The sequence below is a fragment of the Camellia sinensis genome, chromosome 3 (genome assembly GCF_055761805.1).
Source record: "Camellia sinensis isolate YWXY chromosome 3, ASM5576180v1, whole genome shotgun sequence".
Classification (NCBI taxonomy): domain Eukaryota; kingdom Viridiplantae; phylum Streptophyta; class Magnoliopsida; order Ericales; family Theaceae; genus Camellia; species Camellia sinensis.
The window spans coordinates 26,292,858-26,364,946 of NC_138963.1; the positions used below are offsets into that span (position 1 = coordinate 26,292,858).

Below are 72,089 nucleotides of genomic sequence, written 5' to 3' on the forward strand. Positions count from 1 at the left end.
AATCCGAGGTCTGGACCTCTAGCGATGTTGTTGAATCGAAAAAACCAATGCCCACTTCACGTCCCGTGAAAAAACCCACATCGAGAAAGATCGCCGCTGTCACCGCCGCCGCCGCCGCCATTATTGATCGGCGGCCCAAACCCTCTTCCTCATTGCCTGTAAAAATACCGGATTGGTCGAAAATCCTCGGGGAAAGCCGGCGGATAGAGAGCAGCGGCGGGGACGATGGCGGCAATGATAGTGGTGATGATGAGGATGATAGGATGCCTCCTCATGAGTACTTGGCAAGGACTAGAATGGCGTCTTTTTCAGTGCATGAAGGTATTGGGAGGACTTTGAAAGGAAGAGACTTGAGTAGGGTGAGAAATGCTATTTGGAAGCAAATTGGTTTTGAAGATTAACATAGAATAACAGTGAGTGAGTGAGTGAGTGAGTGAGTGAGAGAGAGAGAGAGAGAGAGAGAGAGATCATGATATGCTATCATGTGAAATTTTGGGTTGGTCATAGAATTTATTTTTGTATTTATCATCATCACTTGAAAAGCTAATGTCTCTCTTACTGGTACGAGATTCTCGGTCTCAAAATCTCCGTCTTCTTTTATCTTTATATTTTGATTTTATCATTATATCGTGCAGTTTAAAGGGTATTGAGTATAGTGAAAGAAGAATGTTAGAGACAGAAAATCTTGACACTAGCTAGTCATCCTTTTGTTTTGTTAAATCCTCTGGGTTTTTGGGTGTGACTTCTATTCAGAGGATCACTGATCATGTATATGTGATCTAACTTTTCAGATTGTAGTGAAATGGAAATCTTATAACATTTTGGGGCATTTTCATAAAGCTACTTTAGAATAGAATTTCTTTTTCTTCTTGTTTTTAGAAATTTATGCCAAAGCATGTGGCGTAACTTCTTATGAGACAGGTTCAGTTAACTTTTATTATTTCATTATAAATTCTTAACTCGCTAGAAGTTGCACTAAATAGTAACACTATCAATTGTTTTCAATGTTTTTGATTTTGTTTTTGGTGGTAACTTGAAGGCAGGGCAGTGGAGGATATGGAGGTAGAGTGAAGAGAGGAAATGAAAGAGGAGGTTGAGTTGTTTGTGGAGTGTGGGCTAATGGGTTTGGTTCAGGAGGTAGGTAAGAAAGCTACAGGCTAGCTAGAACAATTCTTCAAGTAAAATTCATCTACACTTTGGATGATGATAGAGAATTAGCTTAGCTTAGCTTAGCCCCCTGATTTTGTTTTTCTGCTGTTGTTTTTTTGTTTTGTCTACTTTCTTTGGATAAAAACAAAATTCGTTCTAGTGGGTTTTTTGTTTCATTATTGTCAATAAAGGGAAGAAGAGAGGGAGAGAGTAGTAAGCTTACCCAACCGTATATTGACTTTATGGTAGGGGGGCGGGGTTCGGATATATGGATAAGTGGCTTTGAAATGAAACAAATTATGCCCATTTTTCTGTTTCTTGTTGTCCTACCTACCGTTGTCTCTACTCTCTGGGCCTTTATATACTTCATTTCGTAGTCAGAAACTTAAGTACTCTACTCCAACCTGTGAATGCCTGCAAATAAATCAACAAAACGACAAAAAAAATATTAGATGATGGTTCATCATTTTTTTTTTATTTACTTTTTTAAACAACTGATAATAGGAGAATATGAAAAGAGAAGCTCCATTACGAAGATTAATAATGATTTAGAACTCTAAATCCACCACTAGTGAGGTAGAAGTTGAAAAAAATAAAATAAAAACAAAAACAAAGTATAATATATATTGTGACAATGAGTGGGATCTACTGCTACGGCTCTAATTAGAATTTTCAAGTATTTTTGTCACGAAGATATATTATGTCAGATAAAGAAGTGGCTACTAGTTAGTAATCAAGTGTTGTTACAGAAGATGTGATACAAAAAAATAAATAAGGATACAAAATAATAAATAAGAAAAATCAAATAAATGACACATCAGAATATAAGAATTTATGCAATTTAAGAGTTATGTTCATAATTTTTTTTTATTTTTATTATGATAAAAAAATAATCAATGTGTTTTATTTCAATTTTCTGAATTTAGTTTTTTTAAAATTAAGTTTTTTATTTTATGTAATTTTTTTTTTGTTTTTATACAATATTTTTTAAATTTTAAGTTATTTTTTTATTTTTTTTAGATATACCTTATTTAGATATATATATATATAGTAAAATATTTATGAAAAAATATTTTTTAAAAAATAATAAATACATAAAAATATTAAAAAAAAATGTATTAAATTTTTATATTTTATGATATTAGTGTATTTTTAAAATTTTTTTTAATAAATATTATATTTTTTAAATGGGCTTATGTTAAGTGTGTTTAAAATTAAAAAAAAATTATTTAACAAATTTATTAAAAATATTAAAATATGAAAAATTAAAAAAAATATAAATTTTTGAAAATTATTTTTTGAAAAATCAGAACTAAACAAGCTGAATATAATTTTCTTAACTTTTAAGAGATCCTTCTCATTGGATTCAGTAAATATTATTTATTAGAACTACAAAGTTAGTTTTATATACCGACCTAACTTCTTACGTCTCATTTAGAAATAGAGTATAATATAGTACAAAATTTACTAACAGAGTAGTGAAAAACAAAAGATTGATTGGATGGTATTTTTTTTCTTTTTATAAATGTTCACCAACTCTGTTTAAGCGCAACTTGGCCTATTTATTCCTCATGGGATGTCCACACTCTCTAGTCAATTAGTGAATTGATTGGATGGGAACTTCTTTTTTTTTTAATAAATGTTCACCGACTCTTAAAATGGGGTGTTTATACTCTCCGGTTCAATTAAATTGTATTTAGTTAAAAAATTTAAGAGGAGATTTAAAAATAGAAAGAGCAAAGACTACGTTGTGTTTGATTGGGGAGTTTAGGAAGAGATTTCGAAAGGAAAAAAAAAATAGATAAAATGAGAATAAAATATACTTACATTTTACTTAATTTCACACACATTTTCTCTTTCTATTTCTAAATTTCTCCTCAAATTTCTCAACTAATCACGGCACTAATATATTGATTGGATGAGAACTTCTTTCTTATAAATGTTCACCAATTCATGATGGAAGCAAGTTTAGATTTCAAAAAACAAAAGTACGTGCATTTTTATCTACAAATCTACAAATAATGTATAATGTGGTTTAAATTTATTTCAAACATAAAATTCATTATATAATAATTGAATTTGAATCACATGTTTTTTTTTTTTTTTTTTTTGAGTAAAATGTAAAACACCTACATAAACTTATGTTATGCTAATATATTATTTCTAAATTAATACAAACAAAATAATTATGAAATGAGTGAAGTGGATTTTATCCATTTCAATTTAAATTGTGTTTGGTTCTTGGATTTAAAAACATAAAGAGAAAAAGTGTATAAAAAATGTATAAAATGTAAATATATTTCATTTCATTTAATTTTTTTATTTTCTTTTTCATATCGCTTATCAAACGCATGGACCAACACAAAGTTACACAATCTGATTGACAAAGAATCTTACACGAATATGTCTAAAGATGGTTCTATGAAATTAGTGAATAAATTTAATAAATCAAGAAACAAACGAGGGGCGCTGCTAGATTTCTTCGATGGGTTCATTGCGATTGTTGTTGTTGTCCACGGATTTGATTGCGTAACTATACTATGATATATAAATTAAACTGAAAAGACCACATGGTCCCATGTTACCATCTAATCTCACATTCGTCATCAAAGATTGATTTTAGCCATTTTTTGTTGCCTTGTGTACAATTTTTTTTGCGACTCTCCAACGAATTTCCCATTGACGGCAAGTTTCTAGATTCTCTCGCAATTGTGCGGCGGTGGTCGGCCAACAGCATTTGCTGATTAACAAGTGTGATCGTCACAATAGTAAAAAAAATTATTAAAGAAAAATGTTCTTTAAAACAATGATTTTTACTTTTCATCAATATATTTTATTGTTCATATCCTTAAAATTAAAACAGAACAATCACTAGATTTAATCTCATAAATACCCATAAAATAGATGTATCACCAATAATTCCTTGAAATTACTTATACATATATATATATATATATATATATATATATATATATATATATATTGTTTTTGTTTTTGTAAAAAAATGTTTGTGTCAGAATATTTGCTATTGCTTCTAATCATAACTTATGAAGTGCAAATAATTTAAATTATCTTTACCAAACTAGGCTTCCTTTCGGAAGCCATGGTTTGAGTTTTTTTGGTTATTTTAGCCACAAAAAATAAAATAGACTATTTTAGCCATAACAAACAAAACATCACATCCAACCCATAATCATTACATTCTTCTCTCACAAAAAAACTCAAAAAAGTCAAAAAGCCAAAAAGTTCTTCCCAAACCAAGCTTTTAAGCCCAGGTTAAAATAGCCAAAAAAGTCAAAAAGTCAAAAAGCCAACCCACTTCCCAAACGGAGGCTAAATATCTAAAATCTGGAGAAGAAATATTATTTTAACTCTTATATTTTAATTATCAATTTTCAACTTAAACAATGTTCCATCAAACATGCTTTTCATTTCTTTATGTAACTTTAAAATATCTATAATTTTACTATTAGTTTAGGGGTTGTTTATGATGATCTAAATAATTATATTTTTTGACTTTTTATGAAAAAATATGCAAACAAATAGAAAGATAATATAACTCAAAAAAGATAAAAATGTGCTAATATAAGTTACCCCAAACACCTTCTTAGTTATTTTATTGGGGGTTTTAAATTGACCATGGGTGTGAAATAATTGAGGGTTAACAGTAATGATTCAGACCCCCACAAATCATCACCCCTACTCATTTGTGATTGGTCCAAGTAAGAAAGAGAAAAAAAATAATAATAAATACAAATACATCAATGGTCCACATTACTGTGGAGTGGTGTCTCACCAAGAGGGGTCCCAAATATTTTCCTTATTTTAAACAAGTAATATATGGTTCAGGCTGGGTCACACTCTCCTCCTGCAGACTTTAGGAAAGCCCGTCTCCTTTGGTTGGGCCTTACTATTTCACAAACCCAGTAGTTACAGGACATCTTAAATGGAGTTAAAAGTTGAAACACCACAGTCTTGGGTTTGTGAAAAAGGGTACCCATTTCACAGTAGTTTCTTCATTTTAAAATTTCACGATGAGGAAAGGTTCAACAAAATTCTCAACAATGGCCCATACTACTTAGGTGGGAAATTTTTATTACTAGTACCAAACAAGAAGAACACTTTCGTATGCTAGAATGTGTGTTGAAATATAAGAAATGAAGTAATATAGTTTTGAATTTTGAATTTTGAATTTTGATTATCTTCATTCAATGAATAGGTTGGAAATTTCTATTTTTATTTCATAAGAAGTGAAGTAATATATTATCAAAATAAAAAATATATATAATTACCATCATTATAAATTTTTAAAATTTTAATTTAATTTTAAATAAAAATCTATTGATGTAAAAGTAAAGAAGTAAATGCAATATGCTATATATTTTTTTGAATTTTTTTTAAAAATTATATTAATTTTTTTTTACTTTTCTGGTCTATCTTGTACAGGAAAATCTGAAAAGTAAAAAAAAAAAAATTAAAAATCAAAATTTTTAAAAAATCTACTATTTTTTTACTTCCTTTTATCATTTCTAAACTTTTTTAGAAATCTTAATTTTTATTTTTATTTTTTTATTCATCTTGTCAAGTAATTTTTTTTTTAAACAAAAATAAGTAAACAAAAAAGCGACCCAAAATATATATATATATATATATACCCCAATAAGTATTGAAATTAAATTTCAACAATAGCTCTCATATTATTATTATTTTTAAAAATTTGGCAATAAGTCTAAATATATTGTTTTTTTAATTTTTAAACATCTCTTAAAAAGCCATTTACTGAAATTAATCTTTTAAGAATCAATTACGTTCTAAAACATTTTTATAAGGAAATTTTTTTGTATAATCTGTGTGTAAATGTAATAGAGAGAGAGAGAGAGAGAGAGAGAGGGGGAGGGAGGGAATGAGGGGAGGAGGGAGGAGAACAATCTTGATTGGGTTAGGGCTGGTTATGGTATTGGGAATTGCTGTGTACTTGAGGCTTTGGGTTATCGATTATAGAATTTCTTCTGACGAAGCTGAATTGTTGAGGTCGGTTCCAACTTTCCCATTTCTTTTCTTGCACTTTCTTGCACCTTTTCTTGCTAGATCATATCTCACTTTGTTCAATTATTTCTCTCTCTCTCTCTATTTGGAGATATGTTGGTGTGTAATTGCTAGGGAAATTGTGGATAAAGACTGAAGTTTCAATCTTTAATTTCTTGGTACTTAGAAAATTATAACTTTCTAATTCAAATACATGCTTAATTGAGTTGATTTTTGTCTTTTTTGAGAACCAGAAAGTGGAATATATATTTAACTGAGAACCCTAGTTTCTTTTCTTTTCTCCCAATTTTCCCAACAACCAAACTCTTGGTTCCTATTCCTTTTTATTTTATATTGAATTTTGAATTTAACCTCTGTTTGATTTGTTCTCTTATTGAAGGGTTTTAATGCTTTGGTCTGCCTATTACTACAAATAATGAAGGAAACAGGGTTTGACCGAATGTAAACTATGAAATCCTCACATTTCAATTAGGAATCCTTCAATTTCAGCAATTTTGTGTTGTGTTGTGTTCTAGTTAAATTTAGCCAGATACTTTAGACTTTGTGACTTCTCAGTGAAAATTGACTTATGTTGTGTACCTTCTTCAATTAACCACCACTACACTGCAGCACAAAATGGATTGTAAGGACATGAGCTGTAAAATACTTCAAAAACTTTTTGTATTTTTTTTTTCTGTCTCTATTTTTGTGGATTTGAATCCATGTCATATGGATCATAGAAATAAAAGATCACTTCTTAAGTATGAGCTTGGAAGTAGTTGAAGTATTTTTTTCTTTTTCTTTTTCTTTTTTTCCCCTTTGAATTTCTTCACTAGTAAATGATGTGAATTTTAAGAGGAACGGCAAAATTTATTTTAGTCAAATACAAATCACATTCTTTTCTTTGATCTTTTTGTAATTAATTTTCTCATATTACATAAAAAATTATATTTCTTTTGTGTTTCTTAATATACATTCAAGGTCTGTTTCATGCATTCCAGTAGTAAGTGATGTTTCTGTTTGCTGGCTTCTTGTAGAAGACAGTTTGATCTTGCTAACAGAGAGGCTATGGAGGAATCTGCAGAGTGGAGATTCAAATATGATGAGGAGGTCAAGAAGGCTAGCAATTGTGCTCAGGAACTAAATGAGGTAATCACATTCTATGATCAGCTTGTCAGTATGCAATTATGCATTATCATGATTATTACCAGGATCATACAAGCTGCATGAGACATTGGCAAGTGAGTTTAATTTTTTTTTTTTTTCTAAGTCTTTCATTTGGAGATCTACTGCTTGATGAGTTCCCCCAGGCGGCAGTTCAGCTGCTTGTCCAATTAATTGAATGTAAAGTAGGTCCAGAGGAAAAATATTGTCCTTTATTTTATTTTTCTTTCTTTCTTTCTTCCTATAGAATGGTAATATCTTTATCATAAGTCATGTCTCAGCATCTAGCACTTTTGTAAGTGTAAAGTGCTTGCATGATATCTACTTGTTGAGTGGACCATGGGACAAGTAATGGTTGGTTTCGGTGTCTTTTTCAACAAAACTTTGGTGCATAGCTATGAATTATGTGAATGAGGAGTATAACTTCTTTTCATCAATAAATTTTTTCAATTTCATGCCAAGTGAAGGCATACAATTTCAGTATTTTCCAAGGCTGCTTGTGTGTCCATAGTTGTGCCTCAAGGATTTTAGTCTACTTTCTCGGATTGATCATGCAGCATGTAAGTCATATCTAGCCATCTGCTCCCTCTTTTTATTATGCCTTTTCTTTTGAACTATGATGTTTATATTGAAAACTTCTATTGTTTGGATGGCTTGGGATGCTAGATTTAGTATGGTAGTTGATGACTAGGAGTCTCGGAGGTTGAGACTCTGATGGAATGGGCTACTACAACTTACTGGTTATGATATCAGGTGCACAATGAGGCCGACATTGGCAATCTTGTTGCCCTAGGCTTGATTGGCTTTAATCCCTCCCTTGTGGTCTATGACAAGACCAGGTTAGAGGTCATGGGACACATACCACTTTATGGAGGAAAAATGCATTGGACACATGTCTTTATTTTGTTGTCTACCAATTGTTTAGTTAACACATTTTTAAGAGTTGAATGCAAAGTGATGTAAACGATGTTTTCTGACCCATGATAAGAATTTGCCTATTTAACTGTTCTTTAAGTTGAGATGTATCTTACCTTGGGAATTGATTCACCTTGACAGATGAAGCAGTCTCTAGAGAAGCCGGAGGGTACCGCTAGCATTAACAAGAAATTGGAAATGCTACAAAAGGTGGTTATCTAGAACCTGTATTTTAGGGTTCCATTGATATTCATTTTAATTTTGTTTTCTTTAGTATTGAGCTGTCTTTTTTCTCTCCTTGTCATGGAAAATTAGAGAGAGTTTCATGCAAACACTCATCTAGTAATAATTTTCCATTCCGATTCATATTGATTCCATTAACCATTTGCACCTACCAGGAGAATATTGGCTTGCTTGAACGGGTTGAGTCCTTGAAACAAGAGCTTGAAGGCGAGAAGTTGAAGTGCAATGCACAATAGGTATAACTGATGACATGGGAAGTTCAATATTGCATGGACGGTCATAACTTGCATGAGTCTGATGAATTGCCCGTTTTGGATCAATCGAATTGCTTTCGATGATATACTTTTAAAACAGAATTTTTGTTGGGTCAAGTTTGCAGCTTCTTTTCAGTTAAGAGCATAAACACCGACCTTAGATACAGCATGTCATGTTTTTGTACTATTTTTCTTCAGCTCAGAGCGGTGTGCAAGGAATGGTAATTGAGTTGTACTGCTTAGAGTCCATACTATCTTCTTTGTTTTGTTAAGTGCCCTTTTCCTTTGAAAAATGTTTGGTGGCCACGAATTATGTGGCTCAAATGGCTCGAAAATGCCAAAACGACGTCGTTTTGGCATTTTTGGAGTTGTTTGTACCCAAAACGACGTCGTTTTGGCATTTTCAGACCATTTGAGCCACAGAATTTGTGGCCACCAATCATTGCCCTTTTCCTTTTGTTGAATGAAAAAAGATTCATCTGTATATGCGACGAAGTGAAGATATTCAAATATTTTCTTGGGATGTTTTTGAAGTTCCTCTCTCTCTCTCTCTCTCTCTCTCTCTCTCTTTACAACCGCCAATACTAGCCTTAACAATCTTAATATCTTCCAATATTAGTAATGATATTGGAACCTGTATTGCAACAACTAGCTAATTTGGGTTGGGTTGGGTTAATAGCTGTGCACAATAAAGAAATGATACATTAATTTCAATTTATCAACAATCAGAATCTGAAGGGTTCTCATTTTTCAGATCTTCCAGATGCCTTGTTATTGTCTGCACCAATAGGTTATTATTGTTGTCCAGTTGACTCCTTGAGGCAGCTTTTGATGTACTTTTTCCTCTGCTGCTGCCACTAGTGCTGGTGGCAGCAGTGGCGGCGGCAGCTCTACTGTCATTGCTTCCTCCAGCAAGAGTAGTAAAATGACTTCCTCCACCGGCACAGGTGGATTTGCTTTTTCTAGGACTCTGAAAAATCAGATACTATATACTAATGGCGGAATTACAGTTAACAATTTGCATTACTGTATTATTTTTGAAAAAAATAAATTAGTAATTAAATTTAAGAAAAGAACAAAAACAAAGGTTGCGGTTGGTAGAATTTTCTAAATATAATTTGATAATAGAGTTGTATTTTAAGTTTGTGAGTTTTGGAATTATGATTTGAACGTGAAAAATTTGTTTGGTGAAAGAGTTTTGAATTGAGTAAAGAATTTTTTATGTGACATATGATATTTGATACAAAAATTTATAATTCATAACCAAACACACAGTTCAAAATTCTATTAAAACTCGTTAAAAAATTTAAAAAATTTGGAAAATATGTTTTATTGAATATATAAAAATCAATATATGTCAATTGCAAAAAAAAAAGAAAAAAAATTGTACTGTTCCGGTCAATCGGCCAGACGACCGGTTAGCCCAAATTTTCTTGCCTTTGACCGCGTTTTCAAAGGTAAGCATGAAATTAATTTTTGAAATTTGTAAACAAACGTTTTGTTCAAATCAACTCTGGAACGTTAACATTCCAGAGCTGTACCAAACAGGGCCAAAAAACTTACTGAAGATGCCCTGCGTCTCTTTAGTTGTGTGGTCCTTGCATCCATAATCCCAATTATCTCATCAAACTGACCAAAAAAAAATTATATAATAAGTTTTTTCACATAATAGATAAATTTGTTATGTATTGCGAAGAACAAATTATATATTATACATAAAATGCGTGTTGTTTCAAAATCACTGAAATTACTCAAAATTTACTCGTCTCACATAATTTCAGTTTTTCTTGAGATTGACATGATTTTGTTTGGGGTATCGTATATGTGGGTGCCGAATAATAATGATGGACGTGGATAAAGGGCTCGACGACCCAGTGTTACAAAAACCTGCTAGGCTGGGATAATCCTAATTGATGCCGAACAAGCAAGGAAGGATAATCCTTAATTGATGCCGAATAGATAATCCTAATGGATGCTGAATACGTAGTGACAAATGACAGGCCCGTATTGAAGCTAGGCTGTAATAACAGGGAAGAGGGCCCAAAAGAAAGAGGGAGGCTACAACAAGAAGAGCTATATAAGGGAAGGGGAGGCGAGTTCAAGAGGTATGTGTGATCAAATACAAAAATCTGAAAAAAAGAGCCAAAAGGGAACTACAAAAAACTGATACTAATTTACATGTCAGAATGCTAACCCTGACACCACCGACCGGAGTGTTCTTTTCTATTTCAAGTGTTATCTTTAGGATTTCAAAGGTTTGACGGGATTGAAGAAGTATTTCCAAACTCATATCACCATAGTAAATCATCGATAATGAGAAAGAAAACAGGAGAGGTATTAAGGATGGAGGAAGCGATAATACATTTTGTAATTGTGGAAGTTTAGGAAATAAGTCAGATACTGTTTCTTTTTTCTTTTTTTTAAAAAAAAAAAGCTAATGTATAAAGAAACATACTTATATATAAGAAAAAATGAAAAATAAATGATATAAGCAAAATTCACAAGACATTTCATGCCTTGTATTAGCTGAAAAAGAAGTTGCAACGGCCATTTTAGTGTCACCTATAAGGAATGCTTGTAATTTTTTATTTTAAGAGTTTGTGGAAAAGTGTTTGGAATAATTTTTGTGAGCAGTAACAAAAATAACTTAAATGAACTAAAAAACTAGTTATTGGGAATATGAAAGGACATATGCTTTCTACCTCTGGTTTTTTATTAAAAAATAGCTTAATAAATTGAAAAACGCATCAAGTTGGGTGTGATCAGATTCAAGTTAGATGATATATATATAAACTTTAAAAAAATTACTAAAATTTGAATGTGCGAATTAGATTCATTTTAGGTGTGATCCATACATCAATTTTAAATGTATACTATACTATATGTATATATATATATATATATATTCAAATTCTAATAACTTTTCAAAATATTTTTTTTGAATATATAACATTTTTTACTCATAAGACAATGAAGAACTTGATGCAAAAAAATAAATCAATAAATAAAAATATATGAACCAATGTAATATGCGACAGAGAGAGAGAGAGAGAGAATTCAAGTATTGTGTTATTTGAAAACTTACATGAATACCAAAATTTTCGCATAATGAAATAATTGATGTAAGAGAAAATATTCACATCTACAAATTAGAATTCACATTTAAGATTTGAATATTTCTCTCAGATAAATAAGCGAAAATTTTGATGACCATAACAATATTGAGGTGGTTTATAAATTGGGGCAACAAATTACCTGTTTTACCAATTTGTTATACTTCCTTACACATCGATATTGCCTTTGATCATCATCTTCATTGGACATTGTCAATCCCCTCTCTCTCTCTCTCTCATTAAAATGTTCAAGAATATAGAAAGAGACTAATATATATATATATATATAAGAAGAAGTTGGGTTGGGGTAGTTATATGCATAAAAGCAGAGTATGAGAAAAGATGATTTTGCTTTAAGAAAATGGTTGCATATAAATTGTGTTTAAGAGGGCCACCTTGACTTTCAACACATGACCGTTACCAAAAACCAACCCTTTTCACTCCGATTTTCTTTCTTTTTTTGGTAATTTAATGATTAGCTAATAAAAAAACAATGTAAGATCGTTAAACATTATGAGACCAACTAGAAAGGAAAAAAATGAAGGAAGAAAAAGACAAAGAAGAAAAGGACCGTTATGATAAAAAGATAATGATGCTTCTTTTCATATTAGGCTAAAACGTAATTCTTGTGACGAGAAAACATTTAGCGTATGTGATCTTTTAAAAATTGAATCTAAAAGTATCGTTTTGTCAATTTATTTAACATATTTTTAGCGCTTAAGTAATAATAGGTAGTCTTACATAATATTTTAAATAAACAAAAAATTGTAAATAACCCATTTAAACTACTGCAAACAACATCCTAGATAGCAAAATTCATCAACTCTTTAAATTTACTTTCGATACACACGTAACTTGAAAATTTGAAATGTATAAGAAGCTAAGGTCACCTTTCTCTTTTTTTTCTTTGATCATACATTGGCAGAGAGTATGATTATGCTTGTGATTACATGTGAGAAAAAGAGTGTGTTTAACTATCACATGTAAGGAAAAGAGTTGATATTAATAACATACTCGTGAGTACATGTGAAAGAGAGTGTGTTTAACTATCATTGGTATGGTAAAGAGTGTATTAACAACTTTCCAGAAGTCTGTTTTCTTCAGCGAATTGTGCCTTGTCTTACCACTTCATTAGCAAGGGAAAGTAAGCCCATTATTTCCTCATTAATAAAGTCATTCTAATTATGGTCAACATTACTCAGAATTTATTACTCCTTGTCAAAGGTTATTGAGCATTTTAGGGCCTCTTTGGTAATACTTATATTTTTAATTTATATTTACAAAAATTTTATAAATTAATTTTTGTTTATTTTTAGAAAAACATAAACTACAAATGCGTTTGGTTTGGACAAAATGTTTGAAAATTTTTAAAAATATAAACTAAAAGAGTGAGAAATGGCGAGTGGTGGTGTGGCGGGTGGTGGGTGGTGGCGGATGGTGGTAGCGAAAGACGGTGGTGGCGACGGAAGACGGTAGTGGTGGGTGGTGGCGAGTGGTGGTGACGGAAGACGATGATGGCAGGTGAGGGGTGACGGGTGATAGGTAATAGCGGCAGGTGGTGGGTGGTGGCAGCAAAAAATAGTGATGGAGGGTGGTGGCGGAAGACAGTGGTGGAAAGTAGTGGCAGGTGGTGGAAAGTGGTGGCGGAAGACATTGGTGGAAAGTGGTAGCAGGTGATGGCAGCGGAAGACAATGGTGGAAAGTGGTGGTAGATGGTGGTAGGTGGTGGCAAGTGGCGGGCGGTGGGTGGTGCTGGCGGAAGACGGTGGTAGAAAGTGGTGGCAGGTGACAGGTGGTGGCAGTGAAAGACGGTGGTGGAAAGTGGTGGCAGGTGGTGATGGCGGAAGACAATGGTGGAAAGTGGTAACAGGTGGTGGCAACGGAAGACAGTGGTGGAAAGTGGTGGTAGATGGTGGCAGGTAGTGGCAGGTGGCGGGTGGTGCTGGCGGAAGACGGTAGTAGAAAGTGGTGACAGGTGGTGGCGGTGGAAGACAATGGTGGAAAGTGGTGGCAGGTGGTGGTGGCGGGTGGTGGGGCGAAAGACAGTGATGGAAAGTGATGACAGGTGGCGGGTGGTGGCGGCGAAAGACGGTGGTGGAAAGTGGTGGCAGGTGGTGGCAGCGAAAAAAGGTGGTGGAAAGTGGTGGCGAGTGGTAGTGGCGGAAGATGGTGGTGGCAGGTGGTGGCGGCGGAAGACAATGGTGGGTGGTGGCGGCAGAAGACGGTGGTAGAGGGTGGTGCTGGTGGAGGGTGGTGGTGGTAGGTGGTGGCGAGTGGTGGGTGGTCAAAAAAAAAAAAAACTAAAAACTAAAAATGTAAACTCATTTTTTGAGTTTACAAATTTTGGCCAAATTTATAAATTGAGACCACTGGTTTATAAACCAAAATATTTACCAAATAAGTTTTTATGATAGTTTTTTAAAATTTTGTAAATATAAACTGAAAATTAAAAACTGAAAACGTAAGTATTACTAAACGCCACCTTAGTAATCAATCTTTCTTTTTATTTATAATCCAAAAGATAACAAATGTGTAACCATTTACTACACATACCTACAATATAATGGCCAAAAAAACCCAAACCCAGTGGGTTCCCATCTTTAATGGAACAAGTTTAGGGTGGAAATGAAAAATCTGAATGGGTTTGGGAAAGAGTGGAGAAGTATAATCTCGACCAGATTATATGTACTATTACAAAAATACTCTATTAACTTTAATATAGTTTCATTATTGACCAATCATTATAAAATGATCTTTAACATTTTCTTTACACAGCAGCGTAGACTAATCGATACTAGCTACTTTGCAAAATGGCAATTTATGGATCGATTACTATCAGCACATATAAGAAAACAAGAAAAGAAAAAAAGAAAAAGCAAAAGGAAAATAACAAAAGCCATAAAACATACAATTCATGGTTGCATACAAAACAATTAACTTCAACTCTCTAGTCATAAACATACAACTCAGCCGAGAATTTAACAGAAAAAACTCAGCGAAGCAATCAAAACTCAAAATTCAAAAGATATCTGACAACTATTGTATACCAAATGGCTTGTGCCTCAATCTTTTAAGCAAAATTTATCTATACATACAGTGAAGCAATCGAGTCATCTTTGTTGATGATTTATAGAACAGAACAGCTAGAAGTGACAGTAACAAAGTCAGTAATTGGCTGATACCGCCAATGACCAATAGTTCAAAAGAAACGAGGGAGATGCAACAAACCAGCAGATAAAAGCCATAGCAGTAGCTGACTCGAATCTTGCACAGTGATTCACAGCGCATTTGTCAAGATCATTGCCAATAAGGACTGTGATACCAGCAGATGCACAAGCAGCAGCGAATGTAAGAGTCGACGTAATCTGCAACAGAGCAACATATTTTGAAATAAATAAAGCAACCCCTTCTGGCCAAACTGATAGCGATGTGTTGTGCATAACTGTTGTATTTTATCAATACCAAATAGAAAAAATATGACGCTTATACCTTATCTCCGGATAATATCACTTTCTATTCCCAAGCAAGGGAATTTGAACATAACTTTACCTAATGGGCTTTTAATGCTATATACCCACACAAATTGAACAACAATCAAAACCGCCAAGTTCAACGATTCATTTAACAAGGTAATGGCAACTCAATAGTAATCAACTGACATCTAAGTGGCACAAACAAACGACATGATATGGACAATGCCAATGTATCAATTTTTAAAAAATGCAAAAAACAACACGATTGAGACACGTTAAAATTTTATACGTACAAATTTATTATTTGTCATATATACGAAAATTTTATTTAAAGATAATGAAAAATATTTAACATAACACTATTACATTAAAAACTATATATTTTACAACTTAATTATCAAGTTATCATTCATGCAACAATTACATTATAAAGAATCCAAAACAATTATAAAACACAGTAATACACATAATATATTCATCTTATAAATGTTTCAAAACATATTTAGAGTGAATAAGTTGTGCTATGAAAAATGCAGAATATTGTATTATTAAGGGATTTATCATATAGGACTTGTTTGGAGGATTTAAAAAGTGTCGCGGAAGTGTCCATGAAATGTCAGTAAAGTGCCTGATTTAGGAAATTGATTTTTTAATTAAGACACGTTGAAGAAGTGTCCAACAAGCTTTTAGGAGTGTCTGAAGAATATCGGTGTCCGACATGACATGCTTCCTCTGCAGAGGTGTCCATGCTTCTTAAACTAACATTATAAGAAAATTAGATGGTGAGCAATCTTAGTCCAAGTACTCATATAGCCCAATCAAACCTTAATCAAATGAATTCACATGTATCACTGACACACTAAGTCCCGAGTTACTAAAATAAATTAATCACCGATTTAGTACTGCATCTTATCAATGCAGCAACAATCAAATGACAGGCAGTCACATGCATGGCAAGAAATCAAAAAACAAATTCATAATCCATCAGAGAACCTCTACAGCAAAGTTCCCACTACATCAGAGACCACATGATAGAGCTTCCAGGCTACAGAGTCTAACAAAAAGAAAATCCTTTACATTCACAGGTAGGCAGTCATATAAATAGTTATGGGTTAGGTCACAAATGTACTGGCACCAAGTCTCCTATGGTGTAAGCAGTTTTCACATGGGAACCAATAAATGAAAATTCTGAAGTCTGATAGACCAAGCAGTTGTGCCGAACCATAATACATATTCACTTACCCCATCACCAATGGTGAAAAAACTGACTACTCTGGGATTCCGCAAATGTCTTCTCACTAAAAGGGCATATATATCAACTGCAGCCAGCGAAAAGCTCCACAAACTTTGCAAGCCTAAAGCAGCAACAAGGTAGCTAGTGCAACAAGAACAAGAAGCTTTGTTGATATTTTTCTTGCTCAGACAATAATGCATTAAGAAGCGTGAAAGCAGTGTGTCATTTGGAAACAAAAAGTGAAGAATTAGGAGCACTGCAAATTGAAAATAAACTCTGTTCCACATCACCTTGTCAAGCATTGCAAACAAAATGGTTCAGCACATAAAAGCCAGAAATGACATTTGGCCTTTGTGAGTGAAAGAATAGGTTAAATGATATTTAATTGATAATCGACACCGACTCACGATTAGCTTTTTCATGGGGTGAGTAGCTTCGCTATGCAATAGCAAAAGATTGGCTTTCAATACGGTTATATGAATCTCTCAGCCTAGCAAGGTCAGAACCTTATATAACTCTACTAGTATTAATTATAATTATAATTTTTTCGTAAGTTCAGAGTAGCAGAGGTAATGGACGCTATGAAGAAGATGCAAGTGAGAAAAGTTGTAGGACCAAATGAAATTCCTATTGAAGTTTGGGTTGCTATAAGATTTGTAGGACCAAAATTCCTATTGAGAGAAGTTGAAGGACCAAGTTCTAGAAGGATTGTTATAAGCTATGTCCCCAGCGTGTCCGCATGTCGAACACCGCCACAGCACCAATTTTGGAGTGTCCATACTTCATAGGTTATAAGACTTGCTACGATGTATGATACCGAATGTTGGGTGGTTAAAAAAACATGTTCAAAAACTGAATGTAGCTGAAATGAGAATGTTTGAGATGAATAAGTGGTGTTACAAAAAATAAATAAAATAAATAAAATTATTGAGGGAAAGTTGTTTGAGATTGTATAGTCCTGTATATTGTAAAGTCAATTAGTGCGCCGTTGTGAGGAACAGTTATTTGATCCACGTGGAGAGTAAACCCTAAGTAATTGAGACAAAGGCTTGTGGAGTTGAGTAGTATATTAAGTAAATTTCAACATGGAATACATGTTTTCTTAAACATTAAGTAAAATAAATTGAAAGGCAGCTTTGCATTTTAAGATGACATTGAAAAATACCAAGCAGTGGCAAAATGACATTTATCTATAGTTTATTAAGATTATCAAACCGGTTCAGCATATTGCTTGATAAGAACATTTGTATTAATTTCTACTTGGCCCATTCTACAACTTGATGCTTGTCCTATACCCATGTCTACAAGAGGTACAATTTTTATACATAACCTTATAAGAAAAGCTGTGAGCACTATCAATTGTACAACCAACAGATGCACCATTGCCGAAGGTTAAATTTTCCTTGTTTGTAAACAATAGAAGATAAAGTATATTCTCTCTCTTGAGGTTAAAAATTCACTTAATAACTAACTTCCATCACTCACTACATTCACAATTGATGGGTTATATTTTATTTTAGGCACGTGATTTGTAAGAAAAGCTTCTAATCTATTGCAATAGTTTAAAAATATGATACAGACATACAATCGAATTTTTTTTTTTTTTTTTAACTAAGCATTACAAAATATAGGAGGAACAATGAGCAATTTACCAGGATGATTACAGTCTTGAAAACATTCTCTTAATTGTTAACAATGCAAACACAAAGCTATAATTTTTCTTGTAACCCAATTCCAATTTTGTGATTCCCAGTATGAATATGGAAATTTCAATATAGTTTCACACAGTGTTATCAGAGGCGTGACTAAGCGCTTGCCTAAGCGCTAAGCGAGGCGAGGCAACTCTGTAGCGCTTCATACCCACTGAGGCGAGGCGAAATGGTGAAGCGAAGTTGAAGCGCATGAAGCAAGGCTTAAGCGACGAAGCGAGAGGCGATTCAAAGCAACGCTTCACCAGTTTTTGTTTGATTTCAGTTCGAAATATCTAGGCCCTTCATTTGAATGACTTTTGTGCTATTTGTAGACATGCATTGCACTTTATAATTGCTTTCTACTAAATAAGAAGTCAAAACCCTAAGTCGACATCGTTCCAGTCGACAATCGCTTCGAAGAACCCCCGATTATCTGTTCTTCTTCTTCCTTTCTTCCGACATCGTTCCAGTCGAAAGAGGAGGTGAGTACTTGCTTCTTCTTCTTCCTTTCTTCTCTTCGTCTTCTCCTACTGCTTCTTCTTTCTTTCGTCTTCTTTTCTTCTTCTTCAAACTCTTTTTTTTTTTTTTTTTTTTCCCGAGAAACCTCTTCTTTTCTTCTTCCTTTCTTCATATTTTTTTTTTCCGTCTTGAAGAACTCTTCTTTGAAGAACTCTGTTTTTGTTAGCAGACCCCTTTTTTTTCCCTTTTTTTTTTCCTTCCCTGGTTCTTGTTTTTGTTTCTCTTCTTATTTATTTTGCTGTGTTATTTTACAATTATTTTGTTGTGTTAATTGTATAATTATTTTGCTGAAAAAATTTCAATTAATTTTGCTGAAATTTTTTTAATTATTTTGCTGCTAAAAATATATTGTTCTTTAATTTCTTTATACTGAAACTGTTTATTTCTTTGCACTTTAATTGTTTCTTCGTTTCTGAACATTGAATTGCTTGGTTGGTTAGAATTAGATGTCAAAGTTGAGTGAAAGTAAAAAAGATCCGGCATGGCAATATGCACGGATGGTAAATCCCTAAAACCTTTCAAAGTTTATTTGCAACTTTTGTGACAAAGAAATGAATGGTGGTGTTTGCCAAGTCAAGTAACATCTTGCTGGTGGTTATAAAAATGTTGATGCTTGTAAAAAATGTCCATCTCATGTCAAAGATGAGATTAAAGACTATGGCTAAGTTTGGTTTGTTTTTCGAAAAAAATTTTGGGAAAAATTCTCTACAAATAAATTTTCAACAGTAATCAAACCAAACAAATTTTTTCAAAAAAAACCTCAAAATTCTGTTTGGTTACCTACTTTCCAAAATCACTCTTTCTCTCATACATATCAAATCAATCACTTTTTTTAAAACTCTCTCTCCTATATAATTTTTCAAAACTATTTCTGAAAAAAGACAAACCAAACAAGTTTTCGTACTTTTTATCTCAAAAACTACTCTACAAATACAAACAAAACACACCTTATATGTCTCAAAAAAAGTCAATCAAAGGTGCAATTGGGGATGGTTCCTAATTTTGATGAGGTGGATAATGATGATGATGAAATTCTTGAAATAAATCAACATAGTAAAAGGCCTGTTCCTACTCAAGGTTCGACCCATCGAGAACAAGAAAGTAGCTCCTCAAAATCTGTTGCTTCCAAACAACAAAAACAAAAAGGACCCATGGATGTGTACTTCACCCTTGATTCGGAAGTTGCGGTGCAAAATTGTAAAGCCAAGGGGAAGCAAAGAAGAATTGATGATAATGATCCTAGCAAGAAGGTGTTGAGAGATCGGGCTCTTGTTTGGTTTTCGAGGTGGATGTATGATACGGGTATGCCTTTCAATGTTGTGAACTACAATAGTTTTGGGCCAATGGTTGAAGCTTTTGGGCAATATGATCCTAGCATGAAACCACTAAGCTACCATGAGGTGCATGTTCCTTATTTGCAGAAAGGAATAGACCACACTAATAAGACCATGGAGGATCATAAAAAAGATTTGGTAACATATGGATGCTCTTTAATGGCCGATGGGTGGAAGGACAAAAGAAACAGGCCATTAATTAATTTTTTGGTTAATTGCCCAAGAGGATCAATGTTTATTGAATCCGTTGATGCTTCTAGCTTATCCAATGATGCAAATAAGATATTTGAATTGTTTGACAACTTTGTGGAGCGTATTGGTGAAGCCAACGTGGTTCAAGTTGTTACAGATAGTGCATCAGCAAATGTGTTGGCCGGTTAATAACTTAGTAGTATACATTTACTTAGTACTTATTTACAATATGAATATGCAACTCTCATATTAAAAACTCGTTCTTTTTTTTAAACTTGTAATAGGGAAGTTTTTTGAGGCAAAGTGGCCACATTTGTATTAGACACCATGTGCAGCTCATTGCTTGGACTTGATACTAGAGGACATTTTCAAAATTCCCAACTTCAACAAGACATTTGAAAAGGCAATTACGGTGCATGGTTATATTGTGAACTGCTCTGGTTTGTTGAATATGATGTGGCAATTTACCCAGTGTAAGGATTTGATCAAGCCAGTAAAAACTCGATTTGCAACTGTTTTTGTAACTTTGTCAAGGATGAATCAACAACAAACTAACTTGAAAAAGATGTTCACTTCAGAGGAATGAACCACAAGTAAATGGGCAAAGGAACCATAGGGTAAAAAGACAACACAAGTCATATTAATGTCTTCTTTTTGGAACATTGTTCTTTATGCTCTCAAAATATCAAGTCCTCTTGTTCGTGTGCTGCGATTTGTTGATGGTGAGAGAAAGCCTCCCATGGGATATATTTATGAGGCAATGGAGAGGGCTAAAGAAGCCATGGCAAAATTATTTAATGGAAATGAACAGAAGGACAAAGAGTTTTTTGAAATAATTGACAATAGATGGAATGTTCAATTGCATAGGTCTTTGCATGCAACTGGGCATTATTTAAACCCAGAGTATTTTTACGCAAATCCGAATATTGAGAAAGATAAGGAAGTCATGTCAGGCCTGTATAAATGCATACAAAGGTTGCTCCCAAACAGTGAGACACAAGATAAAGTTTGCGCGGAGGAGACTACCTATAAGAAAGTTGAAGGGCTCTTTGGGATGGCTTTGGCCATTAGACAAAGAACTACAAGGGCACCATGTGATTTATATTTTATACTTCAGTAATTTTAGTTAGTTTTTTATATTTTAAATATTCTTTCTAATTAATTAGTTATAATCAACAGCTGATTGGTGGAGTGCATATGGTTCTGAAACACCACATTTGCAAACATTTGCCATCAAAATTCTTAATCTATCTTGTAATTCATCTAGATGTGAGCGGAATTGGAGTGTGTTTGAACATGTGAGTACCTATTTTTAAATGTAGTGAATATGAATACTTATAAATTTATTAATACCTAGATAAAAATTTGAATATTTTTATTTGGATTGAATTTTTGAAGATTCACACCAAAAAGAGAAATAGGTTAGCTCAAAAACGTCTGAATGATTTGATATTTGTCAAGTATAATAGAGCATTGAGATGTCGATACAATTCCCGTGACACTATTAATCCCATCACTTTGACAGATATTGATGAAAGTAATGAGTGGTTGGTTGGGAGGATAGAGGAGGAGCTTGTCTTTGAGGATGATACTTTGACATGGGATGATGTTGCTAGAGCTGCTGTGGTTGAGAAAAGTAGCCAAAGAACTAGATCATCAAGGGCAATAGAAAGGGGCCGTTCAACTTCAAAATCAACAACTAGACCTAGATTACAACTTATTGACGAGGAAGAGTCAATTTCAAATGGGGGAGAGGAAGAAGATGCGGAGGGATATGATGAAGCCAATGATAATGAAGAAGAAGTTTATTTGCTTGATGTTGAAGATGATTTTTAGAACCTTTAGATTGTTGGATTGTATTTGTCTTTGTTGGATATTTTCTGTTGGTTATGGATATTTAGTATTTGGAATGATAAATGTATGATGTTCTTGAAAATATTTATATTTTTCTCTATCCTATTTATTTTTAAAAAATATCGTTTGTGGTCGCCTCGATTCAATGAAGCCTCGCCTCGCCTCGTTGCCTCGTGCTTAGGCGTTAGGAGACCTTGTTGCCTCGGTTCGCTTCTCACCTTAAAAAACACTGGTTTCACAAAATTTTAGAGGAATTTCCTCTAAATTGAACATTTGCCTCATCTTCAAGTAATTAAACTCTAGAAATTCGCCATCAATATCATAATTGTGAAAGAGAAATGCTGATTAATACCAGAAAGCAGTGACAGTAGGGAAATCGGAGGTGGAGAGCATGACGCAGAGAGAGATAAGAGCGAAGAAGAACTGACAGAGACGAAGAGCGAGGCCACCGGGGGTACCAGGCATGCCTTGCAAGTCCTTCATCCTCACCCTCGGCGCATTCTCCGCACCGTCCCTCAGCGGCGGCGCCTCCAGCGGATGAACCGCCGGCCTGCTCACGTTCATCCTCCGCTTCGCAGATCACTCACTCGCATCTACATATATATATATATATATATGTATATGTATATGAAACCCTAAATTGGAGTTGAGAAGTGGAGATTAGCTGGATTGGGAGAAGAGGAAAGTTGGAGTTGGAGATTGGGAAGGGTTAAGAGTGGGGAGTGTGATGAGTGATGATGATGATGAGTGAGAGAGGGTTCTTCCATTTCTGCGTATAATATTTGTAAAGTGTTGGTTGGGTGGCTAAGGGGATCTCCAACGATTACTCAGATTTTTTATTAAATTTGAGTTAAAAATGACTCATTTTATTAATTTGATACCACTTGTTCCAACGGTGTACTTTCATCAAATTTGTGACAGGGACAACCGGTTGGTCGACCGATTAAGCGAATTTTTTTTTTTTTTTTTTATTTTTTTTTGATTTTTTTTTGAACTTTTTGAACCTTTTAGTGATCGACCGGCTGGTCAACCGGCTGGTCGACCGGTTATGCAAAAAAAAATTTTTTTTTTTTTTTTTACTGTTTGAACCTTTTTTTCGAACCGTTTGAACCTTTAGGCGGTCAACCGGTTGGTCTCTCCCAACGGTTAGGAACAGTGATTTGGTAAAATGCTTCGCCTGTTCTCATTTTGGTATAAGATTTGCTGAATTCTGGATTTGATATCGATTTGGTGAAACGGTTGGAGCTCAAAAAAGTGACTTTTTCATCAAATTTTGAATTTGATATCACGTTTGCTGAAGCGTTGGAGATGGTCTAAATAAGTGTTTTTTTTGTTTTTTTATTAAAAAATTAAGGAAGAAAATATAAATATTTGGATTAATTTTTTGACTTTTTATAAAAAAATATGTAATAATAAATTGTAAAAATTGATTTATAGGAAAAAATTAAGATTGAGAGTTGTTGAGTCGTAATTATTGACTTTTAGTGAATAGTATTCAGTGCGTTTGGTTTGAGTTTTTTGAATTAAGTTTTTTGAAAATTAAGTTTTTTGATTTTCATATTTTTTTGTTTTTAATGAATATTTTTAAAATTTTAAACATTTTTTTTACTTTTTTAGATGCACCTTATTTAGATGTATCTAAAAAGTAAAAAGTTTGTGAAAAAATATTTTTAAAAATTAATAAATATATAAAAATCCAAAAAATGTACTGAATTCTCGCATTTTTTTTATATTTTTGATATTTAGTGAATTTCTAAAAGGTTTCTTTCACAATTTTTTTACTTTTTAGGTATATTTATGTTAGGTATGTCTAAAAAGTAAAAAAAAAAATTTGGTTAAAATATTAAAAAATTCAGTAAAAACAAAAAAAAAAACATGAAAAATAAGAAAGTAGAATTTTCTGAAAAGAGTTTTTGGAAAACTCTAACCAAGCATGCTGATTAACTTTTTGAGTAATTTTTTGACTTTTTTATAATATGTCAAACTTGGCCTTAGGGCCTGCTTCACGAAAGCGAATTAATGTACTTATTCTATTTTTTATTATTTTAGAGGACAATGCATATGTATCGGTTAATGTTTTAATTAATATTCTAATAGATGATATAATTTAATTTTAAAAATTTTAAATATTTATAATTTATATAATAGATGAGATAGTTGCTATATTGGTGTATACATTAATTAATACATGTAGTACCACTGTATTTTAAAATATTAGTTTTTAAAAAAAAAATTAAGAAATAAAGAATATAAATTTATTATTTTGTTATTCTTTTAAATTCCTTAATAACACAAAAGTATAATTATGACAATTAATATTTTTTAAAAAATATTATTAAAAGGTAATTTTAAAAAATTAATATTTTTAAAATGTAATAATTGTACTATAAAAAAAATTAGTCTAAGGTCCCTCTCTTATTTTTAGTAATGAAAGAGATCCATAATATTATTTTATAATGTTTAAGGTCCCTCAACCCCACACCTATGTATTACAGAGAAATTTGACTCTCTCAAATCAACTCATCGATCTCGATCTCATGATCATCATGTTGCTGACTCCGACGAATCGAGGACAGAAGAATGAAGTCGCAATGGATCGAGAGCACCAAAAAGAAAGCTCGGTGTCACTGAGGTTCGCCATTGCTGTAAAGCTCTCTCCCCAAGCTGTTTTCTAGGTTTATAATCCTTAACTCCAGGAATCTCTATTTCTTACTCCTCAGTGCCATTTCTTTAAGCACAGAGCTTCTCAGTATAATCATCAGGTAAGGAAACCCGCATCTTCTTTTTCACTTCCTCTTTATCTGCTACAGTAACATATTGATCAATTACTTCATATTTCCTAGTAACAGGAGGAGCAATTTTGGGTCTGAAAAACAGAGCACAAGAAATCAAAGAAAACCAATAATCACAACAATGGAAGCAACACTAGTAAATTGGGCGATTCATTAAAGAGGAAGCTATTAGGGCTTGGGAAAGAAGTGGTGGTACAGAAATCATCGGTGGAGGAGCTACGACAGCAGAGGAAACTGGAGGAGAAGGAGCAAGCAGTTGTGCTGTTAAAGTATTTTGGTGAACTTGGAAAAGATTGCTCAAAAAAAGTCAATGAAATCTGTTTGATTGTTGAGAAAGTGTAGGAAAACTAACAGAAACTAAAATTCAAAAAACTTTTCAAATTTTCCATGAACACTACTTCAGTTAGTGAATCTAAAATGACATACATTAAGCATTGCTTTGATCTTTTTCCCTTCTTGTAATTTTTTTATTCATATGATTCTGAAAATCTCGCTGATCAAAATAAATAAACAAATAATTCTGAAATCTCATAAAAGTGTTTGTTATGACATGCTACTTTTATATAATTCAAAGTTTAGTCTTTCGTGAGTTCATAACTGTACATAATCATGAATAGATTTTATTCTCTTAATGCTTTTGTACCAATTTGAAGAAATTTGATTTCCACTAATTGTTTTAATTCCTGCAGCAAGTGAGGGCGGGTTCATTTTTGTTAGTGGAGTACATGAAGACGTAGAACATGAGGATCTACTGAACATATTTCTTAAATTTGTTCATTTTTTGAGTATTTTTTGAATTTCTCTAGGTTTTTGTGATTTTCTTTGAGAATTTATCAGTGAATTTCTTTGAGTTTTTGTAATTTTCTTTGGGAATTTATCAGTTGACTATCTGGGAAGTCACAACATTTACATTTCAAATTCCCATACAATTGTTTCACTTTTTTATTTCAAATTTCAAATCTTTATAGCTTCTTCACTCAAACCCAGAGAAAATTTAAATTTCTCTGAGTTCATTTTGACAATTTGAGATTTTTAGAAAATTTGAGGCACATGTGAAAATTTGTTTTTACCAGACTTAATTAAGTTGTTTTTATCATTAGGAAAATGCTCATATGATGCACATTGATATATTTGTTTCTCCTCTTGTAGAAAACAAGTACTGGAGTGGGCTTCTATGAGATTACTATGGCCCCCAGAGCAGCCATATATTTCAAATTTCTGACAGAGAGTTCGAAAAGGGTGACGATTTTCGCATGAAAGATTGGAGGAATGAATGGATTAAGCTTACAAATGATTGGCAAAGCAGTAGGAATTTGTATCCGGTGCAAAGCAATGGAGATGCTCTCGACACATCCAAGTGGCTTTACAACAAATACTTGAAAGATCCAGACACGTACGACCACTAAATGGCACAAACTTTGTGCATAAGAAATGGTTGATATGCGATCAAATGAATCTCTGGTGAAGAGACAAGTTCCATTCAAAAATAAAAAATAAAAAAATTCATCATGTAATTGTGTTCTATCTTTGCTTTGCTGATAATATCTCTTGTTTTCTCTCTTCTTCAGTTTTATTTGTGCTGATCCACTAAAAAAATTCACATATGCCTCAAATTGTCAGAATTTATAAAGATTTGAAATTGTCAAATTTCTCTGTATTCATTTTGACTAATTGAAGACCGATGAAGTCAGAGAAATTTTCAAATTTCTCTGAAGTGTTGAGTCCAGGAGAGGCACGAAGGGCAGAGAAATTTAAAATTTCTCTGGAGATGTAATTTTGTGAAAGGTAGAGAAATTTCTTTGGGAGAGTGGGAAGTATATGGAAGGCAGAGAAATTTGGAGAAAGAAAGGGCTGAGAAATTTACAGTGGAAAGTTTAGGGAAAGTCAGAGAAATTTTCAAAATTTTTCTGGAAAGTCTAGAGAAATTCTTCCCAGAATTTCTTTGGACCAATTTTCTCTGTGACGTGAATTTTCTCTGAATCAACTTAAGGGACCTTAGACATTATTAAAATATTGAATGTCTTTTATGCTATAAAATCTTAATACTAGAGACCTTAAAAAAAATCTCCTAAAAAAAAGTTAAATTATCCAAAATGAATTATTATTTTGGAACGAATGGATTATTTCTTTTCTGAGTATATTCTTTTAGATTGAAGCTTTTTTTTTTTTTTTGGTGGAGAATTGCAATATATATATTAAAGAATTTATAATTATTGTCTCATTCCTTTTATTGATTCGAAATTTACTTTTTTTATTATTATTATTCTCATGGAATTTAACTTTTTAAATTTTCTTGATACAAAGGCAACATTTTTTAAGAATGAGAAAGAATTTATAACATTTTAATAGTTTTCCTAAATGGTTAAGAATTAGATTTTTTTATGGGGTCTTATTCGACAAGAATCTATCAAATAATATTATTAGTATTATATAAAATATTATTTCAAAAAAAATTAAATATAATATCCTTAACAATAGACATTTATGGGATTTTCAACAAATGGGATTTTGTAATAGAAATGGGATTTTCATATGTTTTTCTCAATTTTCAACAATTGGGATTTTATGGGTTTATGTTTATCTCAAATTTAAAGTTTATAATTTTATCAAATATAAATTTTATAATCAGAAAATAAAAATTAAAAGTTCCCTTCATTAATCAGCTCTTTTCCACCCTCTAAAATAAATAAATAAATAAATAATCAGTTCTTTAATTTATTTTTTCTACATAACAGAAATTGCACACCGACATAAATTTTCAAAAAAAATAATAATAAAGGGCAGTCAATAGGTTACACCATATTGGGCTGATGATGATTTATGTTTTGGTTCTTGCTTTTGTAAGGGAAGGACTAATTCCTGGTTTTGCATTCGGATTAGTTGGGGATTTTATTTGAACCCAAAATATATTTCAGTATGTTCAATATAAATTCATAAATTAATTTTTTTTTATATCTTAATATGAATTTATTAATAAGGACAATACATATTAAATTATAAATTTTTTTTTTCTTCATGGTACACTCTTCTCTGTTATTCTTATTCAAATATCTATATCTTTTTTCCCAAGAGATCAATGTTATTTATTTGTCTTCTTCTTTTTCTTCTTCTTCCTCTTCCCTCTAAAACTCCAATCCATCCTACCAAAACTCACCATCATCATCAATATCATTGTTTTTTATTATTTTGAAACCCTAAACCTTAGAAGAAAGTTTGAATAAAATCAAATAATGAATTAGAGTAATAATTAAAATAGTTTTTTAAAACAACCCATAAAAAATGAGATAAGTATTTATATAAAGAGGATTCACAATTTTTGTAGAGCACCATCAATTATTTTTTATATTATTTTTTAATAAAAATTAAAAGGCCTAGTAGTTAGATTAACAATAACATATTATTGGAGTTGTTCTTATTTTGTCATTTAAATAATACATTATTTGAGATCTACTTTTTCTTATTAGTGCTTGATACTTATGTGAATGTCTGATACTTATGTGCTTATAAGTTTGGTTTTTACTTTTTCTTGAGCATTTTTGTGGATAATTTATAATGTAAAAGGTTTTTTTTTTCTGTATTGAAAAATTTTATAATACTTATGTAAAGATTTGATTTTCCCTGTATTTATTATGCTTATGTGCTTATAAGTTTGGTTTTTTTTTATTTTTTTTGTATTTGATAATTATTTTCTATATTGAAATTTTTTTGAAATAATTTAATTTTTTTAGTTTATTTATTATTTATTATTTGGGTTTACCTTGAAAGTAATTTGAAAAAAATAATAAGGTGTAACGAGAGTAAAATAAAATTTTACATAATTAAATATAATATGCTTAGAAATTGAGAGTATTTAATGATTTTTTTGGATGTAAATAGAATCGCTCATTAGTTGGTAAGAGGCGGCCCAATTTCACGGCCACTTCTTCGGCCCAGCCTTTTGGGTTCTTGTGTTTGATTGGAGGTTTTCATGTGAGAAAGAAAAAGGAAAAAGGGAAATAGAGAGAAAATAGAGAAATAATTGATAGGATTCAAATTTTATACTATATTTGGTTAAATTGAAAAATGAAAAAAAAAAACACACAAAAGAACCTACGACCGTGTTTGATTGGAGAATTTAATGAAAGAAATAGAAAGGGAAAATAAGCAATATCACTTTTTGTTTAGTTATAATAGAAAATATAAGAGAAAAATGTAATTTCACTTTTTGTTTTTTGGATTCACTTAGCCTTTTTTTTTTTTTTTTAATTTCCCGTTCAACTAAATATGATTTAGAATTCAAATCCTATCAATTATTTATTATTTTTTTCTATTTCCCTCATCAATATTCCAACCAAATATAACCAAAGCGGACCCAAATAACAAAAAGTGAGATTATACTCCCTCTTACTTTTTTTATTTCCTTATATTTTTTATTATAATCAAACAAAATGTAAAGTAATATATATTGTTTTCTTTTTTATTTCAACCATCAAATACTTTAACCAACCTAAAGTTTAAACCCCAATGAATTTTATTTTTTGGGTACAGAAAGCCCAATAATAGAGATGAGATATGTATTTATGACGAGGATCAATCGTGGTCGTACGTTCGAGATAAGGTAAAACGATTAGTTTGGAAAGGTAGTTAAAAATTAATTTTTTATTATTTTTTTAAAAAAATATGTAAAAAAAATAAAAAAGTAATACGTGTTTGTTCATATTTTTTACTAATTATCATATCCAACACATTTATTATTTTTTAATTACCTAATATAAAATTATAAATCTCGCATTTTTTTCATTTACAAAATTTTTAAAGCATCACGTATCTAAGGACCACAAAATAATATCTCATAAAGTTGTGAGTGCAGTCTAGGTGAGGATGTCGGTCGGACGATGAGCCAATCTGATTGAGATTGAGTGCGTGGCAAGGTGGGGACCACAGCACGGCCCCGCCAGGGACCCCTTACCTTACACTTGTCACCGATTATCTGTCGTTTTTGCTCCATACCTTCAACGGAAAATGTTACCATACACGTCATTAAAAACAAAAATGATTTGGACCCCCAATTTTTCAAACCCCCATGACCCCCAGTGTTTTCTTATTGGCTGGAAATTTTTTTTTTTTTTTTTTTTTCCTATCTGCCAATCACAATGTCCCATGTGGACTGGGGGTGCTGGGGGTCACCCCCACTGGGGTCCCCAGCACGGTTGCATTAAAAATATGTATGATTGATTTTTTTTAGTTAAAATATTATTTTAATTATAATTCATAAAAAATTTAAGATAAATTATAAATATATTTTTTAAAATTTACTTAAAATACAGATTACTGTTTATAATTTGAAAAATTAGAAATATTTCATTGTTAAAATTTTTTATTTAACAAAATTAATTAAAAAAAAGATTATAATTGCTCTCCTACACAATAATAAAATTATCTAAATTATTTATTGAAATATATTTATAACATTATTAAAAACTATTAATTGATTTGATAATTTATTAATAAACAAACGATTTGTTATAAAATTAAAAATCTCATGGGGTGAAATACAATTTCCAGAACCACAGGAGACAATTTGTATTTTAATTAAACCCCAGGAGATTTATTTGTAATTTATCCAAAATTTTAATTATATCCTATATGATATTTGAGTTTAACTTCTTTTTTTTTTTTTAATTATAACTCAAAAAATATGAATATATATATATATATATATTTTTTTTTCTGATGTGTATCATAATTTTTCCTTAACCCAACCCATTTCTATTTTCCTTTGTTTTTTTTTGGCAGTCACAATTTGGGGAAATATTTTTAAAGGATTTTTTTTTAAAATCCCTAATATTAAGATTTTATAAATATATATATATATATATATATATATAATATTTTCATAATAGTTGGGATCCCTTAATATTTTCATAGAAAAAATTGACTCAGAGAAATTTCGACTTAAGTCAGAGAAATTTCGGCCCGACACAGAGAAATCTCAATTTTTATGGAAAAATTTCTTTGGTATGAGATTACAGAGAAAATTCATTGGGCGACCTTAGCTAAAAAAAAACAAAAATCTTGAACATCTCCTACTATACAACGTTGGAGAGATGCTTCACTAATTTTTTTTTAATTTTTAATTTTTTTTCCAAAAACTAAAATATAATTTCGTAAAAAAAATGTAAATTCATTATTTTTAATATATTTTTATCAAATTAGATTGTGAAAAATTAATCAGACACCTGGTGAATATTAATCAAATTTTAAATGAGACTTTTTTAAGTTTGAATCTAGAACTGGCCTTAGATTTGCTTGATAATTTATTTTTTGTTAGTTTTCTAAGCCCAGCCTTGTATTTTTATTTATAGACTATACACATAATAACAGCACCATAGTGTAGCCCAATTTTTAAAGGAAGGAAATTAGGTGCTCTCCGAATAATATTTCACATTAGTTATCAATTGACACATATTAAGTTTTCTTTTTTTTTCTTTTTTTTTTTTTTTTTTATAACTCAGGTATCCCCATAGCCGAAGCATGGGACTAATTAAGTTTTCTTATAAATCAAATAATACAAAAGTAATAAATCTTATTATTTAAATCCATAACTGGAGCTATTAATAACAAATTAATGTAAAAAAAAATTGTCAATCTTAATAAGAAAATTGAATAATGCTATATATACCAATTAATATACACACTAGTGTACTAACAGATGATGTAACATCATTTGTATGGTTTTAAGTATTTGTAACTTGTATAATAAATGTGACCAATAATATTATCATAATATTAATTAATACACTAGTGTATATTCTAATTGGTGGATGTAGCACCACAGAAGAAAACTTGGAGCTGTTAAGTCAATTATTAAAGTAGGATAGACACCAAATTATGCGTTAATGTTTAGGTCTTATCAAGAGAGAAGAGAAGAGAGAGCCGGAGAGACGGTAGAGAGATCTTACCTATACTTTGTTGAAGTTTTGTATTTTTTTTAAATTTTTTTTTTGTTTATATATTTATACACATTTAAGTGAATTGTATTTTTATTTAACACACTATTTAGGCCTCGTTTGGCAAGTGACTTTTTTAGTTAAAAAGTTAAAAAATTACTAAAAAAGTCAAAAAACCAATAACCTATACAAAAAAGTCAAAATTTCCCTTTTCTCTTTACTTTTTGCATATTTTTTTGTAAAAAGTCAAAAAATCATACCGAACATACTAGTTTTTTTTACATCATATTTTAGTCTAAAAGCCAAAAAATTACTTAAAAAAATGTTCCCAAACGAGGCCTTAACACAGATACTTCAATATCTCCATTGAAACACTTGTGCACTTACTAAACACACAAAAATAAACGTCTTATGTAAATTAAAATAATAATTTGAACATTTTCATTCAGTATTAATCACTACATATAGTTGTCAAAGGTGCATCAAATGATTTCTCTTTTTTAATATCTCTTGGTTAGAAACCATGGCATGCATTGTGGGATGGAGGTGCTGAAAACAAAGAAGAAAAATGTTTGCACCAAAACAAAAAAAAAAAAGAATGCTTTGGGAATGGGTATTATTGTCTCCAACAACATTTGCATCTCCCTGTGTGCATTTGACCATTGATTGTTGGACTGTTTGGCTTGTAAATGATCCAATTCATGTGTTGTTGTAATACACCTCCAAATGCAATCATGCTTAAACAAATTTGTCAAAATTATTTTTTAATTAGACATCTCAAAAATTAGTTTCTAATAGTAAATCAAAATAACAAAATTAAATCTTGTGTCAAATTTTTCTTAAAAAGATTTTTTTTCCCATATTAATAAAATTAAATTATAATCACAAGAGATTTTTAAAGAAGAGATTTAAAGGTAAAAAATTGATATGAGAATTACCTATGTCAAAATAATATTTTAATAATCGGAGTAATATAGTTTTTTTTTTTTTTTTTTAAATTTACACTGTAACGAACCATAACATAGACTTCAATGATCTTAATGCAACGGAAAAATAAAAAAACAGAACTTTAAACTCTAATTTCCAAACTTCAAATGTAGAAGTAGAACCACCATTGAGAAATTGAAGGGATGGGAAGAGAGGAGGAGTAGGTTGATTGGGGCAGTTTCATTTGCACATGATCCAACGCAGGAGCTCGTCGGGAAGGGCTTCCATGTGTTTATATATATTTTTTGTGCTTCGTGTCCTTTTTGCTTTGCGACTGTCGGTCAAATTACATCTTCAAGTAAAGTTTGCATTGTTTTAAACTATAAATAATAATAATAATAATAATAAATATTGCATTGTTGGGTTATCATTTGATTCGAAAGCCCACAACTTGATCCAACACTAAGGGTGTTTTTGGGATGACCTAAATAAGTGTACTTTTTGTCTTTTTACGAAAAGATGTCCAGAAAAGTAGAGAGGTGATGTGATGAAAAAAAGATAAAAAGATTGATTATATTGGAGTTGCCAAACTTGACCTAAGCCTAAACCCATTTTGTAAAATAAATTTTTACTTGGCTTGGTGCTCGTTTGGCTAAGATTTTGGAATTAAAAAAACAATCCTGCTGCATACCCCCAGTGGGGGTCGCACCCCCAGTGAGGTGTCGCGCCCCCACTGGCCAAAACCCAAAAAAAAAAAAAAAAAAAAAAGAAAACAGTTTTTTTTGGGTCCAATTATTGACTGCCACCTCACTGGGGGTCGACCCCCAGTGGGTGTATGAGCCATTTCCCTTAAAAAAACAACTATGCTGTAGACCCCAAGTGGGGGTCGCATCCCCAGTGAAGTGGCGAGCCCCCACTGGCTGAAACTCAAAAAGAAATAAAAATAAAATAAAACAGTTTTTTTTTTGTCCAATCACGGCGCGCCACCTCACTGGAGGTCGACTCCCAGTGGGAGTCCAAAGCATTTTTCTTAAAAAAAACACAAAAAGACAAAATAAGTTATATAAGTCAATAAGACAAAATACTAATTTTTATCCATAATCATTATATTTTTTTCTCTTACAAAAGTTAAAAAAGTCCTAAAACAAAAACTAAACGAGGCTAAAAAAGTCTTAGGCTAAAAAAAGTTAGTTATATTAACTAATGTCAAACGACCCCTTAAGTCCGTAACTTAGATAAGTTATCCCGACTTAATTGAGGTTTGAGCTTGAGTTTGGATTTAAAGTCGAAGCTTAGCTCGACTTCCCTTAAAGCTCGTGACACCGTCAAATAAAATAATTTTTATTTTTAAAAAATAGACTTTAAGGACTTGTTTGGTATTTGGTAAGATAACATATCTTATAACCTATGTTATTTTATTATAATATCTTATTTAAATCAAAATCATTTTATTTATGTTATATCATCCGTTGATCATATTATTTCAACTCCAATTCACATTTTATATTTTTTTTCATAAAAAATAAAAAAAAAAAATGTCAATCTAATACTTCTCAAACAATCCCCAAACCTCAATCTATTGGGCTAAGCTTGTGTACCTGCCCATTGGATTGTGAGCGAGCCTAGTCGTGAGTTCGTCTGATCCCAACCTATTGACAAGATTTGAGCCTAAAATTTTGATCATGTCGACCCTTAGTTCAGGTTGCCTTAAAGTTGTAAATTTTTTTGTTTATAAATTTTTGTATTTTATGTTTATAGGTTATTAAAGACGAATAAAATTTGAAAGTATGAATAGGAATTAAGAGACACAAAAGTGGGTGAAACAGCTCGATCATCAAAACGCCGCAACGCATGCAAGTCTACGCTGCCGCACGTGAACCCATTATTACTGGACTCCAATCCAACCAAACCCCATCCCCGTCCCCATAGTGTCTGTGCTTATTTAGGTCATGTTTGTTTAGATGGACATAAGTTCGGTATTGAATTAATAGTCTAATAAAATTATTAATCGGATATTTAGTTAAACAATTGAAGTACAGACTAATTATTTTAAACTTGATTATTAGTTAAGATAGGATACATAATCTAACGGATTCGTAATCCTAAGACTATTAGTCATGGGAATGCTAATCCAGTCCGCCCAAACAAACATAGCCTTAGCGGTGCGTTTGAGAATGGATTAATTTTTTTAACTTTTTTTAATTTAATTAAAAAATTATGTTTAGAATGATATTTTTTTTTGTAATTAATTTAAAAATTATGAGAGAAAAAATAAAATAATTATAATTTAAATATAATATTTTATCTGATTAATTATTTTAACTTATTTTATTTTTATTAAATATTTTAACTTAAACTTAACTTACCAAACAAGCTATATGTGTGTATATATATAGTCTAGAGAGAGAGAGAGAGAGAGAGAGAGAGAGAGAGAGAGAGAGAGAGAGAGAGACTTTGGATGATGAGAGAGAATTGAATTTGGTTACCAGCAAACTAGCTTCCTAGTAGCTATATATGCTGATGCTGTCTTTGCGTGTAAATGTAACTCCCTCTTTGAATTATATATACTAGAGCGGAGGAGGAGAGAGAGAGAGAGAGAGAGAGAGAGAATTGAATTTAGAGGCTTGGATGATGAGAGCAAAGTATGAGAGAGTAGTAATTGAATTTAGACTTTGATTTTGTTTTTCATAATTTAAAAAAAAAATTAAAAAATAATTATTTTATTTAAGTTAAATTACTTCTTTATTACATCACTTTAAAGTCAAACCATACTCAATTCATATTTTATAAAAAATAAAAAATTATACTTATTTAGATCATCCCAAACAACTCATTTGTGTTTGTTACTATTCTCTCTCTCATCTGTGCTGAATTTAAGGATTAGTTTCAATATTTTTTGAAAAGGTAGATTATTGTAATTTCTGTTTCACATTTCAATAAATTATTTAGCGTCTCCCCATTGGTTTAAGTTAAAATAATTTTACTAAAATAATTTTTTCCCTATATCATTTTAATCAAGACTTGCCATTTTAACACAACCATTTATCTAATTTAATTAACATTTAAATTTGTCAATAATACAATAAAAATAGAAGTAATAAATAATAGTGTAATAAAATATAACAACAGAAAGAAATAAAACATATTAATTGAAAAATTCTCACCATATCACAGCATTTGTCATTCCACTTTGGTGTAAATTTTCGATTTGGGTCAAATGCCCCTTAAATTTTGGTACCAATTTTATTGTTGTTGGTTTTTTAAAATTAGTTAATTTTGGTATCAAATTGTTGTTGATTTATGAAAATCAATTAATTTTGATATCAATTTTCATTTTGGCAGCAACATGATTTTGCCAAATCTTGAGTTAAATTTGGCTCAAATTTGGCTTTGCCATTTTTGGGTAAGAGTAATGACACATTATTGAAACATCAATTTTGTGAAGTCAAGTCATTTTTTGGTTTTGATATGACCAATAATAGCACAACCATTGAGGATGCTATTAGATTGTGTTTGAATAATGTGCTTTGGATATTAAAAAAAAAAAAGAAAGAAAAAAAGTGAGCAAAATATAAGTTTTTTTTGTTTCTTCTTTCAAATCACCATTTAAAATTGTTGTTTACATAATATATTCTATTAATTTGATTTTATAATTGATTAATAAAGGGAATCATTTATTATATGATTATAAATATTAATAAACCAGATGTTTTTTTTTTTTTATAAATCTTAAAAAATATATTTATGATTTATTTAAATTTTTATGTGCCTATATTTTTGCTCAGAGTTGGTAGCATTTGGATGAACTTTTTTTTTTTTTTTTTTGCATAAAATAAGATTGGTATGATTCATGTGACTTTACTCTGCCTATTTTCTTTGATTAATGATACAAGTTCAATTTTATTTTTTACATTAATAAAATATTAATTTTGATTAGCTCAAAACAATCTAAATTATAATTTTAATTGTATATTTTTTTGAAACATAAATTTATAATTTTAAACCAATTAAATTATATATTTTATTTACGTATTTTAAAAATATAATAACACGTGGCACTCATCAACTAGGGAGACTATGAGATTGTTTGGGGTGTCCTAAATAAGTGTGTACTTTTTATATTTTTAGACTAAAAAATTGAGGAAAAAAATATGAATGTTTGAGTTAACTTTTTGACTTTTTATAGAAAAATGTGTATTAAAAAATTACATAAATTAGTGTGTAAGGAAAAATTAAGATTGAGAGTTATACAACCGTAATTTTTAACTTTTGGTGAATAATAATAACTTTTTAACTTTTTGAATAATTTTTTGACAACTTATCAAACTTGGCTGTATCACTTTCTAAAACATGCTTTTATAGAAAACAATGTTAAAATAGTCAACTTTGAGCCCTAAAGTTTTAACATATGGTTGTCTTGTTGGATGGACATTTTGAACCCTTTGTTTTTCTAATCCTTATTCACTCGTGCACGTAAAATGGACCCCTCCCCCAAAGAAAATTGGTTTCAAACTAGACTTCTTATACGAAAGTCAGATAATGTTTGATTTATTAAAATATATAATAATAAAATTATATAAAATGATCATTTTATTTATTATTTTAAAGTTACTAGTTTGGCAAGTGTGAAAGTTAGCAAAAGTGGAAACAAAAGTGTGAAAGCATCAAATTTAGAAATTGCATGAGATGGAGAAGTACATGAGTTTCGTCTCATTGTTACGTGATTGAAAGCTAATTTGATAGTCCTGGAGCACAAGTCATTACTCTCACGTGGTGTTTTTTATTTAATAGAAGTAATAGTCACGAAGTGAGTGAAAATGACTTAGATCCATTCCAATTAGCTACGTGGTAGGCAAAATTGGATCCATCTGTCCGCTTTCGTTCGATCTTATTAATTTTGAGAACACTTGGTACACATGCCACTGTGGTCTCCCGAAATCACCAAATAATTTTTTTGTTTTTTAAATAAAGCGGCACCGGTTTGCACAAGTGCTTCAAAGTAAGTTTGTGCCAAATCTAGAGTCACTCATTACAAAAGGAAATGACTTTGTATTGGCAACAATTAACAGTTTTATAAACAAATATTTAAGGAATAGACAATAATAGGACATTTTTCCACTTCAACAAAATCTAATCTAAACCATTCAAGCGTTTATTTCTGTGTCAAATACCATTGGCAGAAGCAAATTTCCCCCTAGAAAAATAAACAAAGCACATTGCTTAATTTAGTTGGCTTCTTAGAAGACTTCAATCCATTTTCAAAAACTTGTACTTGCAGAAAGTTGTCTGAACAAAACTCGAGAAAGCATTACCGACAAATCTTGAATTACTGACACGAAAAGGAATCCTAGGTTCCAAAATTGAAGAATAGCAAATCACGTGGAAGACAAGTAAAAGGGGGCACAGGGATGAAGCACTCAATCATCAAGCTGTGTACATTTGGAAAATCCTAGTCTTTTTCTTTTCTTTCTTCAATCTACATTCCTACATTATCGCTGCTTGAATCCATTAGAATCGTCAACCTTTTTGCTGTTTTCATAAACTCTCTGCCAGGATAACAATAAAAACATAGATCAAATCAATCTCTTTTAATTCTGAGAGATTACTCTGAAAGAACATTATGAATTGCTTTAAAAAAAACATTTTACCTGAATGGTTCTTCTCCAATCTGCTTGACAGAACCAGTCACATCCCGGCAGAGCACATGGTTCAACATTTCGGAACTTTCAATGCCAAACATGTTTGCCAGCTTTCTATACAATTCTTCGTAAGACCCAAGTACCGAAAGATCAAGAGTACGACCCACATTCTCTGATTCCATGAAGACCTTGCAATGACCAGTTTCCAAGTATTGAAGCCCTTCGCAAGATGAGCGCTCTGGTAATGCAGAACCCGAACCATTGGAAACATTGGCCATCTTATCTGCATTCCCTTCTGAAGAACTGTTTCCTGTATGAACAGGGGAAATTGTATCCCCAGAGCAGCTTTGGGAGATTTGTTGCTCAGTGAATATTGGTTGACCAAACAGCACGAATTGGGTTCCTTTCACATTGCCTGGTTTCTTTGAAGTCGGGTTACAATCCCCCATTGTTAGCAAACAAGAAACATTCTCAATGCTGCTAGGGTTGTGCGTGATATGGGGATTGGACGGTCTGATGGGTCGGGCAGAATGATCAAACCGTAGGAAAGGGGGTGAAAACAGACTTGAATGGAGTTTATTGAGATGGAAATCTGATAAAGATATACCATATTGAGCGTGCCTGGCTCCCTGCATGCCAGCAGGAGTGTTGTCGGGGGGAAGACAATTTAAGGGGAAGCTGGTGGGCCTGAGGAGGTTGCTGGAAAATGTCGGCATGATCGGAGGTTGGTTGTTGTCGAAAGGGAAATCCGGATGTTGTGGTAGTTTCAACTTCTTATGTGGCGGTGAAAATGGGGAAAGATGGATGGCGGGCATGTTTGAAACCAATTCCACTAGCCATGGGCTTACGTGTTTGACGTTTTGAAGCAAATCAGGCTCATCCCATGTCACCTGCAAAGCATTCATTAATCAAATAGGAAAAGCAAAGAATGGAATTACCACCTATATTAGAATTATTCAGGAAAGTGCTTACGTGGTTTGTGAATTGCCCAAGTAAACAATTATTATTTTTTGATCGGCAAAAGAAAATTGTCAAGAGGTAAAACTTGGAAGTTAAGTTTTCCTATAGATAGGAATGAATTTAAATTTAGGATTGTTCTTTAAAATCTTTCTAAAAAATTTAAAATTCCCCCAGTTCATCTTCTGTATATAACCAACATCAATAGAAATTGTAGTAATGCTTATGAATTACCAAATATAATTTTGCATCACAACATCAATATAAATTGTTGTACTGATTGTCAATCCCCAAATAGAATTTCTCATCACATCATATCAGAATTTAAAGGAAAAAACAGAAGGTGCAAATATACAAAACGAGTAAATGCATACTAATATGGTACATAATTCATTAACCTTACAGTGATCATACAAGCCTATATTTTGTACGGGGAAAAAGAATATATGCATATTCTAAAAAAATTTTAGGTACCTGAAGAAGCCTCCAAGGCGAATCAGGCCAGTGAATGGGATCAGCAACCTGAACAGAGGATATGGTTCCCATGAACCAACTTATCCGTGAAGAATCCTCAGTTTCAAATGCCATCTTGAACCTCATCCCCGAGCACCAGCGGACCTGCAATGCTGCCTTCACAAGCACGGCCTTCACACAGAATTCTGGAGTACTAGCTCGAGGATAGTAAACAACCTCAAAGGGCTGCCCATTGGCCGCTAGTGTTGCAGCTTCAACAACCGATTCTGGCCTCACTTTCCCCTTGCCTGTTGAATTGCCACCATTACCATTTCTCATCAATTTATTCTCATCTTCCCTAAAAAATGCCGATAACCCTCCGTATGGCATGACACAATTCCCACCGGCAGGATTCCACCCAGATGACGACTCAGGTCCGCCACCAATTCCCCTCTTTGCCCGCCTGATTCCAACACAAAGATCCCCGTTATCTGCTCTCAGGAACACAATCGAATCCCCTGCAATAAGCTTTTTGTGATTCACAAAAGTACTCCATCCTGTGGTCAAAAGATGACGCCGCGGTGTTCCCCTGTAAATATGACGAAATTTCCATATTTCACCATGAACATCCTTTGCGAGGATGGTCTGAACCGGAGGGTCAGCAGAGTAATCCAACCGTGGAAAGATCGTCTCTGCACAATAACGTGGAACCGAAAACCCTCCACCATTGTTCGCATCAGATTGCGTCAGTGTCTTTGCAAATGAAGAGGGTTTTTCTTGGGTATCAGGTGCATTAATTCCCCCAACTCCATCATCTTCATAATCAATCTCATTTCTATTGAATGGAACTAGCCTAATTTTCGCATAAACCTCGTCTGTCTCGGGATCAGCCATGAATTTAATAGCAGAAACTCTACAAGTAACGTAAGAAGGAATCCTAGGGCAATTTCTAAAATTGACATTTCCACATGAATGCTCAGCATGCCCTTGCGGAAAGTAGAACACTTTCGAATTCACTAGCGGCATTTGCACCATACTCCCAGCACAAGCATGCCATAATTGAGAATCTAAACATTTCTCAGTTTCATTCATTTTATCTTTCGAATCTATGAACGTAATCATGACAAATAAAGATCATATAACAGCAACCAAACAAGCAGCCTCAATTTCTTCTGCAGTAAATGCTGTAAACAGATAGATAATAAATTTTATACAGAGTATTAACACTGTTTTGAAGAATCAAACAAAACACACAGAAAAATAATAAATTCAATCAATAAAATTCCATTTCTTACCTGTGTCTGCTGAATTGTATGCATGCAAATAGAGCTAAAAATTGGACTGTCTTCGTATCAGAATCTGAATAAGAATTAAATTATAGTAATCTTCAATTTTTCTCAGAAATCCCTCAAACCCACCAAAACAAAAATCTTCAGGCACGATCTTCAATTGCCACAAAACACCAAAACCAGAACAGAAAATTCAGCACAATTTCAAACTAGTGATGTCAAATTCAATCCACAAAACTTCAATTTTCACAATTTGAACTCTCTTCCCAATCATTTCGAGCCTAAAAAGTGGAAAAATTGGTCTTCAGACCAACTCAGACTCAGCTTCAAGAACACGAGCCGCAAAATTAAGCTTGAAGAAACCGTCTTTTTAGAATATCATGAAAAACATCTCCGAATTGAAAGCCAATCCTCCACAGCCACCAAACTCAATCCACTTCAAATAATTTTTCTTTTTTTCTTTTTTCAAAAAAAAAAAAAAAAAAAAAACTTCAAATTCAAATTCAAATTCAAAATGATTCTCAGCAAGATCTATACAGTCACAAATCGCTCAGGTAATACACAAGCAAAACAAAACAAATCCTCTCTCTCTCTCTCTCTCTCATCAAAAATAAAATAAAAAATACACAAAACCTCTGTTAACTCTCTCCGGCAAGAAAATTAACAAGAAAAATCAAGCTCTGTCGCTGCTCTTTCTCTCTCTATCGATCATCGTCTTCAACAGAGAATCGATCTTCAAGACCAACACAGAGCGAAGTCCATGACCGACACACCATAACAAAAACCAGACAACAGTACATATATATCAGTGTGTGTATATATATATATGTATGTATAGTTTTTTAGTTTTGAGTAAATTTTGTAACCTTTTTCTTCGGATCTGAAGAAGCTCTGTTGTACTTTGAGAAGCCAGCAAAACAACAAAGATCTTAAAAGCAGGCAATCTATTTTTTTCCCCTTAAAATATTACTTTGATTTAATTTTATTTATTTATTCAATAAAATATTCATATATTTATTCCACTTCTTAATCACGCTGATTAGTTTATATTTACGAGATATCGCGATATTTTGAAACTAATAAACAGAGAATGTGACCAAAAAATAAAAATAAAAATGAAATAAAGTTTTTTTTTTTTTATTCCAATGAAATAAAGTTATTTGATGTTGGATAACCGTATAAGATTCAGAAATTATTTGCACCTTATAATTAAAAAAAAAAATGATATAAATTTATACTTTTTAAATTATAATTAAAAAAATATTATAATTAAACATAACGTTAGACGTAATTAAAAATCTTATGAGTTATAACTAAAATAATATCATAATTAAAAAAAAATCATAACTAAGAAAATAAAATGATATAATTAAGAGTATATATGATACATTTTTTTTAAAGGTGTGTATATTAGAATTTCCCGTAATAATGGGAGGTACATAACCATTTTAGCCTAAGGTTTGGTTTTTCTTAAATAATTATCTTATTTTGAGAGAGCATTTGGGCTTAGTATGCCCATTTTGGATTTTGATTTCGATAATCTGAATTGTACATTTTTTAAGACTTGTTGAGTAGAATATGCATACAAAAAAAAAAAAGATGATTGGAAACAGCTATATGCTTGAATCATATTTGTTTTCAAAAAAATATAAGAAATATAATTTTAAAAATAATTATCAATTTTTTGTAACACAAATTTGATTAAAATAACTATCGATATCCGATTATCTTAATTTTTTGCATTCACTCCAAAAGTCTTAAAAATTAAACGGTTCAAACCACCAAAATAAACTTACTAAACCCGAACACTCTTTCAAATTTAAATGACCAACCTAAAATAAGAGAGTGATACGAGATATGCACAGTTTCAACCTTTGTTTGAGATGTGAGTTGACTTTTTTGGCTATTTTAGTCTGGGGCTATCATTTGTACTGACTTTTTGACTTTTTAACTTTTGTGAGAGAAAAAAATGAAATAATTATGAATTAGATGTAACATTTTATTTTATTTAATTAAAATAGTTAATTTTATCTTATATAATTATTTTAGTCCAAACTAAGGCTTGGTTTGGCATAACCAAAAAAAGTCAAAAAGTCACTATTCTATTTAAGTCATATCATCTTATTTAAGTCACATCACCTCTCTATCAAATCACTTCAAACCCAATCCACATATCATAAAAAGTCAAAAAGTACACTTATTTAGAACATCCCAAACAATCCCAAGTCAATTCCTGAAAAGAAATGTGATTCAAGCAATTTTTGACGGATTAAAAAAAAAAAAAAAAAAAAAAAAAAAAAATCGATTGATGTTTAATTCGTCCATCCCCAAACTCGACAAGTTATTTAAATATTTTGGTTATTTTTAGGCACTTTTAACAATACGAAATGGATATACCTTTATTTTTTTTCATAATTTCAAGTAAAAAAAATTATTGCTTGGTTACACTTTTCTAAAAATATTTTTAAAAAAATTCTATTTTTTTATTTTTCATATTTTTTTTTTACTTTTAGTGAATTTTTTTATATTTTAAGTAATTTTTTTTTTTTACTTTTTAGACATACCTAATATACCTAAAAAATGAAAAAAATTGTGAAAAAGCCTTTTAAAAATTCACTAAATACCAAAAATATAAAAAAATATGAAAATTCAGTATATTTTTTGTATTTTCATGTTTTTATTAATTTTTTAAAATATTTTTTCACAATTTTTTTTTACTTTTTAGATACATCTAAGTAAAGTGCATCTAAAAAAGTAAAAAAAATGTTTAAAATTTTAAAAATATTCACTTAAAAAAAAAAAACAAAGAACTCAAATTTAAAAAAATTTAATCCAAAAAATTCAAAACCAAACACATTAAATATTTAGTTAAAATTTGACAAACAAACTTACAAATAATCCAATGCATATTGCTGTTCAAATTATTTTCACAAATTAATATATAAAATAATTAATTGCTTAAAAATATGTGATAAAAATGAGGGAAATGTATTTGATAAGTGTTTGTTTGGTATGTGCTAAAATTACATTATCTTATTTAGGTTACAATCATCTTATTTGGGTCACATCACCTCTCTAGTACATCACTTTAAATTCAACCCATATTTTACGTTTTTTTTTTTTTATATAAAAAGTCAAAAAGTATACTACTCTAGCACTTCCCAAACAACTCCTAAGTTTTTGTTTGGCATAAGCTAAAATGAGACTTTTTTGACTAAAATAGTTACAAAAAAACAAAATAAGCCTAAGACAAAATGTCACATCTAAATTATAATCATTTAATTTTTGTTCTCACAAAAATCAAAAAAAATAAAAAAACCTACTCTAAATGAAACTTTTAATTCCAAACTAAAATAATAAAAAAATTAACTCACATTACAAACGAAATTAAGGACATTAGAGTCAGGCAAGAATTTTGTGTGCAAATGCAATGAAATAGGCGAATTGGGTTAGTTTATAGGCGAATAGGAAGTTTTAAAATTATAATTAATTTGTTTATCAACTTTTATCATTAAGATCTCGTTTGAGAATAAATTTTTTTAATAATTTTTTAATTTTTTAATTAAAATATGATGTAAAAAAATTAATATATTTGAAATAATTTTTTTATTTTTTATCAAAAGATATGTAAAAAATAAAAAAATAAATAAAATTTTTAATTTTTTAATATAAATTATTAATTTTTTTAATAATTTTTTAACTTTTGTGCTAAAAAATAATATTGCCAACTACAACCTTACTCAGGGTTGGTTTGGAATGTTCTAAAAAAGTACACTTTTTGACTTATTGGTTTATATGGGTTGGGTTTGGGTTGGGTCTGATGTGATGTATTAGAGAGGTGATGTGATTTAAATAAGACGATGTGACTTAAATAGGATAGTGACTTTTTAACTTTTTGTATTATTTAATTTATGCCAAACCAACCCTCAGCCTGAACCAACTTGGTAGGAAGTTGGTTTGAATTTGTATGGGTCAGTGACAGTGCGGGTTGACAAATTTTTTTTTATTTTTTTGAGTGCGTACATATTTATAAGTGACCACTTATGTTATTGGACGACAATTATGTCAAAAATTGTACCAAAAAGAAAAAGATAATCATTTCAAAATTACCAACCATTCATTAAATTTAAAAAATAAGATTCATTCCTTCATCCCATCAAAATCAATCTTTTGAAAAAGATTTATAAAAAAAAAATTTATATGATCAACCATAATGAAATTTCAAAATTTTAAAAAATAATAATGCAAAAAATTCATCCCATAAAAAATTCATAAAACTAAAAACAATTCATAAAATTTCTTAATGTTGTATGAATAATATTCAGTGTGTTTGATTTGAGTTTTTTGAATTAAATTTTTTAAAAACTAAATTTTTTGATTTTTGTATTTTTTTTTGTTTTTAGTGGATATTTTTTAAATTTTAAACATTTTTTTTTACTTTTAGATACACCTTACTTAGATGTATCTAAAAAGTAAAAAATTTGTAAAAAAATATTTTAAAAAATTAATAAATACATAAAAATATAAAAATTATACTGAATTCTTATTTTTTTATGTATTTTGGGTATTTAGTGAATTTTTAAAAGGTTTTCTTTATAATTTTTTTATTTTTTAGATACATCTAAGTTAGTTATACCTAAAAATTAAAAAAAATGCTTAAAATATTTTAAAAAATAATAAAAACAAAAAATAAGAAAGTAAAATTTTCTGAAAAGTATTTTTTGAAAAGTAAAACCAAGCGTAGTTACACTCCTAAATTTATCACATAAAAATTTTTGTCAATAATTTATTATTTATAAGAGATCAACTGTACACGAGGATGTTTTGAAAAGATAATTAAAAATATTTTTAAATTTTTTTTTATTTTTTTATAAAAAAAAAAAGAATTAAAAATCACTTTTCAAAATAGACGCAAATGTGTGAGTACGCACGACCTACGCACGACCCACGAGAGACAGTGCTTCCGTCAACAATTTCTCAACTGGACTGGACAACTTCTTAACTGTGGTTAGAAGGTACTTGGCTGAAACTGGTTGACAGACTGGGGTTAACTAACTTGAGTTAGGTTTGATGTGACTAGGTGTTAACTATAACTGTTTGCCTTTCTATTTTTTCAGGGTAAAAACATTGCTGTTTTTTACTCTCTTTTGGATCGCGTGGATACACGCGAAAGTCATTTGGATACAAGCCATGACAATGGATGAAGGTAGAGCTAAAAAAATATATATCATTAAAAATAAATAGATTGATGTAGTTAATAAAATAAAATATTATATTCTATCTATAATTATTTTATTTTTTATTTTATAATTATTAAATCAATTATAATAATAATAAAATAATTAATTTTTTAATTATTTTAGTCAAATTAAAATAGTCAAAAAATTAAATAATTAATTAAAATAGTTAACTTCTCAAGGCCTTGTTTGACATATACTATAAAAGTCAAAAAATCACTATCCTATTTAAGTCACATCATTTCTCTACCGCATCACTTCAAATCCAATCTATATTTCATAAAAAATTAAAAAATACACTTATTTAGAATATTTCAAACAACTCCTAAATATGATCATTGATGTTATGCCCTAACATAAACATTGAAATTTAATAGTATTTGTAAGGCTCTTGGTTTGACAGCATCATAAATAAGTTATTTATTAGTTCATTTGAGTCATATTATCACCTTATTTTTTTTTTTTTTTTTACATATCTTCATAATAAGTAAAAAAGTTAGTTTATAAGTCATACTTAAAACAGAAGTTTGGATAATAATTAAAAATTCAAAAAATTACTAAAAAAATTAGAAAGATTAAAGAATTATAGAAAAAAGGCAAAATTTTCCTTTCTTCCATTTGCACATTTTTTCTTTGTAAAAAGTCAAAAAATCATCTCAAACATAATTTTTTAATTTCATATTTTAGTCAAAAAATAAAAAAGTTACTAAAATAACATATTCTCAAATCAACCCTATATCTTAAATAATATATATCTAAAATAACATATTCTCAACTTCTGACTAAAGAAAGTAAAAAAAAAATCATTAAATTATTAGAAAATGTTTGGAACCCTTACAAAGGAGGATTCCCGTGACCACCACTGATATATTGACCATTGGTGTTTTTGAAATTTGTTTGCGAATTGTGTCTAACAGTGACATGAATGGTTTAGATCATTTTGAGGATTGTGGAAATTGTATTTTGTGAGAGTCTCTATCATTACTGTAAATTATTTATCATCAGTTAAAAAATTCAAATGTTACATCAACTTTTTCACTTTTAAAAAGTAATTTTTTTTAGCAACTTCCCAAATGTATTAATTAAAAAAAGGCTCAAAGTTACAAAAAGTAGGTTTAAAATTAATTTTTTTATTATCTATTATTATTTTTTTAAATGTACAAAAAAGTAGAAAGGTAAGGTAACTCAAACAAATCAAAAAGGCCAATAAATTGGCTTTTAACCTTATTCCCAAAATAGAGGCCTTGTAGGAAACTTTAATTTCTAGCCAAAAAGTTAAAAAATTACTACAATTTATCAAATTATTCTCTTTACTTTTCAACATATTTTATTTTATATAAAAAATTACTTAAAAAGCCAAAGGTATGACAATGGAAGAAGGTTGATCTAAAAAATGTATTATTAAAAGATAAAATAGATTAAAGCAATCAATAAGGTAAAATATCATATTCAACTCATAATTATTTTATTTTTTTCTCTCACAATTATCAAATCAACTACAAAAAAAAAAAAAAGTCACCCAACTTTCCAATTATTTTAGCCAGAAAGCCAATAATCAATTAAAATAGCCAACTTTTCAAAGAAGGTCATTGATGTCATGCTCTAAAATAAAGATTGAAATGCAATAGTATTTGTACGGGGAGGAAATAATTCTCCTCGTATAATCCTGTTGACCAAGTCCACGCTCCTCCGTACGACGTCGCTTTGTCACCTGAAAACACAAACGTGAGCTAGCCGGCGGGTGTGTGCCGGAAACCTCTCCGATGCCTAAGTCAGAAAACTTGACAAATAGACAAAGCTCTAAGTTCTCAGAAAGATTGTGTTCAATTACCTCCTCCAAGGTGATGCTTGTGAGCTTTTATAAGTTTCATATGGCACAATCCTAGTAGGACTTGTATTTCTCCATGCAGAGTCCTCCTAGGATTCATTCTCCTAAGGATAATGCTTATCCTTTTACACCCTCCCCCACTGCTTAAACCAAGTGGGATGGTTTTCTTTACGGCCGAACTTCCTTTTGACCGAAGTAAACTTGGCTATATCGAGTCACAGAAGGCCGAACTATCCTTAGCTCGGCCCTCTCCTCCAACTCTTTACTTCGGCTGCCCTGTTCAACCTTGATGCGCTTAGATCAAACTTCCAAGTAACAAGTTCTGACCGACCTAACCATTGTAAGTCACGACCGGACTAACTCTGAGATCGGCCTAACTGTGAGTTGCCTCCAGACCGGAGTAGTTTTACTAATTCTTGGGCCGAAGTAACTTTGTCTTCCCAAGGCCGGAGTAGCTTTACATCCATGAGCCGAAGTAACATTTACTTCTCCCAGCCGGAGTAACATTGCTCTCTGGGCCGGAGTATCCTTTACGGCCTTCTTACTTAGTCCTTCGCGTTTTGGGCCTCAAAGCCCAACTTGCAGCTCGGCCCAATTTTTCCCAAAAATTACCCTCTCAATTGCCCCTTAATTCCATCTGCATAGCATGATTGGGATTACCAGTCCACTGGCCGAGCTAGTGTCGTTTTAAGCTTTTCCAGCCGAGCTAAAAAATACTTTAGCCTCTCCAGCCGAGCTAAAAACTCTCGAGTTTTAAGCCGAGCTAATTTTACTCCTGGCCATGTTTTGTCCGGTCAAAAACGTCTCTTCAATCATAATGTCTGTAACGCTTCCCATTCTTATGATACGTGGCATGTTTTGGTTGGCTAAGGACGGCTGTCACGCCGTCTCTCGTACTTCGTGAAATTTGAACAGTCCCGCCCAAATTTTGGGCTTTCTAACAAAATCAATCCCTGAGGCTAGGGTCCCTTCACTTTTGCCATTTCTCCATCTTCTCTCTCTGTGTTCTTGCTGCTCGTGCTCTTTCTTTACTGCGACAGTCTTCATCTTCAGTCCTTCCTTATTTAATTCTGGTAAGCAAATCCATTTTCCCTTCATGTTTTTGCTTTTACATTCGTTTTGTGCAACTGTATATCTAGTTTTCGTATGCTTTTTGCAAACATTTTCTCCATTTATCTGCTCTGCTTTTGTACTTTCTATGAAGAAACCAGTAGAACTTGTATGTGTATGAACTATTTTGTAGGAATCTTAGATCCAAAATCACCTAGCAACCGGACTAGAAAACTGTTTGTGTTATGTATGTGGATAGATTCTGAACATAACCGAACTAGAACTTGTAGGAATATCAGTAGTTTCTTCTGACCCACTCTAGCCAAGATAAGATCACCGAACAAGCTTGCTCATACCGAACTCGGTACTTCGGTCTAAAACCGAGCTAAGATTTTGGGGCCAAGCCGGCTTTCTTAGTTCTCAAACCGAACTCAGAAAGCCGCCCCTAAGAGCTCAACCGAAGTAATTATACTGTAACCGTTTTAGGCCTTGGGACTAAACCAGCTTTCTTAGTTTCTTAGACCGAACTCAGGAAAGCTGCCCCTAGACGTTTAAACCGGTCTAAACTGCTCAAAACCGAGCTAAGAAACCTTCTGATGAGCCAAGGTAGAACCAGCCAACTAAGCCGAAGTAGGATTTGTATATCTTGCTTATAATTTGTAGCGCGGTCCAACGATCTGTGCTTAACCCCCTTGCTTTCTACTTTGCAGACTTAGGTTGCCCAGGCCCTCCTGCGTGTGCTCAACCGAGCTACTGAGCCAAATTTTTGTACCGAAATAACTTATCCGTAATTTATACAACAAATGGGTAAGTATAGATATTTAGTCGAAACCCCTGGTGGCATGGCCGAATTCAGGCAGGACTACCAGATTCCTGATGATGTTCAACTGGAGTTGGCCAAGAAAGATGCTACTCCCTGGGACAATGAAGGCTTCGTCCCTTTCACCCTTCAATCAATAATTGAAACCGGACTACGGTTTCCTGTCCAACCGCTAATCTGCGAATTCCTTAGGCAGACTAGGCTATGTCCCACCCAACTATCCACCAACACATATCGTATTATAATGGGGATAGCCGCATTAAACCACCAAACCGGACTGAATCTTGGTCTGGCCGAAATATTCCATCAGTATTCCATCGGTTCAAAGAATGCTGGGTGGGTATATTACCTTAGAATTCGCCGCCGCCGAGAGAAGATAATTAAGCATACTCCGGACAAAGATCTCAATGATGATGATTTCTTTTGGGTCTCTGGGAACTTTGAGGATTTTCAAGCTCAAATTCCTGGCCGACCTATAAATTGGAAAATGGGAGAGCCTGGTAATTTTACTTCGGTCTTCTGCTTTGTATGTTATCTCGGTTGTTTAATCTGCTAGCCGAACTAACACTTGTCTTTTTTTGCAGATTTCGCCCATCTCCACTCCTTGTATAGCTATCCTAACCTTGGCGTTTTGCGAGCCGCATTTCGGGTTAAAGAAAGAGATTGGGCCAAGCTTTTAAATTTCGAACCGACCTACCGTTACAGCGGTCGACGGAAAGCAAAGGTAACCGATTTTCTTCTCGAGGAAGCACCGGAGCCGGACCCAACTTTGCCCGAGATAAGACTTGTTCCATTAACCGCTGAGGAAGAAATGGCAAAGAAGAGCAGAGTCAGGGCCCTTCTAACTTCAACAACTAGAGCCGAAGTAACACCAACTACTGAGGTGCAGCCCGCCGTCGTGGCCCTTCCTTCACAACGGCCTTCTTCATCTCGCCCTTCAAAACGCGCCCGATCTACGTCAGCCGAACAACAACTTGTTGATGAAATCGAATCCGTCCCCCAAAGTCCTCATCCTGCGTCCCAACCAGAGCAAACTGACCGAGCTCGTTCTCCGAAGTGGGCTCCGCCTTTGATCTTCAATGACCGAAACATCAAGGCCACTAATTCGGTCGTGGCTGAAAAAGACCACCAACTGGCCTTTAACCTGGCCAAAAGTGTGTGCCTCCCCAAGGACATGGAGCACCACTTGAAGCAACTGAACACCGAAATGAAATCAATTCGGTCTGCTTCCAAGTCCATGATTTTGGTAAGTAGCTCTGTCTGCTTTTTCCTGTCTAAATTTTTCTAACTCTTACTTCGGCTCTAAAGATATCTTTGCTTTGCCAGGCCTTGCAAAAGAACAATGTCACTTATCGGAAAGTCCAAGAGCTCCGCAAAACCACAAGGCAGGCGATGGCGGAAGCCGAAGCAAAGTCGGCCGAACTACAACAAGCCGAAAAGAGAATGGCCGAGCTGGAAGCGGAGAACGGCCGTCTTGCCGATCTAGTTAATTCGGCGGAAGCGGAGAAGCAGAAAGCTGCCATTGTTATGAAGGACAAGTATTTGCGGGAGTTGTTGAAGCTAGAGAAGAGAAAGGACGCCGAAATAAGCGAACTGAAAAAGAATATGGAGGCGGTCGACAAGGGGGGGTACAAGCGAGGTTTCAAGGAGGCCGAGGAGGCCTACGTCAAGCAATGCGATGCCGCCAAGGAGCTTTTCTTCAAGTGCGGCTGGAGGGCGGCTGTGGAGAAGCTCGGTCATGATCAACAGACCGAGGTCTTCAACCCTCCAGAGTACTTTATACCGAAGTCCCTTGCGGGGTACGCGGATGCCATGCAGCAGCAATTCCTTGAAGGTTCAGATACTGACGAAGATTCTGCTTCTGGGGGTACTCCAGTTGAAAACGTGGATCAGACAGATCGGCCGGAGTCCAGAGTGGAAGATCTGACTATTGAACAGCCGAATGAAATTGTGGCTCCGGTTGATGCCACCGTTGTGACTGAAGGAGTGCTGCCGCCAGAGACCGGTCTTCCAGTAGATGCCGATGCGGTTTTCGATGCTGAAATTGATGAACTTTTCTCTTAGTTTTTTACTTTTTCTTCTTTGTAACCGAACTAAGCCCCCTTGTAATGACTTCTGTTTGAATAAAAATTTCACTTCTCTTATTCCGGTTATTGTGTGTATGCTTGCGTTTGTAATGTCTTCTATTACTCCAAGTGTTATTTCGGTTTTTGGTTGGTTAAACTATACTTACCAGCCAACCACTCCTTAGCCGACATAATTACTTCGGCTGAGGAGTACAGTGTTGGTTCATTTCAGCCAACCACTCTTCAGCCATACACTTACTTCGGCTGAAGAGTAACAAGTGTTGGTTTAATCCAGCCAACCACTCTTCAGCCATACACTTACTTCGGCTGAAGAGTAACAAGTGTTGGTTTAACCCAGCCAACCACTCTTCAGCCATACACTTACTTCGGCTGAAGAGTAACAAGTGTTGGTTTAATCCAGCCAACCACTCTTCAGCCATACACTTACTTCGGCTGAAGAGTAACAAGTGTTGGTTTAATCCAGCCAACCACTCTTCAGCCATACACTTACTTCGGCTGAAGAGTAACAAGTGTTGGTTTATTCCAGCCAACCACTCCTTAGTCATGTATTTACTTCGGCTAAGGAGTACAAAGTGTTGGTTTATTCCAGCCAACCACTCCTTAGTCATGTACTTACTTCGGCTAAGGAGTACAAAGTGTTGGTGTATTCCAGCCAACCACTCTTCAGCCATACACTTACTTCGGCTGAAGAGTAACAAGTGTTGGTTTAATCCAGCCAACCACTCTTCAGCCATACACTTACTTCGGCTGAAGAGCAACAAGTGTTGGTTTATTCCAGCCAAACACTCCTTAGTCATGCACTTACTTCGGCTAAGGAGTACAAAGTGTTGGTTTATTCCAGCCAACCAATGAAGTTAGTTTTTCCAGCTAACTTAAAGTATTTGGTTATTCCGACCAAACGTCCTGCAGCCTGGATCCTTATCCTGGGCTTAGGAAGGGTGTTGGTTTAATCCAGCCAACCTCTAAGTTAGTTTTTCCAGCTAACTTAGAATAACATGTTTGCAATATACTTAAGTCTTGAAAGCTAATTTTTACAAAGAGTAATTTGTGCCAAAAAGAATAGCTTATTTTATTGAAGGAAGAGAAAATTACATGTTTAAAAAAGAAAAGCTAAAAGTAAAATAACTTGAGATTGGCCGTATTCCATGGCCTAGGGATTGCCTTGCCATCCTTGTCTTCTAGGTGGTATGCCCCTTTGCCGGCTAACCCAACCACCTTATAGGGACCTTCCCAATTGGGGCCTAACTTGCCGTCTCCTGGGACTAGGGTGTTTCCCATTACTTTGCGTAGTACCCAATCCCCAATCTTGAATTGTCTTGGATGTACCTTTTTGCTGTATTTTCTGATTAACTCTCGTTGGTAGGCGGCGATGTGAACCATTGCTTTTTCTCTTCTTTCTTCTACAAGGTCGAGTTCTAAGGCTATGGCTTCTCCATTTAAGTCTGGATCAAAATTTTCGCTTCGGATTGTGGGGAGGCCAACTTCTAGTGGGATGACTGCCTCTATTCCATAGGCCAAGGAGAATGGTGTTTCTCCTGTTGATCGCCGAGGCGTGGTTCGGTAAGCCCATAAGACGTGAGGGAGTTCGTCCGCCCATTTGCCTTTTGCTTTCTCTAGCCTTTTCTTTAGTCCATCCAAGACGACTTTATTTGATGCTTCAGCCTGCCCATTTGCTTGAGGATATGCCGGAGTAGAATTGTAGAATTCTACCTTGTATTCTTCGCAAAAGCTTCTAAAGATCCTGCCGTCGAACTGAGTTCCATTGTCTGAGATCAGTGCTCTTGGTATGCCAAACCGAGTGATAATATTCTGCCAAACAAACTTCTTCACATCCTTCTCTTTAATTGACGCCAATGCTTCTGCTTCCACCCACTTTGTGAAGTAGTCTGTTGCTGCGAGAAAGAATTTTCTGCCACCGGGCACTGTTGGAAGTGGTCCTACTATGTCCAAGCCCCACATTGCGAAAGGCCATGGGCTAGTTAAGGGTAGGAGTTCTCTTGCTGGTTGATGTATTTGGTGTGCGAATTTCTGGCATTTTTCACACTTCTTCACATATTTTTCTGAGTCTGCTTGCATATATGGCCACCAATATCCTTGCGAAATAGCCCTGTAGGCGAGCGACCTTCCCCCTTGATGACTTCCACATACCCCTTCATGTATTTCGAATAGGAAGGCTTCTACTTTGCTGGGATGAACGCACTTGAGGTAAGGCCCAGAGAATGACTTCTTGTATAATGCCAAAGATGGAGATAGCCAAAATCGCTGCGACTTTGCCCTGATTTTGTTGGCTTCTTTTTTCTCTGCTGGTAGGATGCCGTCTTTTAGGAACAGGATGATGGGATCCATCCATGAAGGGCCTAATTCAGTGCAATATACTTCTTCTGCTTTGGGGTCTTCTATACTTCGTCTTGGTAAGAAGTCGATGAGTAATGGATGAGGGATCGATGTATCTGCCATTGAGGCCAGGCCTGCTAGCTCGTCCGCTCGGCTGTTTTCCTCCCTGCCAATTTGTTCTATCCTTACCACATCAAACTTCTTGATCTCTGTTCTGACTAACTCCTGGTACTTGGCCATTCTGTCGTCCTTTGCTTCGTATTCGCCCGAAATTTGGTTTACCACCAGCAGAGAGTCACTGTATACCATTAGTTCGGCTGCTTTCATGAAGTGTGCTGACTTGAGTCCTGCGATAAGCGCCTCATACTCTGCTTCATTGTTGGATGCTGGGAAGCCGAGGTTGATTGCTTGCTCTATAACCAGGCCGTCTGGAGAGATGAGGACTATGCCAAGCCCTGCACCATGTCGGTTGGATGCTCCATCCACAAAGAGCTTCCACATCTCTCCAACAAATAGTTTCCAGCATGTGGAAGGGTCAGACGATGCCGTGGGGTCAAGGATGGTGTTTTCTTCAAAGTCCATACTGGCTGTCTGCCCTTCGTCCTCTGTTTGAACTGCTGGTGAGCCTTTGTTCGTTTCTTCCTTGTGGTCCTTAATGTAGTCTGCCTTTGTGCTTGATGGACTACCTTTCACTAGGGGTTGCGTTATTCCGGCGTCAACTTCCGTCCCTAGTTCGGTTGGACTACCTTCCACTAGGGGTTGCGCTATTCCGGCGTCAACTTCCGTCCCTAGTTCGGTTGTGTCAGTCAGGTCGGCTGGGCAGATATGATGACTTCCAGGAGTGAATTCCGCGACGAAGTCCGCCAAAGATTGGGCTTTTATTGCTGTCTTTGGTTGGAACTTGATGTCGAATTGTCCCAACTCTACTGCCCATTTCAAAATTCGCCCACTGAAGTTCGCCCTTTCAAACAGAGCTTTTAGTGGAAAGGCTGTGAGAACGACTATGGTGTGGGCGTGAAAGTAATGTGCCAACTTTCTGGATGCCATCATTAATGCTAATGCTAGTTTCTCTAAGGGCAAGTACCTTGTTTCGGCTCCCAACAATGTCTTGCTTACATAAAAGATGGGCAGGTGTTGTATTCCTTCTGCACGAACCAACACTGCGCTAACTGCGTGCTGAGAAACTGCCAGGTATAAAAAGAGTTCTTCACCAGGAACTGGAGTTACAAGTAGTGGTGGGGAAGACATGTACTCCTTCAAGCTTTCCAGAGCTCGGTCGCATTCTTCATCCCACTCAAACTTGGTTTTTAAAGCTTGGAAGAATGGTCGTAGTCTGTCTGACGACCTGCTTATGAACCGGTTTAGCGCAGCCGCCATACCAGTGAGATGCTGCACTTCTTTGACTGAGTTTGGTCTCTCCAACTCCTGGATTGCTTTGATCTGAGAGGGGTCTGCTTCTATACCTCGGTTGGTCACCAGGAAGCCCAAGAATTTGCCAGATCCAACTCCGAATGCGCATTTGGATGCGTTGAGGCGCAACTTGTGTTTCTTCAGGATCTGGAACATCTCGCCTAGGTCTTTCAGATGGTCATTCTCATCCTTGCTTTTGACCACCATGTCGTCGATGTACGCCTCCATTGTTCTGCCTAACAATGGTTCAAACATCTTGGTGACCATCCTTTGGAATGTCGCCCCTGCGTTCTTTAGGCCAAAGGGCATGACCTTGTAGCAATATAACCCCCTTGGTGTTGTGAAGGATGTGACCTCCTGGTCTGGTTCATGCATGGCGATCTGGTGGTAGCCTCTGTATGCATCCAAAAAGCTAAGTCGGTTATGTCCTGCCGTTAAGTCCACCAGTTGATCTATCCTTGGTAGAGGGAAGCTATCTTTTGGGCACGCTTTGTTGACTGTTTTGTAGTCGACGCAGACACGCCATTTACCATTCTTTTTTGGCACTACGACGGTGTTGGAGATCCATTTTGGGTAGTGCACTTCTCTTATTGCTCCTGCCTCCAGCAGGTTGCCTACCTCTTCTGCCACTATTTCGGCGTGGTGGAGTGTCGATCTGCGTGTGCGTTGAATGACTGGTCTGGCGGATGGGTGGACATTGAGTTGGTGACTGATGAAGTTTGGATCAATGCCTGGCATGTCGTAAGGTGTCCAGGCAAACACTTCGATATTAGAAGTCAAGAATTCCATGACCTCTAATCTCTCAGCGCTGGACAATGATGAGCCAAGCAAGAAGAACTTATCCGGGTTCTTCTCATCTATTTTTACCTCCACCAAGTCTTCCACTGCTTTCTGATCAGCTTCTTTGCCGACGTCAGCGAATAGTTCATTACTCTCTGGTTCTTCCACCGAATGAACGTATCCTTTGGCAGCTCGGCTTCCATTTGCTGTGGCGAAGCACTGCTTTGACATGATCTGATCGCCATAGACTTCTTCAATTATACCGGCGTCATTGGGGAACCGCATTACCTGATGGTATGATGACGCCACCGAACGCATGGCATGCAGCCATGTTCTGCCTAGGATGATGTTGTAGGTGGAGGGGACCTTCAATACCCAGAACTCCACCTGTTTTGATACACTTCCAGCTCTGACTGGAAGGATTATTTTGCCGACAGGCCACTCTGGCATGGAGTTGAATCCAATCAGGGGAGAAACTGCAGGTGCCAAGTCTTTGTCTTGCAACTTTAGTTGTTTGAATGTGTCGTAATACATGATCTCACATGAACTACCCTGGTCAATCAGAATCCGCTTGACGTCAAAATCCTTGACTCGGAGAGTGACAACCAGGGCATCATTATGGGGGCAGTAAATTCGTTCCAAGTCCTTATCCGAAAAGGACATGACGTTTGTTGCCTCTGTCCTCCCCTTCTTGATGGCGGGTTGGGAACTTAATACTTCCCTAAAGTGTTCAGCCTTCTTGATTGAACCTCTAAGCTCGCATACGCGCTCAGGTTCAAAAACTCCATGAATTACATTGATAATGCCTTGTGGTGGTGCGTCGTTTGGCATTCTGTTGGGTTGGTCATGATCTTGGGGGGCCGGTTGCGCTCCTCCTTCAATGTATTCGTCCAAGTGGCCTGCTGCCACCAATTCTTCTAAATGCTGTCTTAGGGGCGTGCAATTCTCAGTTCGGTGCCCCTTTTCTTTGTGGAAGGTGCACCGTGATCTGTCGTCGTAATTCTTCTGAGCTTCTCCAAGCTTGGCTGGCCACTTGACAAAAGGCTCATCCTTGATTTCGCTCAGAATCCGATATATTGGTTTTTTGAACACCGTGGTTATGGCAGTGCGAATTCTTAGCCATCTTTTGTCTGGGTCTTCTCCGTTATCTCGTCTGCCACGTCCATTTTTGTTACTTCGGTCCACCGTATTAACCTTTGCTGAGGTTTTCTTTTCTGGTACCGTGGCCGCACTTGTTTTGGCTTTGGAACGTGCGCCATCTTCTTCTACCCTGATGTGCTGATGCACTCTCTCCATCAGGGCTTCCATGGTGAGGGGTGGCGTCATTGTAATTGAATCCCTTAGTCTATTCCCTACTGGTAGACCTCTTTTATACTGCGCAATGGCTAGATTGGTTGGGCAGTCTCCAATTTGGTTGAATGTCTCCCAATAGCGACTGTTGTAAGATCTGAGGGTCTCTTTTTCACCCATGTCGATGGAGAGTAACTGGTCTATCTCCACCGGTGTCTTAGTATTTGTCCGAAACCTTGTTACGAACGCTTCTGCCAATTGGGCCCAGGAGGCTATGCTACCCTCTGGGAGCTTTTCGAACCAAGTCAGGCCCAGGTCGCCCAGACTTGATGGGAAAAGTATGCACATTAAGGCCTCGTTTCGCCTGTATACGGCCATGACTTGGCGAAAGTGGCTCAAGTGTGAATACGGATCCGTCTTCCCTTCATATGTATTGAACTTCGGCTGAAGGAAGCCTGATGGTAGGGGTGCGTTTTCGATCGCTGGGACAAACGGCGAAGTCTGTAGTCTTGCCAATGCTTTGTCCGCTGGTTCGTAGGCCGGTCGCGGTATTGGCATTCCAACCTCGACGCTTCCATGCGTTCGAGGAGCCAACCGTTGTAGGGCCGAAATTCGGTGTGGATCCTTTGCCCTGGCATCCTCCTTGCATCGTGCTTTTTCTTCTAGCACGGTTCGTAGGTCGGATGACCTGGGTAGCTCGGTTTGTCTAGATCTGGTTTGGTGTGAATGTGAAGGCCAATACGTGCTTCCTTCAGTATATGATCTTTCGGATCTCGTCCTCTCAGACCTGGAGTGACGAGTTCTTGAGGATAAGGAGTGAATGTCGCCTGTCCTGAGGCTTCTGCTCTCTCCTTGGGAGGGCGTAGTATTCCTACTACGATTCTCTGAGTGGCGAGGGGGCGTTTTATGCTTGCGCCCCTCTCCTGTCGCCACATCTTTAGTCTTTATATGGCGTTTTAAAGTCTCCATGTCCGCCGCCATCCTTCGAATTAGTTCATCCTGTTCCTTTACGCGATCTTCCAGGGCTTGAGGATCAATCCTCCTCCTTTGCCTGTCGGGACTTTGAGAGTGACGAGGGCTGCCATTCCGCCTTCCCCTGCCACTCCTCCTGGAATTATGTTGTTGGGGCTCCAAGTCCGCCATGGGAGGGACAGCAGGTAATCCCTCACGCCTTGCGCCCCCTTCTGGAGTTAGTCCGTCGACGGCGGACTGCGGCAAGTCTTCAATGTGTGCCATTGAATGAGAAAAGGAGAAGCTTAGTCAAGAGGTTTTTGTTCTTGTCTGTTCTTCCCACAGACGGCGCCAATTGTACGGGGAGGAAATAATTCTCCTCGTATAATCCTGTTGACCAAGTCCACGCTCCTCCGTACGACGTCGCTTTGTCACCTGAAAACACAAACGTGAGCTAGCCGGCGGGTGTGTGCCGGAAACCTCTCCGATGCCTAAGTCAGAAAACTTGACAAATAGACAAAGCTCTAAGTTCTCAGAAAGATTGTGTTCAATTACCTCCTCCAAGGTGATGCTTGTGAGCTTTTATAAGTTTCATATGGCACAATCCTAGTAGGACTTGTATTTCTCCATGCAGAGTCCTCCTAGGATTCATTCTCCTAAGGATAATGCTTATCCTTTTACACCCTCCCCCACTGCTTAAACCAAGTGGGATGGTTTTCTTTACGGCCGAACTTCCTTTTGACCGAAGTAAACTTGGCTATATCGAGTCACAGAAGGCCGAACTATCCTTAGCTCGGCCCTCTCCTCCAACTCTTTACTTCGGCTGCCCTGTTCAACCTTGATGCGCTTAGATCAAACTTCCAAGTAACAAGTTCTGACCGACCTAACCATTGTAAGTCACGACCGGACTAACTCTGAGATCGGCCTAACTGTGAGTTGCCTCCAGACCGGAGTAGTTTTACTAATTCTTGGGCCGAAGTAACTTTGTCTTCCCAAGGCCGGAGTAGCTTTACATCCATGAGCCGAAGTAACATTTACTTCTCCCAGCCGGAGTAACATTGCTCTCTGGGCCGGAGTATCCTTTACGGCCTTCTTACTTAGTCCTTCGCGTTTTGGGCCTCAAAGCCCAACTTGCAGCTCGGCCCAATTTTTCCCAAAAATTACCCTCTCAGTATTGGTTTGGCAACACCAAAAATAAGTTATTTATTAGTTTATTTGAGTCATATTATCTCTTTATTTTTTTGTACGTTTTTTTGTAATAAGTGAAAAAGTCGGTTTATAAATTATACTCAAAACAGAAGTTTGGATAATAATTAAAAAGTCAAAAAATTACTAAAAAAATTCAAAATTTTCCTTTCTTCCCTATTGTTTGCACGTTTTTTCTTTGAAAAAATTTAAAATCATCTCAAACATATTTTTTTCATCTCATATTTTAATCAAAAAGTAAAAAAATTACTAAAATAATATATTCTCAAAGCAGCCATATATCTTAAATAATATGTTTTTTTGTTATAGGGAAATCCTCTCACCCTCCCGTAGGTCCAAGGCAGCGCCCCATGAGGAGATCACCAGGGTGTCCTGTTGTCTGTTCTGAGTAAGAGACTATAACCTGGAAGCTTGTCCCGACCTCCCAAGGCAAGTTTCGATTAAGTCAGGACTCGCACAACGGGGGAACATTAAACCCACACTAAGTAGCTGATTAGGCATCCTTGAGGTCCAACCTCCTAACCAACAGTGCTTCGCCCAGGAAATTGGCCCAAAGAGAGAATTGAACTTGTGACCTTGGGGCTTAAACCCCAAGGCCTTACTACAATGTCACAACCCCTTAGGTTAAAACACTAATAATCATTAAACCAGTTCTATCATGTAAATAAATAATATGTTATTATACCTAAAATAACATATTCTTAACTTCTAATTAAAAAAAGTCAAAAAATTATTAAATTTTTTGTCATCAGTTAAAAAATTTAAATGTTACATCAACTGTTTCACTTTTAAAAAGTAATTTTTTTAAGCAACTTTCCAAATGTATTAATTAAAAAAGGCACAAAGTTATAAAAAAAAACAAAACTCTAAACACCTTTTGGAAATAATTAAAAATTGGCTTTTTTATTTTTTGTGAAAAAATTGCAAAAAAATAAAAAGAACTTTAACATCTAGAGGCCTTGTTCGCTTTTAACATTATTTCCAAAATAGAGGCCTTGTTGGAAACTTCAATTTCTAGCTAAAAAGTTAAAAAATTATTATAAGTTGTCAAATTATTTATTTTATTTTTTTACATATTTTTTTTTGAGAAATTTTTTTTAAGGTCCCTAATAATAGTAATTTAGAAGATAAATGACACCAAAAAAAAGGGTGATGCATCAGGTCCCCGAACTATATGACGTGCATTTTTAATTATTTCATAGACCAAAATACTTTTCACAAATCAACACAGAAACGAAATTGGATTTCGACAACTGTGTTCCATTCCAAGCATCCAACCATCTTCACCAGCAAGAGAACAACAGAATTTGGGTTTCAATATCATCTTCACCATCGACATTGGAGTTTCATTATCTTCTGCAAAAATCATTCTCATTCAATCCTCACAAATTTCTCGGACCCCGTTTTCACTGTTCATCGTTATCTCAGTTCATCTTCGTTACATCGCATCTTCATCTTAGGGCATATTAGTTCGTAATTAGCGTTCCATCCTAATTTTGGTAAGTTTTTCTACAATCCAACTAGTTTTTCTCTAGAAACACAGTTAATTGCATTTTATATTAACCTTCTATTAATTAAGGTTTCAATTTCGTAATAAAAAGCTATATGAATTTGAAAAAAGTTATTTCTCTGTGTTTTGAACTTATTCTTGAACATATTTGTGTGATTTTATCTATAAATTTCTCTGGCATTTGAATTTATCTGGTTTTTTCTTGATGTATGTTTGTTCTTTGAATTTTCTCTAGCATGTTTATTTTGAAAAAAAAGTTATTTCTCTGTATTTTGATTTTATTCTTGAACATGTTTATGTGATTTTGTCTATAAATTTCTCTGCTCTGTAAATTTCTCTGGAATGCCTATTTTTCTCTAGAATGTCTATTTTTCTTTCGAATGTCTGTTACTTTCTTACCTGTGTCTAAGTTTCTTTGGTATTTATAATTTTCTCTGGCCACATTACTTTTCTCCCTTGTGTGTCTCTATCATGTTTAATTTTCTCTGATTGTGTATGTAAATTTCTCTGGCATTTTAATATTACGGACTGAAAATTTTCTCTGGAATGTGTAATTTTCTTTGGTATGTTTATTTTGTTCAATTCTTGGTTTCAATGTTGTGTAATTTTCTGTGGCATGTTTACGTTGCTTTGTTTATTTTATCTTGCTAATTGTGAAATGTAAACTTTCTCTGGCTTGCCATATTTACTTTTCTCTGTCATTCATTTTCTGTGCTTGCTAGATATATGTTTCTTTTTTGAATTTCCTCTGACTGTATTTTACTTCTATATGTAATCTTAACAATTATTGAAAATTTCTCTGGCATGTTTATGTTACTTTGTTGATTTTCTCTAGGAATGAAAATTTTCTGTGGCTAGATGTATTCCATAGGAAAACAATTAGCACTTTGGCATTTAATTTTCAGTGTCTAATTTTCTCTGACATTTATAATTTTTCCTAGCCAGCTTAGTTTTCTCCCTTATGTGTAATTTTCTCTGACATGTCCAATTTTCTCTAGCATGTTTAATTTTCTCTAGGATTTAATGTTAACATCTTTATGTTTTCATCATTATCTAGAAATGGCAAAACGTAAAAGCAGCAAAACACCGAAAACCCCGAGCAAGAAACAAAAACTCTCTCAGTCTTCTTATGATCTAAGATCAAAAAGCAGCAAAACACCACAAATTCCTTGCCAAAACACACAAGTCCAAGGTGATGAAGCAATTAGCATCAAGATTAATACCCGAACTTTAAAAGGCTCAAGCTCATGGGAGAAAAAAACTGTTAAACTCCAAAAAAAGAGAGCTCATTATAGCATTCAATACCGATCCAACCTCTTATCTGTTGTCTCATTTTTTCAAACACTTAAATTCAATTCAAACCAACTTGTAAAGCTTCAAAAGACCCCATTCTGGTATCTGATCCAAGCTCTAATCACTGGAAGGATGGATCCGAGGAAATCTAGGAAATCTGATGATGATGTAGTTGTAATAATCCAATGTTACGATGAAAAAACAAAAGCATTCATAGTTAGTAAAAAGAACTTGACCTTTACAACCAATGACATGACCTTGATTTTTGGTTTTCAAGGAGGTAAAGGAGCTATGTCATTTAGATACTTTAAAAAGCCAAAATCTACATTCCTAAGGAGAAGATTCTCAAAGGACACAAGGCTCACTGGTCCTGTTCTTAAAAATGCCTTAGTCAAAGCAATGAAAGGCAAGCAACCAACTAACTTCAAAGATGTAGCAATCATTGTTATCTTGTACTTGTGTCTCACCTTATTTTTTGCAACAAGTGGGAATTCAATAGGGTGAATTTTTATAAAGTATGTGAATCTTCTTGAATCAATGAAGCAGTATGATTAGCCAGAAACAATCACATCAACATTGATTGATTCTATCACAACATTGCACAAAACTCTAGAAAAAGTTACGGGATGTGTCATTGCATTGCAGGTAAGTATAATTTTTATTCAAATTTACAATTATCATACTTACAAATTTGTGTGTTTAGCAAAATTTAATTACTTTAATTTCCATCACAGTTTTGGCTATGTGAACATATAAATATCATTGACCCAGAAGACAGTAACACAACTGACTTCCCAAGATGTGCCAGGTGGAACTTGCAAAGCTTGACCAAACAGCTGCAGAAAACACCAGTCCACTCTCTTACATCTCAACAGGTTAGATTTCTATCGCCACTGAAATCTCAGTGAAATTCCAAAATTTCTCTAACCACTGGTTTGTTTCCCTCCTTGTGCTTTGATTGATTGAGATCAATTTTCTCTGAACTTTCAATTTATCTTTCTTCTTTGATTACCACTGGTATAATTCTGCCATTGTAATGAATTTTCTCTGCAATCCAAATTTCTCTGACCACAATTATAACACATAAACTTATATGCCCTGATTAATTTTCTCTAATATCTGAATTATATTAGTTGTTTCATAATTTTCTCTAGTCCATAAAATTATTTCTCCTTGTGTTTAATTTTCTCTGGCCCATAACTTATGTGCCTTGACTGATTTAGCTCAATTTTCTCTGAAATTTAAATTTATGTTGCTTCTTTGATTAACACTGTTCATTTCTGCCCTTGTAATGAATTTTCTCTGGAATCCAAATTTCTCTAACACAATTATAGTAACAGTAACTTATATGCCCTGATTGATTTTCTCTGATATCTAAATTATGTTGCTTGTTTCATAATTTTCTCCGACTCATAAAAGTATCTCCTTGTCTGTAATTTTCTTTGGCCCATACAATTTTCTTTGAAATTTGTTTCCCATTAGTATCATTTAGATGAATTTTATTTGCCTTATTTGAATTTTTTCTCTCAGTGAAAGAGTTTCCTGTTACAGATAGATAACAAGAAGCTAGTTAAAAACCCATCAAAGGAGTTTTGTCTTGGTAAAAAGAAGAAGAAAGAATCAAAAAAGGTAATTGTCAAATTCAAGGAGACATTAGAAGATTCATCTGAAGAATGAGGGAATGGAGAAGGAGAAGGCAATACAGAAGAACAAGAAGCCAGCAATGGAGAAGAAAATTGATGCGAAAGCCAGAGAATAAAGTGAAGAAGTAGAAGTAAAAGACAAAGAAGAAAATGAACAAAAAGAAGAAGACAATGAAGGAGAAGATGAAGGTGCTCAATCTAAAGAGCAAGAAGAAAACAATGAAGAAAGTGATAAAGAAGAACATAATGAACTGATGGACCAACATAATGATAGCATTTGTGGCTCAACAATGCATCAGCCTCAAGAATCTGAGGAATCAAAGGATGCTCAAATTGTTGATCTACATCAAAAACTAAAGGCACTTTCTAAATCCAAAATACAAGAAGAGAGAAATTTGAATGAATTACTTGTAGAAAAGGACATTGCAGTAAGAACATTGACATCACATAACTTAGAACTTCAAGAAAGAGACAGCACAAACCAAATGAAATTAAGGATGTTAAAGGTTCAAAAACAAGATGATACAAAAACAATTCAACAGTTGAGGTATTCAATTTCAGAGTTTGAAACTGAAAATGCTAGATTACATGAACAAATTCAAGAACTATCCATCCAACTAGTAACACAACCTTACCGAACACCAACACAAGTTCAACCACAAGGTCTGTGAAAATCTTGAGCTACAAAAAGTTATGTTCTTGTGTTAACATAACTCAGAGAAATTCTATTTATTATAATTTTCTCTGTCAATGGTAATTTTCTCTGACCACATTAGTTTCTGCTGCTTATTTCTATTGATTTCTACTGCTTATTTGATTTTCTCTATCTATTTGTTTATTTGATTTTTGGGGCTTGTTTGATTTTCACTGTGTATAGTTGGAATAGAAGTAGAACAACAACCAACAACCTAACAAGAGCAAGTGGTACACAAAGAACAACCAAAACAAAAGACAAAAGTCTATGGTAACTAGAAAATATTAAATCAAATAAATTTACATATTGAAATATGATCTGTTACTTCAGAGAAATTTCACTTTTATTGATATTTTCACTGTCTACAGTGAAAAAAGATCCTACATCAATGATATAGAATTTAAAGGCAAAAGAAAGGAAAGAAAAGCAACAAGATCCAGAATTTCAATATCCCAAAGTTGTGAAGGTGACTAGAGGTTCAAAGCAAGTTGCAAAGCAAACAGAGCAAACCACTAAAGACAAAGAAGTATTTGATGCCGATGCGTACGTCTTGCCTCAACCAACAAGCATAAAAAAATCTTGGGTTTTTTCACAAACTCTACCAGTTTCAAAATTGATAAAAGAACATGTAAAAGACATCTTGCAATACATATTAAATATGTCTGGACTCGAGTATGTACAACAAATAAAATAGAAGATAACAAATAACAATTTACTAACTTATATTGCATTAACAACTATTAAATTCCTTCTTTGTCATCTTGTAGGGCTTTAATCTGGACAAGTGAGTTCAATCTCATTACCTTTGAAGATATTGAAAACCTAATAAAGGAAAAAGAAATTGCCAACAATGTAAGTCTTTTATCAAAATTCTCTGCAATGTTCCATCAGTCTTTATAAACCAATGTTACAATTATAAATGATATTTTTCAGGTCATTGATGGTTATGGAGAGATCCTATTTGCTGACCAAATGAGAAAAAGACAGCAACCAACTGCATTTTTTTTACATGTATGAGCTTAGTATGTTACTACTCTTTTATTTGATTTTATCTAGAATTTACTTACTACTTTCTCTTGTTAAAGACTTCTTGAAGCCAATTGGGTCACTAGTCTAATTTTCTCTGGCTAGTTGTGTGCATTTAAAATTTCTCTGTGCGTATATTTCTTAAATTCTTGTCATTTCAACTTTCTCATAACCATTTTTTGATTTTCTTTGACCGCAGAACTTCATCAAAATGACGAAAAATCAAACTTTTCGAGTCTCACTATTTAACAAGCATCTTGAAACAGTATGGAGGAACTACAGGTTCCTCTATTTCCCAATAAATGCTGGAGGTAATGAGAAATCAACAGATGGAAATCACTGGACCTTACTAGTCTTGGACAAACAAGATAATTTATGGAGGTTCAACAACTCACTAAGGCCAATGAGGGATGATGCACAAGACAAATATATCAAAGATGCAAAACAATTGGTAACGACTGCAAATTTCTCTGATCCATGATAATGTTTATGTAATGATAATTTTCATAGAATTCCATTAATTTGTTTGTAAATTTCTCTGTTATTTAAAAATTATTTTTTTGTAGCAAGATTATGTGGAGAATTTTTTGAAAACTTACATTGAAAGAGAGGCACAATCATAACCTTCTTTCAAATTGATAGACTCACAAAACACAAATTACGACTTTGAATATGTCAACAATGCTCGATAACAAGACAGTGATTCGTAAGTTTCATACAACATCTATAAATAAGATAATCTAATTTGAATGTTTCTTAAAACTAACTATACCTATAATTTGTATGCAATGTGGATCGTGGCCTCTTTGTATGCTACATAATGAGACAATATAGCAACCATGAACCTATCAGCTTGAAATTGTCCACACAAGACGTAAGGTTGATGAGGGCAGAAATAATAGAGAGATTTGTGACCGAAGTTGGCCGGTCATGGACATAACCAATTCAAATACCATCAGAAGAAGAACCAAAAGTATAATAGTGAAAGTACACTAGTGAAAGAAAGATAATGCACACAATGTAATTAGGAATAACCATTCAATTTGTTTTTTCATACATTGAAGGAATGATGATCTTTGACATATATGTATATATCATTTTTTGACTAATGTAAATTTCATAGCTATCAATGGTTATATATATATAGTTTTTTATAATGCATGCTATGTTGTGATTGTCAACACGATCCACACAGAGAAAATTGTCTACAAAAATTTCTCTAGTATGAAGTTACCAGAAATTCACAAAGAAATTTAACTCGTATCGTGCCAAAGGGGGTGCCTATATGATCATGCAATTTGTAATGCACTATATTGGTACAAAACAATCATCAAATTCAAAAAACTCAAAGTGCACAGTAATTTTCTATGCTATTGACAAATTTCACTAGATGAATTTGAAACTTCAAAACACAATACATAGAGAATTTTCTCTGCTAGTGACAAATTTTTCTGGATGAATTTGACTGGTATTATAAACACACTGCCTATAAACACAATGCCCATAGTAAATTTCTCTTATATTGGCAAATTTCTTTAGATGAATTTGACTAGTATGAAGTTACCAGAAATTCACAGAGAAATTTAACTCATATCGTGCCAAAGAGGGTGCCTATATGATTATGCAATCTGTAATGCATTGTGTTGGTACAAAACAATCATCAAATTCAAAAAACACAATGCACACAATAATTTTCTCTGTTATTGGCAAATTTCTCTAGATAAATTTGAAGCTTCAAAACACAATGCACAGAGAATTTTCTCTACTATAGACAAATTTCTCTAGATGAATTTGACTGTTATTATAGACACACTACCTATAGTATGTATCAACAAACACAAAGTACACTGTAATTTTCTCTCCTATTGGCAAATTTCTTTAGATGAATTTGATCTCACAAAACACAACGCATATTTCAACCAAAACAATGCCCATAATAAATTTCTCTGCTTTTGGAAAATTTCTCTGGATGAATTTGACTGGTATTATAAAGGCACTCCCAAAGTATGTTTCTAAAAACACAATACAAAAAGTAATTTTGACTGTAATTGAAAAATTTCTCTAGATGAATTTGATTGGTATTATTATATACACTGTCCAAAAAATACATTTCACAAAACAAAATATACAAAGTAATCATCAAATGTACTATTCAATCAATAAAATGTATTATCCTCAACTATTTAACAAAGGTTCCTTGCATGTCCTCTTATTATGGCGACCAATACTCTCACATCGACTACACTTAATCACACTTTTAAACTCTCCAGTAGAAGCAATTCTGTTCTTTTGTGGCCTCCCAGCTAGTCTCTTACTCAATGGAGGTAAAATCATAGCATCATCAATGCTACATACAAGTTTTTCAACAGTTGGAACTGGGCCAATCGAAAACGAGTATGCTTGACGATACATATCAACATAAAAAAGTGGTTCAACAAATGAATTCAAATTCTTTCCACTCCTAAAAATTACAGCAACATCATGTTGACATGGATACCAATTTATTTTCCATTTTCGACATGAACAAGTTCTCAACCCAAGATCAACCATAACCGAAGGAAAACAATGCACTTCAAAGACATTATCAGATGATAAACTCACATTCCATGTCCTCCCATCCATAAAAGCCTTCTCTAATACACTATCCATACGAAGACATAGAACTTTATTCCATTTATCAGAGCGCAGCCTCCTATCAGACCTCATATTCATGATTTGCAACCATATCATGTCCACCAAATTTGTTTTTGGCAAGTGTCGAGCTTCTCATATCTATGAATTGAATGACTCAGCAACATTTGAATACGTCTCACCATAACGTTTCCCCTCAAAATATGCATCACTCTAATTTTCATATGGTAAACTTCTCAAGAAAACACGCACAATGTCTCTCCCTTCACTTTTTAATTCATTTAACTTGAAATGAAATGATGCATTTGTTGGTGCATATGCACATTCTGAAAACTTGGACACAATCGTCTCTCTAAGCAAATTTGTGTTTCCACATGACAACTTATCCCTCAAATTTCTCTTTAGATGTTCAAGACAAAATCCATGAAAGTAATTAGGGAAAAACCTAACAATTCCTTCCACAATACCACAATATCGATCTGATATGAAACTTATCACTCTCTCCGATCCCAATACTTCACATAAATGTTCAAGGAACCAACACCAATTGTCTTTATTCTCAACATCAACAATAGCAAAAGTTATAGGAAAAAAAACCTACAAAACAAATAGGAACAAACATATTAGATATACACATGCAGAGAAAATTAGAACAATAAACAACTAGAGAAATTTGACACTGCCAACATCCAAAGAAACTTTACACAGTGGCCATATCCAGAGAAAATTCACACAATGGCAACCTCCAGAGAAAATTCACGTAGTGACCAACTCTAGAGAAAATTCACTTTGTGACCAACTACAGAGAAAATTCACACAATGACAATATCTAGAGAAAATTCACTTAGTGACCAACTACAGATAAAATTCACACATTGGCTATATCCAGAGAAAATTAACTTAGAGACCAACTACAAAGAAAATTCACACAATGACAATATCCACAGAAAATTCACTTAGTGATCAACTACAGATAAAATTCACACAATGACAACATTTAGAGAAAATTCACACACTGACCAAAATTCAAAGAAAATTCACACAGTGGCCAAAACTAGAGAAAATTCAAAGTGTAAGAGAAAAATCACATTCACTCAATTCCTATATGTATAAAAAATTCACATACTTAGATAAAATTAGATATGTTTACAATTACCTTCATTCTTATCCTTCCCTGTCGCAGCAAGCATAACTCTTTTGTATCGTCCTTTCAAAAATGTTCCACCAAGAAACAACAATGACCGACAATATTTGAAATTAGCAAAGCATGCATGAAAAGCCACAAACACTCTTTTGAAACACTCGTTATCTTCAAAATCTAACTCAAAACGGCTACCTAGATTGTTCTTCAATGCCTCATCAAAATACCACCGTAATTGATCAAATGACAAACAAGAATCTCCATATGTACTACATTTTTCTTTTTCAACCCCCAACTAACCACAGTTATAACTGATTGAGACCCCATACTTGTCTTTCATTTCTTTGACAACATCTACTAGACGAGTTAAAGGTTTTGCACTTACCTCTTCAAGTATCAGCCCAGAAACTAAGCTTGAAGTCATCCTAGCATGTTTACTAGTATGAACCGCCACATCACACGTATGTTCATTGTTCAAAGTTCTTATGTAAAAGAACCTATTTATTTTTTCAACTGAAGCATATACACGCCACATACATCCCCTTGATTCCTTATATGCACATTCTGCGGTAACCCTCAGCTTGTCATTTTTAACATACGTGAACTGAAAACCAACCTCAATAGCATACTTGCATAAAAGAGTACAGAACTCAACCACACCACCCTCAAACTTTTGTCCAACACTTGCCAACCAGCTGACAATAACACGTTTTCTTGGTGAAAACAAAACTTAGAGAGTGAATTCCTTTCAATATCCACCAGACTTTCACATTCACCACGCACAACATCTACCCAATTAGACCTTACTTCATCCTCTTGATCAGAAGTACTACACCTAATAACTGAAACATCAACTATATCAACACCACGTACACAAACAACCCTTAACATATTCAGAAAATCAATATTATTTCGAACCATACAATTCGGATGGCCCCAAATAGAATATGAAATACACATCATCTCAGGTTTCAAATTCTCCCATATTTTACACAAAATGCCAACCAATTCCTTAAAATTCAATTCGCATGAAACATTAATGACAATAGTATCATTCCCATATTTGCACAGCAACAACACTGCACTGTCCATCAAAACTGAAAGAAAAAACAAGAAAAACAATTTGTTCAACATAAAAACACTTCACAAGAACAACATAAAAGTCCAGAGGAATTTCTAATAATTATAATTTTCTCTGGATTATAATAACAAGCTTGTAATTTTCTCTGGATTCAAATAAAAGCCCAAAGACATTTACAAACTTATATTCACCTTTAAGATAACAAAAAAAAAAATCACAAAAAACTTAATGAATCCAGAGAGAATCACAGAGAAATTTACTGCTAACTATTAAACACAATCAAAGACAAAAATCACACAGAAGATCTGTTATGAAATTATAAGCTTCTCTATGATTTTCACTTAACTACAAGCTTACAATTTTCTCTGTGTCATTCTGCAATATTGCGCTAATATCAAAATCTAGAGAAATTTACAAACTTATGTACACCTTGAAGATAACAAAAAACACTGCACTGTCCATTAAACTGAAAGAAAAAACACAAAAAATAACTTTTGCTCAGACAAACAAAAACTTATATTCATTTTCTACAAGCTTATAATTTTCTCTAAACTACAAACTGAAAGTGAATAACAAATTTATAATTTTCTCTGAACTACAAATAGAAGTCTAGAGAAATTTAAGAACTTACATTCACTTTCTGAGATTCTATCTGCATTAGAAACTTCTAATAATATGTTCATATGAGCTTATAATTTTCTCTATGATTTTCGTTGGATTATAATAACAAACTTATAAATTTCTCTGGACTATACCAACAAAAGTGCAGAGAATGAAATTTCTCTGGTTTTAAAAAATTTCTCTGGTTTGAAAAAATAGAGAACAAAACTTATCATTGATCAGCGTGTTGATGAAAAACAGAGTACGAAAAATGAACTATAAACATCAAAATCAACTACACTGTCAACTCTCTTTGAAATTGATCAAAAAA

The 72,089-nt window shown here is 33.7% G+C and overlaps 4 protein-coding genes across 5 annotated transcripts in view; 2 read left to right on the top strand and 2 right to left on the bottom strand.

Moving 5' to 3' along the window:
• The window catches only part of LOC114287402 (protein S40-4), a 498-nt gene extending 97 nt beyond the window's left edge, over nucleotides 1–401 (top strand). The window contains exon 1 of the mRNA XM_028230735.2: nucleotides 1–401. This exon is cut by the window's left edge and continues 97 nt beyond it. Coding sequence (XP_028086536.2) covers nucleotides 1–401 — 401 coding nt within the window.
• A 4,602-nt stretch (nucleotides 402–5,003) lies between these two features.
• On the top strand, nucleotides 5,004–9,283 carry LOC114287401 (acyl-CoA-binding domain protein). Of its 2 annotated transcripts, XM_028230732.2 has the most exons (5): nucleotides 5,979–6,180; nucleotides 7,212–7,323; nucleotides 7,806–7,898; nucleotides 8,395–8,463; nucleotides 8,652–9,283. In XM_028230732.2, the coding sequence occupies exons 1-5, from the start codon at nucleotides 6,053–6,055 to the stop codon at nucleotides 8,730–8,732; spliced, it is 483 nt and encodes a 160-aa protein (XP_028086533.1). In that variant the 5' UTR covers nucleotides 5,979–6,052; the 3' UTR covers nucleotides 8,733–9,283. The 2 variants fall into 2 exon arrangements, with proteins under 2 accessions (XP_028086534.1, XP_028086533.1); XM_028230733.2 differs by lacking the exon at nucleotides 7,806–7,898 and having other exon boundaries at nucleotides 5,004–6,180.
• Nucleotides 9,284–14,762: 5,479 nt separating this feature from the next.
• Nucleotides 14,763–22,945, bottom strand: LOC114287400 (CASP-like protein 5A2). The gene is made up of 3 exons (XM_028230731.2): nucleotides 22,513–22,945; nucleotides 16,579–16,711; nucleotides 14,763–15,228 (listed from the first exon to the last, which is right to left on the bottom strand). Exons 1-3 carry the CDS (start codon nucleotides 22,722–22,724, stop codon nucleotides 15,028–15,030), a joined length of 546 nt encoding a protein of 181 aa, XP_028086532.1. The 5' UTR covers nucleotides 22,725–22,945; the 3' UTR covers nucleotides 14,763–15,027.
• A 14,994-nt stretch (nucleotides 22,946–37,939) lies between these two features.
• Nucleotides 37,940–42,123, bottom strand: LOC114287399 (auxin response factor 18). Its single transcript, XM_028230730.2, has 4 exons — nucleotides 41,153–42,123; nucleotides 39,879–41,041; nucleotides 38,457–39,337; nucleotides 37,940–38,354 (listed from the first exon to the last, which is right to left on the bottom strand). Exons 2-4 carry the CDS (start codon nucleotides 40,977–40,979, stop codon nucleotides 38,285–38,287), a joined length of 2,052 nt encoding a protein of 683 aa, XP_028086531.2. The 5' UTR covers nucleotides 40,980–41,041; nucleotides 41,153–42,123; the 3' UTR covers nucleotides 37,940–38,284.
• Between the last annotated feature and the right edge of the window lie 29,966 nt (nucleotides 42,124–72,089).

Bases quoted from the DNA above. Each gene is read 5' to 3' on its own strand.
- LOC114287400 (XM_028230731.2), bottom strand. From the start codon at position 22,724: ATGAACGTGAGCAGGCCGGCGGTTCATCCGCTGGAGGCGCCGCCGCTG. The intron at 16,712-22,512 runs GTATTAATCAGC...TTGTTGCACTAG, and splicing joins CCTACTGTCACTGCTTTCTG to CTACCTTGTTGCTGCTTTAG. The intron at 15,229-16,578 runs GTAAGTGAATAT...GCTCTGTTGCAG, and splicing joins TTTTCACCATTGGTGATGGG to ATTACGTCGACTCTTACATT.
- LOC114287399 (XM_028230730.2), bottom strand. From the start codon at position 40,979: ATGATTACGTTCATAGATTCGAAAGATAAAATGAATGAAACTGAGAAA. The intron at 39,338-39,878 runs GTACCTAAAATT...AATGCTTTGCAG, and splicing joins CGCCTTGGAGGCTTCTTCAG to GTGACATGGGATGAGCCTGA. The intron at 38,355-38,456 runs GTAAAATGTTTT...TTATCCTGGCAG, and splicing joins ATTGGAGAAGAACCATTCAG to AGAGTTTATGAAAACAGCAA.
- LOC114287401 (XM_028230732.2), top strand. From the start codon at position 6,053: ATGAGGGGAGGAGGGAGGAGAACAATCTTGATTGGGTTAGGGCTGGTT. The intron at 7,324-7,805 runs GTAATCACATTC...TGCCAAGTGAAG, and splicing joins GTGCTCAGGAACTAAATGAG to GCATACAATTTCAGTATTTT. The intron at 8,464-8,651 runs GTGGTTATCTAG...TGCACCTACCAG, and splicing joins AATTGGAAATGCTACAAAAG to GAGAATATTGGCTTGCTTGA.